The sequence below is a fragment of the Carassius auratus genome, unplaced genomic scaffold (assembly GCF_003368295.1).
Source record: "Carassius auratus strain Wakin unplaced genomic scaffold, ASM336829v1 scaf_tig00011304, whole genome shotgun sequence".
NCBI classification, from domain to species: Eukaryota; Metazoa; Chordata; class Actinopteri; order Cypriniformes; family Cyprinidae; genus Carassius; species Carassius auratus.
Genome location: NW_020524190.1, coordinates 1 through 72,089, shown reverse-complemented (window position 1 = coordinate 72,089; position 72,089 = coordinate 1). Strand labels below are relative to the sequence as shown.

The following is a 72,089-nucleotide window of genomic DNA, read 5'->3' as shown; positions in this document are numbered from 1 at the left end:
GCAATGCCAAGAGCGTGGAAATGCTCAAGTCAGAAGTTTTGGTTGGGTGATCAATGATAAGGTAAATTAAATGGGGTTCAATGATCTTAAAGTAAGTACTACTGTACCTTTCCCAGTTGCTCCACCATGGGAATATAAAGAAATGGCTATTGATTTGGGATTGTTAGAAGAAAAGCAAGGAAATGGTATGGACATTGGACAGGTATGGGATGCAGAGATATTTAATGGAGAGATATAGAGAGGATGTAAGTATATATACAGATGCATCTAAACAGAGTGATAAAAGAATGGGGGTGGCATATGTCATCCCAAAATTAAAAGTAGAAGTAGTTCAAAGAATCAGTGATGATTTGGCAGTTTATACAGCGGAGTTGGTCGCTGTGTGGCTAGCTCTGCTGTGGGTGGAAGTTAATAGGCCAGGGAAGGCAGTAATTGCTTCAGATTCAAGCTCAGCTTTGATCAGCATCAAAACATGTCAGTCAAAATCAAGACAGGATATTGTAGTAGAAATAATACAAATTGCAAATAATCTGATACAATCAGGAACTGAGATAACTCTTATATGGGTACCAGCTCATTTAGAAGTCGTAGGAAACTTGGCAGACAAATGTGCTAAGCAGCTGGAAATGTAGATATTGAGGTTAATTATAGCAAAGCAGAAATTAAGAGTATAGTTAAAAACATTGTTAAGGGCAAATGGCAAACATTATGGGACAATGGGTAGACTGGAAGACAGTTATATAATATCCAGAATAAAGTGTGAAAGGGCAGAAATATGAACAGAAGCAAGGAGGAGGAGGAGGATGTGTTGTCAAGAATGAGGTATGGACACACAAGATTAAATAAAACTTTGGTAATAATAAAGAAACATGATGATGGCAATTGTGAATTATGTGAATGTCCAGAGTCTGTAGAGAATGTTATCCTTCAATGTCCTAAATATCAGGAAGAAAGACAAAGATTAAGTTCACAATTAAAAAGAAAACAGTTAAGATTAAACTTAGAAGAAATCCTACAAAGAAGCTCAGGTGAAATGTTTTAAATAAATATTTAGTTTCCTAAGGAATACATGACTAATTAAAATAATTTAGGTGATTTTATTCATTTATTTTATTGTATTTTTTATTTATTTTATTTTTTAAATGGGAAAGGTTAGAATCCAGTACCACTCCAGTCCAGCAGGTGGCGGTAATGCTTTTTACTTTTAAAAAAAATTGAAAGAAGAAGAAGAAGAAGAAAGTTAAACGGGATTTATACATAGACAGTAAAAGAAATGGACACAGCGACCCCATTGGAACTCAATTGAGACAAATGAAGCCCAGTTTTAGCGTTTTTTAGCACTTCCGTTTCTGACGCGCAGACTCAAACGAAGCTTGACGACGTCAGCAACCTGTCTGACAGATGTATATCTTCTAGTAGCTGTGTGTGCAAACTGCCATCGTTAATCTTGCAGAGACGGCGAGCTTAAGCGGGGAGTTCTTTGTTGTGAGCGAGCAGGAGTAAGTATTCTGATTAATTATTTTGTATAGTATTTTAAAATGTAACGCCAGTACGCCATATTAAGTTAATTGCCTGCGAGCTTCTCCACCTGTCTGTACGGTAATGCGACAGAGAGCCGAGTGGTTATGACGCAATCGTTAGCCTATTTTTTACAAAAACTGTTTATACGGGGCCATAATGTAACATAGAAGGTAATGGAGCCCTTTATACATTGTCGTGTATCTTTAGAAATAAATAATGGACAAACAGAGTATTTAAACGCCTCAGATGTAAAGTTATTCGCTGTCAAAGTGACGCCAAAATGAATGGGAGTCAATGGGAATGCTAACGCAAGTGAAGTTCTGCTAAAAGATGGCAGCCCCCACCCGACTTCAACTTCCGGTCGAGTTCCTTGCCCCTTGGATTTATACTTTGACTTGGCTCCACTGACTGCGAGCTAGTGATGGGATTTATGGCTCTTTGAGGGGATCCGGATCTTCACGATCCGTTCCTTTCAAAGAGCCGTTCAAAAGAACGGCACTTTTGGCTCTTTTTAAATATTTAGTCAGTTTTAAGAAGCCAGCTTGGGGGCATCTCAGTTTATCCTGGAAATAATCACTGGGAGGAATGATGAGGTGAGATTTGTAGTCAAATAATTAAAACTCAGATATGACACACCAATACTTATGTTATTCATACAATACCTACTCACAAATAAACATCAAAAACAAAGCTGGCAGCAATTAATTTCTGTGCGAAACAGCTTTTACTACAAACACTTCCACACAAGAACATTGTTATCACATCACACAAGAACATTTTGATAGAAAACAAAAAAATATTTAAAGTAGATAAAAGTAGAATAAATAAAATGGAAATGTCTACATACTACATACTATTACTACTGTAAACTTTGCAAATAGGACATCAGCCCCTTCAAGTCAATGAACAATAAGTGGGCTGCAATGAATGTCTGTGCAAAACAGCTTTTAGTGAAACATTTCTATACAAGAACAGTATCACAAAAGAACATTTTAATGTTTTTAAAAGAACAAGTTTTAAATGAACACAAAATTCAATGTAAATAAATACATAGCAGTTCCTTACTTTATGGCTTTTTCTGCCTCTCTTTTTTTGTCCTTGGGCAAATTTAATATCATCACGCTGGGTGCGCCCCTCCCCCTATAACTGTTCTGTCTCGCGGAGGAGCTTATTTGAGTGCATCTGTGTGAAACACGCATAGGGAAAATGAATGACAGAAAGAACGGCTCCCCTCCAACGCGACTCGGCTCCCATCGTTCATGTTTATGAGCCGTTCAAAAGAATCGGTTCGTTCGCGAACGTCACAACTCTACTGCGAGCGCATCTTCCCAAACGGACGAGGCTTTTATACTTGTCAGGTCCCCCGTTGTAGGCTACTAGATCTTTGAAATGACAGGGGAGCGACGAGGAGTCCTCTAAACCCGTCGGGAATCACCGGTGAGAAGTCATTTGCCAGTATGGCCAGTACAAGTCTTGTGATGAATGAGTTGATGAATTAATAATTTATTTATGTACAAACAATCTTAAACTATTGGCTGTATTTCGCATCAAGACAACTGTAAGCACATAGTGTTTAATTATAAAATATTTATAATAATAAAATATTATTTAAAATAAATTCTAATTCTATTTCATACAATAACAATAAAACGTACTTCAAATAAGAAGCCTTTGACAAACAATGCAAACTTTTTTTTATTTTTTTTTTACGTTTTCTGTTAAAAAAGCACCTGATGGATGTTGAACTTCACATTAAACTGCTTCTGTGTCTCACAAACGCCGACATGATAATACAAAATAAATTAAATGCAGGTGAATTATTTATATAAATATTATTTCACTTATAAAAACCTGCTGCATTAAAGTAAAGAAAAACAATTTCACACTTCTGCCCATCGTATTTGGAAGTAGCTACAACTGTGGTCATGCTTCCTTCCCTGATATGGTAAAATGCATAATTTTATAATTTTGTATAAGTGCATAATTTTCATTTAATTTTCAAATGACTTGGAGAAGTTTAGAAATGGGCTGATGAGATATTTTATTGCCCTGAAAACAACATTTGATGGCTCTATCATCACAACCATGATGGCCCAACTTTGTTTCGAAAATGGCCCATAATTCGTGTAGATGGCCCATTAAGGGGTTTAAAATTGGCCCATTTTCATCCAGTAATTGGCCCATTCAGGTCAAGGTTTAAATTGGTGTATCAGCTTCTGCAGAAAAAGGGGGGAGGCTACCAAGTGGTCAATAAAGGTGAGACTCAGAGGACCCAGTTACTCAGTTGTCTAAGAAAAGGGTGAAGTCAACAGTGAAGATTCCTCCTGCACTTCCTGTTGTTAAACCAGCCTTTTCATTTCTGAAGAATGGCTTCCAAGCGGTAAGTTCAGATCATTTGATATACCTGACATAATAAACTGTAAACATTTCATTTTATTCTATGGACGTAATGTTGATTTTGTTTGTATATGTCAAAACCCAACAGCATGCATGTTCATGATAATAAATGAGAAAAGTCACCAAATATCAAGAACAGCTTTCACAAGTCAACTCTCTGGATTCTTTTGCCTTCTCTCACAGTGACAAGGACCGTCGCATCATTTCCTGTCTGCAGTGTTTCAGGCCCCAGGAGATGCTGCCTAACCACCTGTCGAGGGTCTGCATGAAGGACCAGACTAATGAGGAGAGGAATGCAGAGGTGGACCGAGCCAAAAAGTCCATGAAGGCCTGGACCCTCCGAGGCAGAACCTGGGACTACAACGTCATGGTCAAGCGGTACCCCGATGAGGCTTCCAGACGGGCTCTTCTGGAAGACCTTCGTGAGAGGCATTTTTTAATCCTAAATGACCCCATGGAGGCACAGGCTGAATCCAATCACAGTGAAAACAGTGCTGCAGTGAAAACACACAACAAAAAGTGAGTTGTTATTCACTGGTATTACTTTTCATTTAATGCAGAGTCATTGGAATGCTGCCGGGCACACATACAGAAACATTTCTAACTCGCCTCCTTATTTTTATTTTTTTGTTTCATCTAATCATTCTAGGACTGCTCAGCCGGCGCTCCAAGACTGCCAGAGAGTCCTCCGAGTATCACAGGCGGACATGCTGGACATCCACGGGAAGCTCCTGGATCAGCAGCATGTGGAAGAAGACCAAAGGACGCTGTTCCGGTACTTCTGCGAAGCCATCCTGGTCCTGAGATACTTCCAGCGACCAGACGCAGTGAGGGCATTTAAAGTAAGTACTTCTACTTTACAGTGTTTCCTGAGTGTGTATAAAGTCAGTCACTCACTGTGTTCTTCACTTGTTTTCCAGGCTTCAGACTGGCTCAACAAGAGAAGTGTTGATGGACAAATTCACATCAAGGTGCAATCCGCAAAACACACTGCAACATTTTCCCTCACAGAGGAGGACTCTGATGTAAGTTCTCTAACAGGATTTCTGCCCAGCATTTTCAAATATATGGCTCATGATACACACATTTAAAGCTTACCCAATACATTATACTAATAAACTATACTAATTAATTCATTTGAAGACTAATAATGAAAATGTGCATTGTCCCTTTTAAATAAAGAATAAATAGAATGTGCAGTTAGGTGGTATGCGATTTATACTTTAAAAAATAAAAAAAATAAAATATAAAATTTGGTGAGAGCAGGATAAGAATGCATCACCTGGGATTCTTGAGTGGGTCAGAGGTCAGATCTCTAAAAGTTTTCGGTATGCATTAACCTCATATCTGATCTCCACAGATACTGGACGCATACTTCCAGAAGATTCGTCCAGGATGTCTGCAGGACAGCGCAGAGGACCAGGGCAGATTTTTCCTGTCCAAACAAGGGCTGCCAGTTATCAACGTCACGAGTGACCTCAGGCGTCTGCATGAACAGTACGTTTCAGCAGAATCATTTATAACAGTGTTTGCATTTATACGCACTGTACCGAAAAATATAAAATGATTAAGTTGATAGTCTGGCTTATGTACTACATAAAGTTCAAATAATATTATTTTCTGTAAGAAAAATTAACTTGAAAGCTTTGAGGATTAATCTGAGATTTTTTTCTTTTCTTTTTCATTGCAGGTACGATTTACCCAGCTTTTCAAGCCAGCAAGTCAAAAGAGCCCAAAGTACTATGCCATGGTATGCATCATCATCATCATCCAAAACACACAACATTCATATATTTCCTGTTTGTCAGCTACTTCCAAGATCTGTCTAGCTTTCTGTCAGAGTTTGAACATGAAATCTTCTCAAATTTTCAGCTCTTCTTCTGATGAGCCGTCCGATGAGAGGAGAGTTCGGAAACAGAAGAGGGGCAGAGGCGCAGCTGACCAGTATGACAGGGACTTTGGTGCGTTTCTCCTGAAGTTTCCAGTCACGACGAGTAGCAGCCCGCCCACAAAAAAGAAGCGGACCGCTGCGGGGTTTCCATCTGACAAAGTGTTTTATAACAGGTGGAGGTCTTTGCAGTTTGCCAAGCGGGAGGAGTACCTCTCGTGTAAGTTGATGTTTTATTATTAAAAAAAATGAATACATATTTCTATAATCAAAGTAACAAAATTCACATTTTGGACAAGAATATTAATTTAACATTTGTCTTTGACAGCCCAGTGTTCAAGACGGCCACCGACTGTCAGCAAGGTGTCACTGCTGATCGAAAAAGAGGGTTGGACTGGCAACTGTCCTCGCCCCGAGGACATAGTGGCAAAGTGGAGACCCATCACTGAGGTGCAGGTGGAGTCGGATCCATGGATCATCACTGCGATCCAGAAACAAAAGTGGACAGGCCTGGCCCTCAAGGACTTTGGCTCAAAAGGACAAGGTATGTAAACATAATACATAAAAATACATACCATGTTTTGTCTTGTAAGCAGATATTCGTACTCCTGGAGTGAAAAATAATAACACCTTCTTTTGACCACAGGAGTTGTTGCCACCAAAGCCTTTGCCATGGGCTCCATCGTTTGTGATTACCATGGAAAGGTAATCACAGGAGCAGAGGGCCGGAAGTTGGCCGAGTCCATCAAGGGTGATGCGGCCTATCTTTTCTTTTTCCAGGCTGCAGGTCGGGACCTCTGTGTGGACGCTGAGACTTTCCCTTGCGAGTGTCACCCAACAGAAAACACCATGGGCCGGATGATCAATCATTCCTCCAAGAGAGCAAACCTGAGGTCAGTCCACTGCATGATGAACTTCCCTGAAGGAAAGAGGGATGTCATCCTGTTCCGGGCCAAAAGAGACATTAATTTATGCGAGGAGCTGCTGTTTGATTATACGACGTCAAGCGCAAATCTTTTCGAGGGGAAGCATTGATCCTCGACTGGCTGAATGAGTGAACACATGAGGCCATACATTCACCAGTCCGCTCCATCACGTCAAGGTCAAGACTGATGGACCATATTGACCACAAACATATTTGTTGTTAGCAATTTTTTTACACTGTTTTCAGTTGTATTATGTTCATAACAGACAATAAAGATTCTATTCAATGCACTAAAACAGCTAATCATTTCTTGGAAGCTTCTTGGTCTGAGACTGAAATACAGCATTCTGCAATAAAAAAAGGGGGATTTATAGGCAAACAGATGTTTTCAAAGTATCTTGGATTGACAAATCTTTGTCATGTTTTTTTTCCACCTGCAGCATAATCAGTATTAGGATTATTAAAAGTAAACGTACTCCCCTTAAATATGTTGAAGAGAGAGGCAGGCCTATTAGTCAGCAGGAAAATATGCCCTCTTTGTTGAGACCAGGTTATAAAATCAATCCCTTGGGCAGAATTTTATCCTGGTAAGAGCACTGAGTCTTGGACTTTGTTTTGTTTCTCTGACTTCTTTCGAGTCAAGTCAGAGTAGAATTTCCTCTGCCTCACAAGTCCAGCATTGATCAGCATTACAGTGTATTCAAAGGTATAGTGCATTAAAGTTTTTGGTATGTCTGCCCAGCATTTTCAAACATGGGGATACGGTTAATGGTACACACATTTAAAGCTTAACTCTAAATAATCAATTAAATAAATAAACAAGCTTGCAGTATTCCAGAAATATTTTTTTATTGCTGCAGGCATACATCCCCCAACTTATATATTGGTTATACAAATATACTTTAAAACTATGTTTGCCTAAAAATCTAAAAATGTCAACATATTATGTCACCATATTCTAATTTGGGGGAAGTTGTGGTATAGTGGTTAGAGAGTTTGACTCCTAACCCTAGGATTGTGGGTTTGAGTCTCGGGCCAGCAATATCACAACTGGGGTGCCCTTGAACAAAGCACCGAACCCCAAACCAGGCCCTGCAGCATAAATGACTGCCCACTGCTCTGGGTGTGTGTTCACTGCTCTGTGTGTGTGTGCGCACATTGTATGGGTTAAATGCAGAGCACGAATTCTAAATATGGGTTACCATACTTGGCTCAATGTCACGTCACTTTCACTGTCACTTTCTTTTGTTGAGAATTGGTAGGTTTTTGTTAAACGTGAGCCGAAATCATCACAATTAAAAGAACCAAAGACTTAAACTACTTCAGTCTGTGTGCACTGAATTTATTTAATAAACAGGTTTCACAGTTTGAGTTGAATTACTGAAATAAATGAACTTTTCCTAGACATTCTAATTTATTTAGAAGCATATATATATATATATATATATATATATATATATATATATATATAATGAAATGGTAATTAAAAAAGAATAATACAAATAATAATATAGAAAATAGTGAAAGAAAAAGGCGAAATTGTATGCAAATTTGAAAAATAATTAACAATAAAAAAAATTATTCACAGTATAAAGATGCAGTCCAGGTAAAAAGAGTGTCAGTTTTGAAGTGTCAAGTTGAATTGTAATAAGTGTCAATGTAAAGTCTAGTGTTTAAATTGTCCATGATCAGTCATTGTGAAGTGTGTATGATTTTCCAGCAGGTGAAGTGCAGAGAGTCATTGAACAGGCTGAATTTATCCTGATGGAAGAGGAAGTAGGTTTTGACTATTTATCAGTCTTATGGCCTGGGGATATAAACTGTTCTGGATGTTCTGGCCACTGTGCTCCAGTACCACTTGCCAGACTTCATTAGAAACAATTAGCATTAGGTGAAGCAATTGTGGATGGGATGGCTGTTATCGTTGATGATAGTGCAAGATCCATTTGCAGATCCTTTTATTGTAGATGTCATGCAGTGAGTGGAGCTCTGTCCCTGTGACTTCCCAGGCCAGCTTTATCACCCTCTGTAGTGCCTTTCTGTCATGAGTTGTGCTGTTGCTGAACCACGCAGCAAGTTAACACACTCTCCACAGTGCATCTGTAGAAGTTATGGAGTATTTGTGATGACATGTCAATCTTCCTAAGTCTCCTCGGGACGTACATTCTTTGACTGGCCTTACTGTGTTCTCTGTCCACTTGAGGTAGTCACAGATGTGTAGACCAAAGAACTTATAGCTGCCCACTCTCTCAACCTCAGTATCTCCATCAGTAGAGGCTGACAGAGACGCTCACTCTTCCTCATGTTCACAACCATCTCCTTGGTCTTGCTGATGTTCAGTGTGAGATTGTTAGCCTCATATCATGTGACCAGTTCAGACACTTCTTTCCAGTATGTGGTTGCATCATTGAATGCAATAAGACCAATGACTGTGGTGTCATCTGCAAAATGTATGATGATGCTGGAAGTGTGTTTTCTTGAGGCGGAAATGTTGAGGTCTACTGGTGGGGAAGCTCAGTATCCAGTTACACAGTGTAGAAGGCAGGCCCAGGCTATACAGCTTGTTTATGAGTTTTGAGAAGATGATAGTGTTGAATTCCAACCTTTTACTAAGGAAAACCAGTCAGACATAGCTGTCTTTATTTTCCAGGTAAGTTAGAATTTTGTGAAGGGCAAATTAAATGGCATCCTCTGTTGATATTAGTCCAGTACACTGCTTAGAATATGTTTGTTGATAAGACTCTCAAAACACTTCACGAGGTCCAGTGTGAGAGCCACTGGTCTGTAGTCATTCAGACCTGAAATTATGTTTTATTTTTTTTGGGACAGGGATGATAGTGGTGGACTTGAAAGAGAAGAGCACTGTAGCCATTATGAGGCAACGACTAAAGATACCAGTGGTTACGTTGGTCAGCTCTGTAGCACAGAGCCTTAGTACACATCTTAAGATGTTATCTGGACTTGCTGCCTTGAATGTGTTCAGTTCACTCACCTGTGTGGGGTTAGCGTCAGGGCCCATTCCCCCTCATCAGGAGACAGTGTTGTCCAGGGATCTGTATTCAGGGTTTCAAAACTTGCAGAAAAGGGGTTGAGCTCATCGGGCAGAGATGCAGAACTATTTGCAGATGACCCGTCATTGTAGCCTGTGATGTGTGTAAGGCCTTGCCACATTTTCCTGGAGTCATGTGACTGGAAGATGCTTCGGCAGATTTAATGCTTTGTTCAACATCTTATCTTGAATTTTGTAAAGCTTCAGAGTCCCCAGATTTAAATGCCGAGTAAAATGTGCAAATGGTCTTCTCTGATATGATATTGTCTATGCATGTGCTGATATACGCTGTACAGGGCCATGTACATAAATAGTTTAAAAAAATAATAATATAAATGTTCTAAATTAGTTGTTTATTAGTATATAATATAGATTTATGCTGTAAAATATTAAATTAAATGTCTAATTCTTATAGGGGAGAGTGGGGTTAGATTAGCCTCTTTTTACTATTGGGGTCTTCAAGATAAGGGAAAATTACGTAGAGGTACAATGAAAGTATCTATCATATCCTAATAAAAGTATTCCTATCATTTTAAATGATCAGAATGTATGACAAAGGGTTCTAAAAATATAGTTTCTTATAAAGAAAATGTATCCATGGCTCAGTGTGCCTCGGCTTTGGGGTAAGTTGACTCGAGTCGAGTCAGTGGGTAAGATGCACCATCTGGGTGTAAAATGCCCATCTGACCAAATCGGATTCAGACTCATGTGAAATAATAATTGAAACACTAATTTAATAGTTTCCTTTTACAAACAGTCATATTTCTTTTCACAACTATAACAACATAAAAACAACCAAATAAAGTTTACATTTCATTAATTAATTGTTTGCATTTCTGAAACAATATGTTGCATACCAAAGTTGTAACCTTCCTAAAAACAGACTAAACAGAGAGTTTGTTGGCCATTAGTGACTACAGGTGGAAAGATTTATCTGATTGTATTGTGATAAAAAGCATTTTCTGATTCTTATCAGAGAAGGATTTGGTGCACTTGTACACTCTCCCTTTCATATAAACTATAACAAATATGTATAGGCTATATGATAAACTAAATCAATAATATCACTTTAAAATACCAGTTTACAATTTAGAGATTTAACTTAACTACAGTGGGGTAAGTTAAATGCATACTCAATTTACCCCACAACATTTAGCTGACTTTGCCCCATAGTCAATTTTGAAGAAAAAATGAAATAAACTAAGTGAAAGTGACATGAAATGACATTCAGCCAAGTATGGTGACCCGTGCTCAGAATTCATGCTCTGCATTTAACCTATCCAAAGTGCACACACACACACACACACACACACACACACACACACACACACACACACACACAAACACACACACACACACACACACACACACACAGAGCAGTGGGTATCATTTATGCTGTGGCACCCGGGGAGTAGTTGGGGGTTCAGTGCCTTGATCAAGGGCACCTCAGTAGAGGTATTGCCAGCCCGAGATTCAAACCCACAACCTTAGAGTTAGTAGTCAAACTTTCTAACCACTAGGCCATGACTTCCCCAAAATGAAATGAAAAGGAAAGAAAAAAATACTAACTGAGGCTATTATTTAGCTAAATGATTTGCATGGTTTTATATGTTGCTTAATGACCTATATTTATCATATATTTTTAGACCTGGATAAATTAGCTTTGATGTAAGAACCATTATACCTGTTATTACACTGAGAAGCCAAACGCTGTTTTTCAAGTAAATGGGTGCCTTCTGCTCTGTCATGTGTTTCTCATTTTCACACTCTGGCAGAAATAATGGGCTGTTCAAAAATACATGGTCACATGACAGTAAAAATGTACAGTTGCCAAGATACAGGGGGTGCAGAGAGAGGGAGAGTCCACTCTTACCCAAACATCTACAATAAAGTCTGAAATCATTACAAAGTGTCCTTTCTTCTCTCTTAACTGTATATTTGTAAAAACTGGACAATTTGTATTATTACTTATTAATTATTATTATTATAATTATATTATGTATTATGTATTTTGTCATTTGTATTTTCTTTCAGTGTTTGTTACGCTGTCTCAGACCACACTCTGATTATTTTAATTCCTAGAGCACTCTGTTTCCACTTTTGTTTCCAAGTCGGGAATGAAAACATGTACTGTTGTCTGAGAAAAAAAAAAAAAAAAAAAAGGCCTGGGCCACAATGTGTACAAGCTTTCTGTAGTTGTCTGTTTGTGCACAATGAAAAAAAAAGTACAACTTTTTAGACGGTCCCTAACTTGTTTGCCACGCTACACGTTAGACATTCTGGACTCCTTTGGATGTTCGGAAGTAAGTATGCCTATAAAACAATACTTTTATCGATTGTGAAGAATGTAGGCTAATTGACAATCGCTGGTCAGTATCATGTTTTTAAATATCATGTTTTTTTTAAATATCATGTCGCTGATTAGAATGTGCAAACATTAACTTCATTCAACATATAATTAGAAAGTTCTTGAACGCGAAGTTTGAATGTGGTAATATAAAACCAACTTTACCAAAGTCTTTCGTTTAAAGAAGTCAATAAACCTAAGCGAATATGTTTGTATGTAATACATTTCTTAAGGTTCTGCTACTGTATTTTTGGGTTGTTACGGAAAAATTGCAATGAATAAGATGTTGCATGACTAAATAGCATATTTTTGTTAAATAATATATGGAGTAGGCCTACTTACATCATAATTACTGAAAAAAAAAATCATTATTGTGAGATAATTTGAAGTTAAGTAAATTGTGAAATAATGGTCAAAGGGAAAAGGAACTGTCAACTGGTCACCACCTGGTGGTGAGTTGAATCAGATGGGGGGTCCCTGGGAAGACCAAGGACATGCTGGAGAAACTATATGTCTCTCCGCTTGCCTGGGAACAAACAAGAGTTTCATAAAAAACTGAATAAATTAATGTCTATTAGAAAACTATATATGTATAGTGTTTTTTTTTTTTTTTCTTTCCTTTTTGTATTTTAACACTGTTTCATTTCTGCATAGTAATAAACATATAGAGGCCAGCGTTGTCGGGAGTGATTGGATGTTCTGAAGAGATCTGAAGGAAACGGACTATCCATCTAAGATGAGTCTCTTGGAGAAACAGAGGTAAGACTTTATAGCCAGTCCTAGAGTTAAAAGCTAACTTTCATGCAGTTCTTCTAATATGTCTGAAGATAGATAGATAAATAATCATAATAATAATAATTATAATAATAATAATACTTTTATATATATATATATATATATATATATATATACATTGAAGGCTTAATCTCATCAAAATATGAAGATGTCAATAAGGAGGGGGTCAAGGTGAATGCTAAAATCTGGAGTAATGTTGGTGGCAAGAAAACAAAGTAATGCCAAAGAAAGCTGTTTTATTATACATAATTGAAAATAAGGGTATATTACAAAAAGTGTTAACAATGAAAAATTAACAGAATATAAACATATATTTACAATTCTAATCAATAAACTATATTTAAAACACTAGAAAAAGGGATGCAAGTGACGCCAAAGAAAATAAATGAACAAAACAGAAAACAGAAAATCGCATCTAACTCATAATTCAACTTCTATCCAAATTAACAGACAAAAAAAATTAAAGCAATTCTTTAGCACCAAGATCGGTAAACTTCCCTAGTCCAACTAGCAAAAAAAACTTACAAAGGGTGGCATTCACTTTCTTACACGGTGTGTCGAGTTACCTATATATTGCACTATGTAAGTCAAGTGACTTATTGTATTATCAAGTCACCTATTGTATTTCCCTTGGACAGAGCAAACACCATCAACACGATAAAAAGGAGGGGGGGGAAACAGAAGGGAAAGAATAGCAAAATAATAAGTGAATAACAAGTGAGATGGTAAACTAAAAGTGGTAGGGATTAAAACTGTAACCAAACAAACGATACTAGATCAAAGAACAATACAAAAAAAAACAACACAAGGCAAACAAGCAGGGGATCAAGAATCCTCTCTCTTTCATTTCAGCATGCTTTTATAAGCTGCTGGGAAACTTGATCGGCATGTGGAGAAGTTGACATCATGAGGTTTAATGACAGCATCCAAACCAACTAGAAATCAGAAAGGGTGAGCCTATGAAAAATTACAGAGAGCGGTGGAAAGAGAGAGAGAGACGCAGGCATGTAACACATAAACATTATAATTTAAGACTCCAAAGACATTTTAATTCCAGAACAAATATCTTGATCCCATCCCACTGAATTTCTATGGAGTGACAAGATTTTTATTTTTATTTCCATTGAATCAAATTCCTGTGGTTAGGTCAAATTCATTTAATTCCCATTTGCAACATCAAACGTCTTCATATGAGACTTGTGAACCTCTCTATGTTCTTTGTGTCATTAGTGTAAGATCAGGCTCACGTGTGTCCAGCTCTGTGTCTGTGAAGAGTGACTGGTCAAAAGGTGTGCCACCGGATATCACTGAGAAACAAACGTCATCTGTTAAAAGGTACTTTATTTGTTTTACATTTATAACACTATTTAGCTAATTTCTGCACTGTGGTATATGTAAGAAAACTTGATTAAATAATAATAAATAAATAAACATTACAGAAAGACATGTCATGTAATCTGCTTCTCTCTTTACTGAACACTTTAATAGACTGGAATTTCTTTTCAGTAATTCAGTTACATAGAAAGCCACTAAGGGGCATGAATTCAACATGGAAAGACATCAGACAACAAAATATGCATCCAATATACTGTAGTCAACATTTGAAGTGGATCAAAACTTTTCTTCAAAGTTGTCCTAAAACCTAAAACAAAATGTGTTATTGTCTTAGAATAACTTTGGTGAACTTTTGTGATCCACTTCAAATGTTGACTATTATACATCCATCTATCCATCCATATTCCTGATCAAATGCACATTTACTGTATACTATATTTAATTATTTACTGAGGAACCTCTTATAATAAGGTGTGTTTTTCCTCTCTGTTCTCTGTCATTAGTGTGAGATCAGGCTCACATGTGTCCAGCTCTTTGTCTGTGAAGAGTGACCAGTCAAAAGAATTTAATTTACCAAACTTCAGTGAGAAAAAACCATCATCTACCAAAAGGTATTTTGTTTGTTTCTCCAACATTAGTAGTTTGTCAAAGGTAGGCTAGCAAAGTATATATTTTTTCTAGCCGTTTAGTAGGCTTTGGAACAGTGGAGAATCAGAAATCTTGGTTACAACCTGTATGTAAGCTGGGTTTTCTTTTCAGGAATTTTTTTTGAACAAATGTCATGATCAAAAATGAAAAATAAATTCTGCCCTATTTCTAGATCAATCAAATATGGTTGACAATTAATATGTGACTAATTATAGATCAGATCTTTCTTCCTCTGAAGCTCAAGAGGTTAACTGACCAAAACAGCACTCTGAATGTCTATGACAGTGCACTGCGGGTTTATAGCCAAAATAATTCTGAATTCGCAAACTTAACTGTGGTTGCAAACATGCATTTCTGTGGAGGACAAGATAATGAGAGCATGTGCAGATATCAGACATGACAACTTTTTGTAGTAAAGCATTTGTCTTTTTGTTCTTTGTTTTATTAGTGTAAGATCAGTCTCACATGTGTCTAGTTCTGTGTCTGTGAAGAGTGAAAATTCAAAGTTTGAACCACCAACCTTCAGTGAGAAAACAATACCGACCAAAAGGTATTTAATGTGTTTTTTCATTTTACCATTTCATTAGCCAATTTTTTTTAGCTGTGGTGCATATGATAGAATGTGACTAAATAAAACAATGCCAGACTATATTGAGAAAACACCATCACCTACCAAAAGTGATTGTTTCTCCAGCATTAATAGTTAAAGGTAAGCAAAGATAGATTTCATTCTACCAGTTCAGACAGAATATCCTGTTGAGTCCACAGTAGAAATCTCAAATCATGCTGGAGAAAACCATCAGGTTTTGGGGGGTTTTCAGCACCAAATTTTGTGTAGTGAAAAAGAAGGCAGATGCAGTCAAACACAGTATTGGGAACAGTTAATGTATTGACACGTTCAAACTAGACCTTAGCAGTGGGTATCTGTATACTGAAGCAAATTATTCCGAAGTAATGAGTTGAACATAATCGATGTTTTTAAATTAGACATTCATTAACAGATGTTAGAAACTGGATAAATAAGTAATTTATTTGAAGTAACAGATTTCTCTGCTGCTCTCCATTTTCCTTAGTAAAAAAATATTTCTGTGGAGGGAGAGAGAGCGAGAATGTGTGCAGCCATCAGACATAAGTCATTTCTCTGTTCTTTGTGTCATTAGTGTAAGATCAAGCTCACATGTGTCCAGCTCTGTGTCTGCGAAGAGTGACCAATCAAAAGAAGCACCACCGAAATTCAGTGAGAAAAAAACATCACCAAACAAAAGGTATTTCATGTGTTTGCATTATAGCACTACATTGGCTAATTTCTCTACTCTAGTGTATATGAGAGAACATGACTAAATACAACAATAAAACACAATACGAAATGTCTGGCAAGCTGCTTGACTCTAGTGAACTTGGCCTGGAGCTTCATTCCAATTTAACAATTGGCTTGTTGTATATGGTGGCCATGATGGATTTCCAATCTAGTGAGTGTGTGCATGGACACTTTGGGTTTCACTAAAGATAGCAAAAGTATGTGTGAAAGATGATTACAAGCTTTACATAACATTATTTAAAATATTACTAAGGTCTATGTTACTATTACATTAGCCCGTGACATTTCAGTCAGGTAAATTAATGAAATACACTTACAAAGCAAAATCTGTGTTGGACTCATGTACGATTCCATGCTAATTATGGCTTTTGTAAATATGCAAATATGTGAGAAATGATATTTCAGAATAAAACATCACAATTTTTTTTTTTTTTTTAAAACAAAGCAAGACCCTTCAGTTAGCTATAAAATACTATATAAATATCTTAAACTGATTATGCCTATACACTATTAACATGTAGCCTACCTGGATCAAAAAAAGTAGACCTACACTTTATATTTCTGTAAGTATCTTTAACTACTGGGGACTTATATTCCAATTAATTATTTAATACAATGCACTTATTGTGCACCTACATGCATTTACGTTGTATAATATATATGAAAGTATGAATCATTTTGTCAGAAGAAAAATTCTGTACTTTGAAGTAAGAACTTTTATTTTTAATTTATATTTATCCACAATCGGCAGAAAGATTGAAAATGAAAGTGTGCCTTTAATGTTTAGTTAAAAAAAATCCTTAATTACTTCTAGAAATAAAACCCCATTGGTAATTCTGATTATTCTTTACTTTGTTTAACCTGATCAGTGCCCAGCCTTATTTTCCTGACAGGGTTCAACATGAGAAATCAGGCACAAAGGTTCAGAATGGCCACTTCCACAAGAAGTTCAGAGAAAATCTCCACAGCATATTCCAGGTAGGAATTAAATTTCTTCTAGATGACATTTGGACTTTTGTTCAATATGTAAATTATTTATATTTAAAAATATATATATGTGAACATACATTTTGGTTATTTTTTGTTCTACACCTTTTTTCTTGCTTCTTTTTAGCATCTTGAGGACAAAATAATAACATTTTTGAAGTACGAGCTGGAAAAGTTAAAGAAAATATTAAAAAAGGAAAACACACAATACTTTGTGAGAGATAAAGATGACATGTGCAGTATCAAAGAAGCAGCTCTTGATCTCGTACTCTACTTCCTGAGAGAGATGAAGGAAGATGAAGCTGCTGATACTCTGGAAGGTAAGAGTCTTATGAACATAGACTGTCAGATTATCACTTGTAAATGTAGAAGATTGTAATGAAAATATATTTTTGTTCCTGTGTTCAGATAAGCTGGTCTTCATGCATCTCAAATCAAACCTAAAGAAAAAGTATCAACGTGTGTTTGAAGGAATTGCAAAGCAAGGTGACGCTACACTTCTGAATAACATCTACACAGATCTCTATATCACTCAGGGTTGTAGTGAACAGGTCAATACTGAACATGAAGTAAGACAGATTGAAGTTACTTCCAGGCGTCATGAATCACAAGAGATACAGGTTGAATGCACTCATTTATTTAAACCTGGAAAAGACAAGAAGATCAAAACTGTACTGACAAAAGGAGTTGCTGGAATCGGGAAATCAGTCTCTGTGCAAAAGTTTGTTCTGGATTGGGCTGAAGGAAAAGAAAATCAAGATATCAGCTTCATATTTCCTCTTCCATTCAGAGAGATGAACTTACAGGATAAAGAAAAACTAAGTTTGATGGACCTTATAACTCAGTTTTTCCCAGAGACAAAAGGACTGAACCTTGCAAAGAGGAATATGTACAAAGTCCTCTTCATACTTGATGGATTGGATGAATTTCGTCTTCCTCTGAACTTTAAGGATAATGAGACATTGTGTGATGTATTGTCACCAGCATCGCTGGATGTTCTTTTGACGAATCTCATCAAGGGAAATCTGCTTCCTTCTGCTCTCATCTGGATCACCACCAGACCAGCAGCTGCCAGTAAGATTCCTCCTGACTGTATCGACCGGGTAACAGAGATACGAGGATTCAATGATGCACAAAAGGAGGAATACTTCAGAAAAAGATTCAAAAATGAGAATCAGGCCAAAGAAATCATTGATCATGTTAAAAAATCAAAGAGTCTCTTTATCATGTGCCACATCCCAGTCTTCTGCTGGATTTCAGCCACTGTTCTCCAAAACATTTTGGAAATGAAAACAAATATTAATCTGAAGAACAATCAGTCTAATGATGCCTCCAAAACACTGCAGGAATCAAACACTGTAGACACTCCTAAGACTCTGACACAAATGTACACACACTTTCTCCGCTTTCAGATCCAGCAGAGCAGACGGAAATATGATGGAGATTACACACCAGATGTTTCCTGGGATAAAGATGCCATCCTTTCACTGGGGAAACTGGCATTTCAACAACTGGAAAGAAACAATGTGATCTTCTATGAATCAGACCTGGAAGCCTGTGGTATTGACGTCTATAAAGCATCAGTGTATTCAGGCATGTGTACCCAGATCTTTAAGGAGGAAACAGGGATCATTCTTGGTACCATGTACTGCTTTGTTCACTTGAGCATTCAAGAGTTCATTGCAGCCCTTTATGCACATCTGTTTCTAGACATACACAATAAAAGTGTGTTTGTTCATGAGTCTACAAAACAAGACAGCAAAAAGAAAACCTTGACTGATTTGCTCAAGACTGTAGTTGACAAAGCGCTTGAGAGTGACAATGGACACCTGGACCTTTTCCTTCGTTTTCTTCTTGGATTGTCAATCCAGTCCAATCGGCTGCTGTTACAAGGTCTGTTGACACAGCAAGATGAAAATGACCAAAGCAAAAAGGAAATTGTTCAGTACATCAAGCAGAAATTTGAAGCTAATCTGTCTCCAGAGAGATCCATCAATCTGTTCTACTGTCTGAATGAACTGAACGACCAAACTCTGGTGAAAGAGATTCAGACCCACCTTAGCAAAGGAAGTCTCTCACCTGCTGAACTTTCTCCTGGTCAGTGGTCTGCTTTGGCCTTTGTGCTGTTGACATCAAAGGAAGAGCAGGAGGAGTTTGAGCTTCAGAAATTCAAGAAATCAGACGAGTGTCTTATTAGATTATCAGCCGTCATCAAAAACTCCAAAATAGCTCTGTAAGTCATTTAATACAATTTGGTTATTTTACAGTTTTTTGTTAGTACCAGAAGAACATAATATTTATTATAAAAACATAGTTCCATTGTTATTTTCACTCCAATATGAAATTATTGTTTACCTCAACTTCCTAATTCCTTCCTAATAGTCTTCTTTTGTTTGAATGATAATTCAAACTTTCTCAGTGTTCTAATAATTAACCTCCATATTCTCCACCTCAAAAAACAATGGAGTGCTTTCAAATATAAAACTCATTGTCAGTAAAGTTATAAATCTTAAAATGGTATTCTTGTTTGGTTTATGTAGCAAATTTGTCACTTTAGATACAAAAATACTACTCATTTTGTATTTGCAATGTCAGTCTAGCCTACCAATCTTACAATAATGATTGTTGATTGTTAATGATCATGTAAGAGTAAAAGATGGATAATACATAGGGGTGTGACCAGACACTTATACCAACTGATGAGATGAGACACAAGACTGGGTTCACGAGAACGAGACAACACGATATTTTTAGACTTTTTTTAAAAAAGAAATCCTTAATGATGAAATATATAGGGGAAAATAGCCTTCTATTCAACTGAAAAACACAATGCAAAAAAAAAAAAAAAAAAAAAAATCAAGTAATTGCGCAACATTATATAGTATACATAAAAATAAATAATAAGCAACACAAATATCCCTTTAAAGTAGCAGTCAGTATTATTTAGTAAACTGATTTCCTGTTTAATAATAAAAAGTTTATTTTTCTGTTTTAATTTTTCTCAACTTCTTTTTAATAGTTAAATAAAACTGTATTCATTAAAAAGCATGTCTAATTAATTGAAATCATGAAACCTATACATTTTCACATAAATTTATTAAAAGTTTAACAAAAATTGCATGTTTATGACCCTATGAAATGTTTTATTTTTTTCTCACCATATTATTTAGATTTTTTATTGTTACCAAATTATGTGTTTTAGCAATGTCTAACTATTTGAATGCATACAATTTTTTCTTAAAGTAGCCTTGTGATTTTTTTTCCCTCGTAAATTCTGTGTTGTGTGGTTATCAAATGAAGGCATAAAACATTATTTTAATCATTTATCATTTAATTATTGAAAATTGAGTAAACTTAATTTTTTGGCAAACAAAGGGGATTTACTATCACAATTAAAACATGGAAAAAATGTTGTGTGATTATTACTTAAAAAAAATGTTTGTTTCATTTTAGTAGTAGTAGGAGGAGGCTATGTATATTCTACTAAAACATACTAATAGGCACATTGTCGTTATTTCAAACCAAAGACTTTTATTTTGACGGGTTGATGAGAATACCTTTACAGTTCTGTGTATGTGATATGACGCAAGTTTTACTCAAATCAAATGGTAAAATGCTCATGAAGTGACTCTCAGAGCAGTTCTGGAGATGATGTTCATGTGTTTAGGTCCTCATTTAGTGAGATGGCAGACGCTGAAATCACTGTGAGCATCATGCGCTTTAGTGTGTGTGTGTGTAAACTGCACATCTACGCAATTCATTAACAGAGACAGGCAGAACATGCAGGATACATATTTGAAACAACTTTTGTGGCATTATATTTTTTTGAGATACAAGTCCATATCATGATTTGATTTAAGTGTAATGACCTAATTTTGGTTAATTAATTCAAAATTTTACAAATTCCATGGATTGTGGATATCATCACGTTCTGGCGAGACCAGTCAGATCTCACGAGATCTCGTGCCATGAGATCTCATCACACCCCTAAAAATAAATTTAATATTTGTATTTAGTTCATGCATTTTACTGTATTATACTGTATGTATACTGTATTAATCTAATGTGACTTGTTTTCCTTGTAGGCTGAATGATTGTGAATTAACAGTCAGAAGCTGTTCAGCTCTGGCTACAGTTCTTGGTTCAGATACCAATCTGAAAGAGCTGAACATGAACAATAATAATCTGCAGGATTCAGGAGTGAAGCTGCTCTGCACTGGACTAGAAAATTTAAAGTGTGAACTGGAGATACTTAGGTAAGTTGTGTGATGACCAACAAAAAACTGATCTCAACCAAACCTAAAGGTTATGATTTTGTTTTGCATGTTTTAATAGACAAATTATGAATTTCACAGATTACTACCTCTCTTGTTAAAAAAAAAAAACAGTATGGGCATTATGCAAAATTATTCATTTAAACCTCCTTTTGTTTGACTAATAATGTCTAACTTTCATTATCAAGGGTGTACCAATAGCAAAATTTCGTAATATACACTAAAAACAACTAGGTATTATTTAGCATTGCTACCATCTAAATCACACACACACACACACACACACCTATATATATATATATATATATATATATATATATATAGATAGATATATAGATAGATAGATAGTGTCACGAGGTGAAGAATCACTCCACAAGGGTTCGTGAATTAAATGCCCCGGAGGGTGGATTTATTTAATAGTGTAGTGTGCCTGGTGTAGTGAGGTGAGCCGCTTCCTGGTGGCTGGTGCTTTCCGTGCGTTCTCCGTGATTTTCGTTGCCAACCAAAGTGAAAGTGGGTGTCCTGACGTGCTCCAAAGTGGGTGGGCTGTAGGTCACACGCTGCTTTCTGTGGAGAAATGAGAGAGGGATTAGACCAGCGTTGCATTCGGTTCGAGACCGTCTTCTGAGTGCAGCGTGTGCTGCTTAAAAGAGTGCAGGCTGATGGGGAGCAGAACATCCCATCCGAGCTCTCATTTTCGCCATTGGTCCTGACGGCCCCGAGGCCGATTCAACATTTTGAATTGGGCAAACGTGCTGCCATGGTGAGCCCAAAGAGACGACGAGTGGAACACACCAAACTAACTAACCCGACCGTCTCTGTTGGCCCGACGTGGGCCAATGGCCGATCTAAAGCACAAAACAAATAAGGTGCAGTTTCCTTTTTTGGGGGGGGTAAGGGGGTGTAGTCGTGACCTATTGAATAGAGAGTCAGACTTTTAACCCAAAGGTTATGGGCTCGAGTATCAGGTTCAGCAGGAAATGTCGGTGGGGGGAGTGAAAAACCATAACTCTCTGCACCTTCAATACCACGACTGAGGTGAAACCCTTGAGCAAGGCACCGAACCCCCACTGCTCCCCAGGCATTGCAGCAATATGGTTGCCCACTGCTCCATGTGTGTGTTCACTGCTGTGTGTGCACTTGGATGGTTTAAGTAAAAGTTTACTTAAAAACAGTGATTGTATCCTCTCGTCAATGAAAAATATAATGTACCGATTTAGTATTTAAACTGTATTTAAGTTAAGTTGTGGGGCAGTGTTGACAAGTTTATTTTCTCCTTGATGTGTGTGCGCTGTTTCCGATATGTGTGTGTGTGTGTGTCAGTAAGCAGCTCATTAATACAGAACAATAATTAAAGGCTCTAATGCACACCAGCACACCAGTATATGTGTGTATTGTAAGAGTTAGACGACAAATGATGACGTTTGAAGGCATAGTAGTGGTGTCCCAGTCCTTAGGGGAATATTTTCTCCCCTACCCCTTAATACTCGGTTTCAAGGGACAAGGGGAAGGGGTAGGTGGAGGGATAGGGGAAGGGGAAGGGGTATAAAATAGAATTGGGATTGGGCCAAAGTAACACGATCTCATTAATTTCAATGGAGAGCTGGTGATTTTCAGCAACAACAGGGGCAGTGGCTATTGGTGACCGGATGGGGCATGTCCAGTGATGCGACAAGGTTGAGAATTCTGCAAATGAAGAGCGACTTTCGTGAGCAACAGCCAATTTGGAAGAAGACGACAGAGCTCATGTGATCATTCACCTCTTCTCTCGGATGATCTCATTCTGATGAGTCATTTATTTTTGCTTATATTAGTCTTACTGTGAGACATAAACTTGTACACATTTACACAACTTGCTGAACATTTCCCATACTATAATGCCAGACTAAAATATGTTGAGTGCCCATATTATGGGTAACAAAAGGTTTATATTTTGGTTTTGGGAGTCCCAAACAACCAGTTGACATGCATGCAAGGTCAAAATAACACGTTCATTGTCTTATAATATGCATTTATTTTTACCTTACTTGCTCATTGACTCCTGAATAATTCATTCATTTGATTCAGTTTTCCAAACAACTGATGCTAATCTGCGTTGATTGGGCCGATTGGTCTAAATTTTATTTCATCATGCCTGTAATGCCTGATAAAGCCAAGTACAGAGGTGTGTTTGAATTCATGCAGCACTGCGCAGACCGATTGGTGGCTGACTTGAAGCAGTGCGTGCCAGTTAGAAATTTTGCCCGACTTGAACCGACACCACGGCACTGTCACGTGTGGCATCAAAGTACTGCAATAGCATTTCGAGAGCAGCCAGCTAACTCAGCTGTAGGAGTGGTGATGATGACATAGCTTTGAGCTATGAAGCAAAAAAAAAAAAGTTTTTCTTTTGCTCATGAAAATGTTGGATTATGGTTTATGGGTGGGGTTAGGTAAGGGGCATCATTTTGATTGCATTATTGAGTAACATCCTGCAGTTTGAAAACACCCGCAAATTCAGAAACGCCCACTTTTGCTTTGCAGTGACCTCAATCTCGAATAAAGCAGTGTTTGTGAGCACAGTTCTGCTTTGTGTATAGTGTTACCAGGGAAACCGCTACTTTACTGCTCAAAAATCGGCACCTAGTGGCAAAGAATGAACTTGGATTTTAATTCAGACCAATGTGAAAAGACCAACTAATGGGTGGGCAATATGCTAATATTTCATGTTGACGTCAACATGAAAAGGCTCTTCGACTCTTTCTTTTGAGAGACAGTAACTTTATACATGGTGCACTTTCAGATTTAAAACTTTGCAGGAGTTTTCATTCACTTAAAGCTGTGATACACACTGCATGAAAGGTAATTTTCAAAAATCCATAATAGGGGCATTTTAAAATGCATAATAAAGCCAAAAACATGATTTGTACGTCATAATTTTTAATGCTGCATTTGTAATTTATTTAAATGCTGCATTTGTAACTTGTAACTTAGTTTTATTGACATAAGTAATCAAATTACATACATTTTAAACGTAATGCATTAATTTACTGCATTACCAGGAAAATTAATTTGTTTACAGTAAGTTACCCAACTCTGCATATATATATGCATATCCATTTTCACTTGTAGAAGATGTCTTTAGTGATTAATATTGTTAACTCTTTCCCCACCACTGACAATTTGTCTCATCTTTCATCTCATCTGCCTAATATGAGATTATACAACTTTCTGTGTTTTCACTGTTATATGCTTGGTGGCACTATTATGCATCTCTTGAATGAGAACACAATTTCCTGATCAAAAGCACAGATGATGAAGATGCAGAAACGAGCGATCTCATGTGTAAGCAGATGCATATGAAAAATAATGCAATCATAAACAGTTAACAGCATATAAAGAAAAATGACCTAATGCCATAGAGTAAAATGTCAATCCAGGAACAGGTAAAGGACTGTGAAAGCTTTTGGAGTGCTGATGGACACAATGTGCTTAGTCCATGCTTTGATCATCATATTGATATGATCCAGATGCAGTCTTTGATAAAAAACATGTTTTTGTTTTTTTGTTTTCAGCTTTTTGGACAAAATTTAGCTTTTTTACAAAACGTACATACATTCAAGTGTTCATAAAAAAAGAACATTTTGTTTAAAATTAGAGGGTCTGTTCTTTATTTTTATGTATTGCATGTTCAGATATTCATGCAACAAAATTTCTGGGTACAATGGAATTTTAGTGAAAATTAAAAAAAACGCTGGCAGTGTTAAACGAGTTAAGCTAAATTATAGAATAGCTGATTAAAACAGTTAACAGCATATAAAGAAAAACGACCTAATGTCATAGAGTAAAATGTCAATCCAGGAAAAGATAAAGGATTGTGAAAGCTTTTGGAGTGCTGATAGACACAATGTGCTTAATCCATGCTTTGATCACCATACTAATATGATCCGGATGCAGTCTTTGATAAAAATGTTTTTTTTTTTTTGTTCTTTGTTTTCAGCTTTTTGCTCAAAATGTAGCTTTTTTACAAAACATACATACATTCAAGTGTTGATTAAAAAAGAAAATTTTGTTCAAAATGAGAAGGTCTGTTCTTTATTTTTATGTATTGCATGTTCAGATATTCATGCAACAAAATTTCTGGGTACAATGGAATTTTTGTGAAAATTTTAAAAACGCTGGCAGTGTTAAACGAGTTAAACTAAATTATAAAATAGCTGATTAATTAGAAATATTTTCATTCCTTTTGTAGACTCTCTGACTGTGGTATCACTGAAGAGGGTTATAAAGCTCTGGCTTCAGCTCTGAGATCAAACCCTTCACACCTGATAGAGCTGGATCTCGCGGGAAATGATCCTGGACAATCAGGAGTGAAGGAGCTCAGTGATTTACTACAGGATCCAAACTGTCAGCTGAAGACACTGAGGTGAGAGATGATGAAATAATAAAAATAAATTAAATGCAGGTGAATTGTTTATATAATATTTGTCAGGGTTCTGCCCTGGCAGCTGTGTCTATTTTGTCTTTGTTTAGTGTTTCTCTGTTTTTCCTGTGTATGACCACATATCTTTGTCTTTGTTCATGTTGGCCATGTGCTCCTGTCGTCCTGGCCCCTTGTTTCACATTACCACACCCCCTCGTTTAGTCTTTGTTTGGTGCTCATTAATTGATTGTTCTCACCTTGTGTTTGTGTGCTTTCCTATTTATTGTGCTTATTTCCCTTATGTGTTTGCTGGTTCGTTTTGTATGTGAGTTATGCCACGTTTCCACCGAAATTGCCCGGAACATTTGTACCAGGAACTTTTTTCCCCAGGAACTTTTTCCCCCCCAGACCTGTTGCTTTCTGCGTTTCCACCACGGTGTAAAGTACCGGGAATATTAGGCAAATAGTCTTGTGACATAGGTCTGCGCAGGTTTCTCAATACAAAGTTACGCTGATTTTAGACGTGCATCCTCAGTATTTCAGACTTTGTGCATTCGTCTCGGGAGTGTGATGTCCACGACAACGCAAGTCCGTTAAATTTGCAAACAGCAGCGTACTTGATAACATCAGTCAGCTCGCCTTGGCTACTGCAATTTTCCTCTCTGTATATTTACATTAAAACAAAATGGGATATCAAATACCACTGCCTCCTTTCGTTTTCATTTAAACATAATAACAGCTGCAGAAATGTACTTAGTTCAGGGATATGTGCATATATGCAGCCATTACAATGAAACAAAATATTATATAAATTTGCCTTTTTTATTTTCATTTTAACATATAGATAAATCGAATACAGACCAAATATAACCTGTTAGATTTACCCAAAACAAATTATATTTTATGTTTAACCACTAAAGAGACATCAAAGCCAGTAGCACATATCAGTGCCGCTGGCTTTATGAGTTCTGTCTGTTGCTGTCTTGCCTGCTGCTTTCTCCCTGGCCACTGGGTCTCCCTGCCTGGAGGTCTGACGTGTGTGGCTTCACCTCCATAGCCAAGTGGCCTTGGTTCCTGGTGCTGTGGTCTGGTCCCTTGCATAGCCTCCTCTACAGTCCTGCACTTGGTTGTCACCCAGGGCCCTTCTCAGCGGTCACCCCCCACCCCCACCCCATCTGCCTGCTCCACCGTTGCATGCCCTATCCTACTGTCTGGACCATTCAAGCCACTCCCTCATATTGTGCTTTGTCTAATTTGTCAATAAACATCCCTTTTCCATTCTGCATCTGGGTCCTCTCCCTCTGTAACCTTGACAATATTATATCACTAATGCAAACCTGCTGTATTAATATAAATTCAAGAAAAACTATTTCACTTTTCTGTCCATCATATTTGGATGCTTTTTTCATCAAGTTTATTTGGAAATTAAATTGTATCTTACTTCATCTCTTCTGCAGGTTTTTGAGACCTGATGCAAATGAAGCATGTCAGTATGTGACTGGAGTTGTGGGTAAAAATCCATTACTCCTGAGAGAACTGAATCTGAGTGAAAATGAACTAGGAGTCACACGATTGAATCAGATCACTGCTTTACTGCAGGATAAACACTGTAAACTCAACACACTACAGTGAGTATTATTAATCTAGATTATATTGCACATTCAATCTGTTAAAGAAATCAGGTGACCTAAACAGTTCTTAGTAATCACAAAATGTTGGAATCGAGCACTTTCAATTTGCATTGAATTTCATTGAACTTTGTGTTTGTAAATTCTCCCTCTCCTGTTTAAAATGTTAGGCTGCGTGGTTGTGGTCTAACAGAAGAAAGCTGTTCAATTCTCGCTACAGTGCTGAGATCAAACTGCAGTCTGAAAGAACTTGACATGAGCAACAATAATCTGCAAGATTCAGGAGTGAAGAAACTCCAAAATGGATTAGAAGATACAAACTGCACACTGGAGAAACTTGGGTGACCCAGTGTTTGAATTTAATAATAACAATAACTATGTCTTTTGAGTTTTAATAATTATTTATTTTGATCAAATAAAAATTACTGTAGTAAACCAAAGAAGAGGGAAAGACATGTTTGGTATCAGATGATGAATCATGTTTTTCCCCTCTGACCAGAAGAGGAAAGAATAAACAAAATAGATTTTTTTGATATTATAATGTTTTGTAATAACATGGTATAACATATTGCTTTTGTCTTCCTCTAGACTTTCAGACTGCAGTATCACTGAAGAAGGTTATAAAGCTCTGGCTACAGCTCTGAGATCAAACCCTTCACACCTGATAGAGCTGGATCTCAGAGGAAATGATCCAGGACAATCAGGAGTGAAGGAGCTCAGTTATTTACTACAGGATCCAAACTGTCAACTGAAGACACTGAGGTGAGATGTGGTGTAGTAAAAAAATATAAATGAAATGCAGGCTCATACTTACCTTATGTGAAAAAGTAATACAAAATAAATAATATGCAGGTAAATTATTTATGAAATTCTTCCTCATCTTTCTTTCTTTAGGTTTTTGGGACCTGATGCAAATGAAGCCTGTCAGTATGTGACTGGAATTGTGGGTAAAAACCCGTTACTCCTGAGAGAACTGAATCTGAGTGAACATGAACTAGGAGACACACGAGTGAATCAGATTGCTGCTCTACTGCAGGATACACACTGTAAACTCAACACACTGATGTAAGTTTTTTTATATATTTGTTACAGTGACCCTTTAGATCTTGCTGCTATGTTTGTTTTATCTATCTTTTATAAGAGAGTGCTGACTGAAATACCATATATGACTGTAATGTGCATATAATCATCATCATCATCATCATCCCCACCAGAATTATTTAACTGTCAATTAATACATTCCCGGAAATATTAAGATTAAACTAAATCTGTTTTCTCAAATCTGCAGTCTGAATAACAGCGATATCACAGAAGAAGGTTGTCATGTTCTGGCTGCAGCTCTGAATTCAAATCCATCAAATCTGAAAGAGCTGAATCTGAGTAAGAATAAACTAGGAAACTCAGGAATGAAGATTATTTTGACTCTGTTTGAAAATGTAAAGTGTAGACTGGAAAAGCTGAAGTAAGTATTTTAAAAGTTTAACCCATTAATTAAACTGCTTTTAACGGGCATGTGGAAGGTTCACTTAATTATACATTTGCAGAATTCCCATCATTTTTGTGGAATGGTTTACAGCATTTCACCAGATTTGTAGCATAGACTTAAAAGTCACTGTGCAGTTTTACACCAAAACAAAAGCTTGAGGCCTTAGCATTCTAAGATAAAGAAATAAGACGTAAATACTACTAATATAACTGTATCATACCAACCATTCTCCAAACTGCTTGTTCAGTCTAGGGTTGTAAAAATTGTTTAGGCTTGAGTATTTTACCATAAAAGGATTATATACTCACCTAAAGGATTATTAGGAACACCTGTTCAATTTCTCATTAATGCAATTATCTAATCAACCAATCACACGACAGTTGATTGAATGCATTTAGGGGTGGTCAAGACAATCTCCTGACTCCAAACTGAATGTCAGAATGGGAAAGAAAAGTGATTTAAGCAATTTTGAGCGTGACATGGTTGTTGGTGCCAGACGGGCCGGTCTGAGTATTTCACAATCTGCTCAGTTACTGGGATTTTCACGCACAACCATTTCTAGGGTTTACAAAGAATGGTGTGAAAAGGAAAAAAAAAACTTCCAGTTTGCAGCAAAGCATATGTGAAGCCACAACACGCACAACCTTGAGGCGGATGGGCTACAACAGCAGAAGACCCCACCGGGTACCACTCATCTCCACTAAAAAAAGGACAAAGAGGCTACAATTTGCACGAGCTCACAAAAATTGGACAGTTGAAGACTGGAAAAATGTTGCCTGGTCTGATGAGTCTCAATTTCTGTTGAGACATTCAGATGGTAGAGTCAGAATTTGGCGTAAACAGAATGAGAACATGGATCCATCATGCCTTGTTACCACTGTGCAGGCTGCTGGTGGTGGTGTAATTGTGTGGGGAATGTTTTTTTGGCACATTTTAGGACCCTTAGTGCCAATTGGGCATCATTTAATTGCCACGGCCTACCTGAGCATTGTTTCTGACCATGTCCATCCCTTTATGACCACCATGTACCAATCCTCTGATGGCTACTTGCCAGCAGGATAATGCACCATGTCATGAAGCTCGAATAATTTCAAATTGGTTTGTTGAACATGACAATGAGTTCACTGTACTAAAATGGCCCCCACAGTCACCAGATCTCAACCCAATAGAGCATCTTTGGGATGTGGCTGAATGGGAGCTTCGTGCCCTGGATGTGCATCCCACAAATCTCCATTAACTGTAAGATGCTATCCTATCAATATGGGCCAACATTTCTAAAGAATGCTTTCAGCACCTTGTTGAATCAATGGAACGTAGAATAAAGGCAGTTCTGAAGGCGAAAGGGGGTCAAACAAAGTATTAGTATGGTGTTCCTAATAATCCTTTAGGTGAGTGTATATTAGGCCCTGTCCACGCGGAGACACATTTAGCTGTATACGCATACGTTTTGTATTGTATAGATGTTTCGTCCACATGGATCAGACATTTTGGGAGAGTGAAACCGAATGGATAAATCTGAAAAAGCCACCCTTGTGTTTTCGTGTGGACAGCACTGTATACTGCATGTATACTGCATCTTTTTGTGTCTGTTTTGTGGTTTCATGTGGAAGCAGATATTTCTTTATTTGAGGAAATATAAAAGATTAAATAGGGAAAGCTCTGACTTTGTGTGGAAGTAGCCTTACTTTACAGTATGATTATCATCGTAAATCTCATATTGCTGGATAAATTTATAACTAAACCAATTAGATGCATAATTTTTCTCTCTTCTATAGGTTGAACTTCATCAGTATTACAGGTGAAGGTTGTGCTGCTCTGGCATCAGCATTTAATTCAAACCTCAGAGAGCTGGATCTGAGCGAGAATCAACTAGGAAACTTAGGAGTAACAGAAATCTCCAGTCTGCTGAGAAATTCACAATGCACACTACAGATACTCAGGTCTGAATTTAAGTTAATTTAAACATGAATCAGTGTACAGCTAAAGCTCCAAATGGTCTGTAAACTGGCATTGTGTAACAAGGAACAAGTCAGTAATATTACTTACAGTAGTGAAAAACATGATTGTGTAGAAAGATTTATAAAGTTTTGATAAACAGAATGCATTTTTGAGGTGCTGGGAAATATAAACATCCAAATGATGTGAGGAGTGCTTATAGTAATGAAGTCATGTTTTGATCTTTGTTTTTAACTTGGATGTTTTCGTCTTTCTGCAGACTTTCAGACTGCAGTATAACTGAAGAAGGTTATAAAGCTCTGGCTTCAGCTCTGAGATCAAACCCTTCACACCTGATAGAGCTGGATCTCACAGGAAATGATCCTGGACAATCAGGAGTGAAGGAGCTCAGTGATTTACTACAGGATCCAAACTGTCAACTGAAGACACTGAGGTGAGATGTAATGAAATGATACAAAGTAAATGACATTCTGTTAAGTATTAATACAAATATTATTTCACTAAAGCAATCTTTTGTGCCTAGGTGAATTCAAGATAAACAATTTTTATCGTTTCCCATAAGAGTCAGATGCTATTTTTATTAAATCAAGTTTAGTTGAATTGAATTCTGCTTCATCATCTCTTCTGCAGGTTTTTGGATCCTGCTGCAGATGAAGCCTGTCAGTATGTGAATACAGTTCTGGGTGAAAACCTGTTACTGCTAAGAGAGCTGAATCTGAGTAAACATGAACTAGGACTTTCAGGATTGAACAAACTTTCTGTGGTACTGCAGGATAAGCACTGTAAACTCAACAAACTGATGTAAGATTTAACATTATCATGATAATTTTAATACATTTGAACTTGTTGGGTGTTATATGTTATCTTATCGTTTAACAGGCCGTGTTGACTTTTAACTAACTCTTGAAAAATATTTATTTGAAACTGCTTTCATTTGTATCTGTATTTTCTGTGAACACAGTCTGAATAACAGCGATATCACAGAAGAAGAGTCATATATTCTGACTGCAGCTTTAAATTCAAACCCTTCAAATCTGACAGAACTGAATCTGAGTGAAACTAAACTCAGAAACTCAGGAATGAAAATCTTCTCAACTCTGTTTAAGAATGAACAGTGTAGACTGAAAAAACTGATGTAAGTATCTCATTTTGTGGACTAAAATAGTAATAGCCAAGTTTACTAGTTGCACAATTGTATGTCAACCTTATTTGTTTTTCCTCTTTCCTACAGGCTTAATTGCATCAATATTACAGAAGAAGGTTGTGCTGCTCTGGCATCAGCATTTAGTTCAAATCCTTCAAACCTGATAGAGCTGGATCTGAGTGGAAATAAAATAGAAAACTCTGGAGTGAGTGAAATCTCCACTCTATTGGCAAACTCTCGGTGCACACTGCAGATACTCAGGTTTGAATTTGGAGAATTTAAACATGAACAGAAAATTTATGTCAGTAGTATATTTTACAGTAGTAAAAATCAGTAGTATGATTTTGTCTAAAAATATTTTGGCAACATTGTCACATAGCATTTTTTGGTCATAGATAATTCTAAATACCATAATCTGAAAAAGAAAATCTTAAATATCTCCTAATTGAGTAACTGAATACATTTGAGACATTGCTTATTTCTTCATCTAGACTTTTAGACTGCAGTATAACTGAAGAAGGTTATAAAGCTCTGGCTTCAGCTCTGAGATCAAACCCTTCACACCTGATAGAGCTGGATCTCACAGGAAATGATCCTGGACAATCAGGAGTGAAGGAGCTCAGTGATTTACTACAGGATCCAAACTGTCAACTGAAGACACTGAGGTGAGAGAAGATGAAACAATACAATATCAATGATATGCAGGCTCAATATTCATGCAGAATATTATTTCAGTAATACAGAAATCTTCAATTTGGTGCATCTAAGTGTTCTGTGCCATTAGTGACAAATTTCAGCACCATTTAGTTAAGGTACAAGAAACACTACAATTTAAAAATATATTATAGATGTGCTGATATTCAGTAATTTGATATTCACTTTTTCTGAATGCACTTAATTTCCATCAAGCCCATATTCTCAACACTGTGTCACTCTGCAGCAGATCAGTGAGTCTCCAGTTCTTCACAAACATGCTGTGTCTAGTATGATACTGGGACCAATAAGAATTCTAATGTCATTGTCCATATTTGAACTGAAAATATTTTGTCCTTCTGCTCTTCTTTCTTTAAAATAAATATTTGGACGTCAAAAAGTAATTTTTTATGTTCAAAGTAAAACAGTAACTAGAGCTACTCAATAGAAACAATAATGTATTCTGTCTTGACAAAATGTATTGTATGGCAATGGACATTTAGTTCAGAATAACTGAATCCTACTTTTTCAGGTTTTTGGGTCCTGCTGCAAATGAAGCCTGCCAATATGTGATAAAAGTTCAGGGTGAAAACCCATTACTCCTGAGAGAACTGAATCTGAGTGAACATGAACTAGGAGACACACATGTGAATCAGATTGCTGCTCTACTGCAGGATAAACACTGTAAACTCAACGCACTAATGTGAGTATCTTTTAACACGTATTTGATAAAATTATTTTCTCATTTGTTTGAGCCAGAGGAGTCACAATATGAAGTATTACAATTAATCAGGCCATTAAAAACAAAATTAATTATAAAATGGAATTTAGGCCAAGTTTGATATTGGTTCAGTAATTATTTAATTTACTGTAGAGGGAAGAACAATGGTTCCCTTTGAGTCAGTTACTCCGAGGGAGGTTGGTGACCGATGTATTGGGATCTTGCATTGTGAAACCAATATACTTTGAGTGTAAACTAAATGAACCAATGCACATTGATGATTGCATCCAGCATGTTGGTGTGACGGCTCTGCGGCGGTTGTTCCCCTGGTTGCTTTAGTACTTCTGAAAGAGCTAATTTCCATTACATGAGCATTACATGGGTGTGATGTTGCATGTTTTAAAAAGATGTCATGCAATCATTGTGGCAGTATGGCCATTGATGTATTTCTGCTTTGACTCCAACACATCAAAATAGATGGAGTCTCCTTACCTATACCCCGATCTAGCCACTCTTTTGTTCTGCAGAGGAGGGCTACTTTGGTGAATAGCCAGCATAGCCTGTAGTTGAGTAACTCGAGTATTTTTTAAAATAAGAAATCGACTAGCAGAAATCAGTAGGCGTGCAACCCCTATCGTCTTGGCGTATCAAACTCAAGGCATGCCATGGCCACTTGGGTTGAGAGCACACTTAACAAGGAGTGTTTCTTCTTCTTGGGCGTTAGTGCAAACACCCCTCTGACAGATATCTGTAGAGCTGTGGTCTGGGCGACACCAAACGCGTTTTTATAGCCTTCGTTTAAAGCCAGTGGCCTCTGGGGAACTTGCCTCAAGTGGCCAGTAAACCAAAGAGACTGCTCAGTGTCTAGTTTGCTGTGCCATTCCCTTCTACGGACTGGATATGTGCGCTTATTCTTCCCTTGTGGAGTTCCTCCGTCACCCTTGGCAGCCGGATATGGCAGAGCGTCCAGCACCAGACCTAACAACTGGAAAGTTGCCTGTTAGTTAACCCATGTCCTAGGCTAGGTGCCATATGATCGCATGTGTGTATTCTTCCATGCTACGGTTCCTCTCTTGGCGAGCCTGTGTCTTTACCTTGGCAGACTCCGCTCTGCAATTCCTGGCGGTGTTGCCTCCCTTCTAACCGGCTATGCTCCTCAGCAAAAAACCTGATTATGCATTGCATCCACTGCCTAGTTATACTCGTGTTATGATCAGCAGCAGCTGGATGCAATTATTGAATGCCAATGTGCATTGGCGCATTTAGTATACAATTAAAGTACATTGGTCTCTCTATCTGAGATCCCAGTTCATTGGTCTGATGTCTCTGTTCCCTCCTTCAGGGAAGAGGGTTATGTACGTAACCGAGACATTTTTTCCAGAACTCACAAACCCCTCAAAATGGTTTAGTGCGCGATTTAGAACAAAGCAAAGTAGTGATGTACCAACTAATCGGCCACCAGTCCTTATCGGCTGATGTTCACACTAAACCTTTATTCCTGATTAAATACAATTTTTATTGATTTGGTTTTTGAAATGGCAGGAAGCACACATAAAGTACTATAATGATTGCCAACTGGATCAGATTAATTTTCGTAAATTGTTGTTTTTTCATGGTTCACAGTGAGTAATGTTAAGAGCTGTATGAGTATTTTTCTTTATTAATTCATGGTAACTAATTTAGTTAACTAAGGAAACCTTACTGTATGTAACTGGGAACAGCAGATCTAAACACATTTGCCCCATTGAGCAAAAGTGTGGAATTGATATTGAAGAACCGGTCCTAAACTTGATGTCAAGTGAATGCATCTGGAATAGAACTAATGTTCCATAACTGATGCTCGAGAGAATTTCAAGTGTGACTTTCAGAAGACAGTCAGGCAAACAATCCAAATCCTCCAAAACTCTACATGATCTTCATAGATCTGATTCATTTTTCTTTCTCTCTTTGTCTTCAGCCTGCGTGGATGCCGTATTACAGAGAAACAGTGTTTCATCCTGACTTCAGTTTTGAAATCAAACCCATCACACCTGAGAGAGTTGGATCTGAGTGGAAATAATATAGAAAACAAAGGAGTGAAGCATTTATCTGATCTACTGATTGATCTCCACTGTAAAATGGAGAGACTGAGGTCAGTAACATTCACATATAAGAAACAAAATGTTTAAAATAACTTTGACAGTTTTTAAACAAAGACACTTTATGCTCAGTATCTTTTAATGAACACTTTGTGAGAGAGTATTTTGTTATCTGGTGAAATAAAAATGATTCCTCTTCGTTTGTCTTTACAAAATGTTTTATTTTCCACTCCACTCCTCTCCACTTTTTCCTAATGAAGGTTAAGAGGCTGTGATATGACAGATGAAGGATGTTCTGCTCTAACTTCAGCTCTGAAATCAAACCCATCACACCTGAGAGAACTGGACCTGAGTGGGAATAAACTTGGAGACTCTGGATTTGAAAACATTAGCAATCTACTGATGATCCCACAATGCAAGCTGGAAATACTAGCGTTAGTATCAGTATACTGTACAGCAGTTTGATTGAAAGTCACTGTTTAGTCAAAGAGGCCCAGTTTACAGTATTTAAACCCTAGCACTACATCTATAATTCAACTGTATTTCTGTCACCTTTAATAATAGGTGTTTAAATAATTAAAGTATTTGATAAAATATACTGGTTGTGTACATGTTCTGTAGAAATATTATGAGATTCACTTTTGCTGCAACGAATAAATAAAAGACAAAAAAGGTCTATAGTTTTGAAAAAGAAAAGAAAATGAAAACAGCAGGTTCTGGTATTCAAAACTTAAAAATCCATTAAAAGCTCAACTAAATACTATATGGAAGGCTATATGTCTACTGTTACTGTTTTTATAAGACAGTCGTCAAGGATCTGAACCATTGTTCTTTCTGTTTTTGTCTTCAGACTGTGTAAATGCAGTATTAAAGAGAAGCAGTGTGTCTTCCTGACTTCAGCTCTGAAATCAAACCCATCACACCTGAGAGAACTGGACCTGAGTGGAAATGTACTTAAACACACAAGAGTGAATAAATTGTATGATATACTGAAGGATTCACGATTAAAACTGGAAAGATTGAGGTGAGGAACATTCACATACAACAAACAATTTAGTGTTTTGGTATTTTAAAGAAACAAAATGAAAAGTTTGTCTCGTTTCTCTGAATACAGGTTAAGGTACTGTGCTATAAAAGCTGAAGATTGTTCAGCTCTGACTTCTGCTCTGAAATCAAAGACATCACACCTGAGAGAACTGGCCTTGAGTGGGAATGAACTTGGCCAGTTGGGAGCAACAAACCTCTGTGATATACTGATGAATCCACAATGCAAGCTGGAAAAACTAGAGTAAGTAACATTATACTGTACAGCTGTTACAGTGTGATTACAGTTTATTATGCTATTAGCTGATGGACTGATGATTCAGTAGTGTGACAGTAGAAAAATAAAATAAAAACAAACTCCTCCAAAACCTGTAACATTTTCACTTGCTGAAGTCTGAAAAAACTTATCTGCAAAAACAAAAATAAATTAGAAGAAGAAAAAAAAACTGATGTAACATGAATGACAGTAACACAAATTGACAGTAAAATGGCTTTTACAGGACTAATAGTACTTTTCACTAAATCAGTTCTTAAGCAAAATTTTTGAGGTTTCTTGGTTTATGGTCATCTAATTAGGTTTTCAGGTTTTTGACGGCGTATTAGTGCCAGTATGGTTTTTATTCACAATGTATTTAAGTCACATGTTAGCTTAACATGGTCTTTTCTCTTGTCTTCAGTCTGTGTAGATGCAGTATTACAGAGAAACAGTGTCTCATCTTGACTTCAGCTCTGAAATCAAACCCGTCACACCTGAGAGAACTGAACCTCAGTGTGAATCAACTAGGAGACTCTGGAGTTGAAAGCCTTGGAGTTCTGTTGGGCAGTTCAGAATGCAAACTGGAAAAAATACAGTTAGTTTCATTACTCAGTACACAAACTTGCATGACAATATATTTTTCTGACAGAGTTAAATATCTTCTGCAACGATGGAGCTTTTTGTGAATTTTAAGAGGTAATGAAATACATGTTTCTGGAGGTTTGCTTATGAAACACAGAATATTGTGATTTTTAATTAGCAAAAGTAAAAATTACACTGGATTTGTAATACTGTGCAATTATAAAGAATACAACCCAGATGAAAATATACAAAAATATAGCTATGAAAGAATGAACTAAAAGTAAACAATACAAATATAAGAATAAAATATAAAAAAGTAAATATTGGAACATAATGTGCATGAAAGTACACTCTATTCTTAAATATTAATATACGAAGGGATGTAAAAGAGGCAATGTGCATATGTGCATTATACTGTAGTCTGAAATATTAAGATACACAGGAATATACAAGTAAACAGGCTGACACTTTCAGTATGTCAATTCAATATTTGATAAATACACAGACTTTTCAGACTCATTTTCATGAGCAAACAGATACATTTTTTATAAACTGCTTAATACAGTGCTATCTGTTCAAGAATAAAGTTCAGCATAAACATATATTCTTTAAATTCCAAAGTGGGGGAAAATATACTTTTATCAGTACTTTATAAAAATGTGATTCAACATTGCGACTATAGTAAAAGAGCATTATTGGAATTGAGGATGTTAGAATAAACCCGAAACACATGGTTGTCATGCAGTAAATTAAGATTTAGGTCTCTGCAGAGGAAAAGTGAGCATTTCTGACTTTGTGGGTGTTTTCAAACTGCTGGGGAGCATTCAATATTGTACTTATTTGTAACATTTAAACTTTTAATTTATTTTGTCATTGCAACATTTAAATGCAGCCTTCACTAACAACTGCAATTGGATTTATATGTGTACTTATTTTCACTGTTATCCCACAGGCCACAAATATGATCATCAACATTTTTCAGTTAACAGCAGTGCTGTTGGAGTTACAGGAGTAACCGATACTTTGTTTGGTTTATTTCAAATTTTAGGGATGGTAAGGCATGTCTGGAAATGAGAAACTTAAAAAAAGCTTATAACTTATAATGCTCTTTTACTATAGTCGCAATGTTAAATCACGTTTTTGTAAAGTACTAATAAAAGTATATTTTCCCCCACTTTGTAATTTAAAGAATATATGTATATTTTGAACTTTATTCTTGAACAGATAGCACTGTTTTAAGCAGTACATAAATAGTGTTTCAGTTTGCTTATGAAAATGAGAAACAGTATGATCAGTCATAAAATCATTAGCTTAATAACAGTTCGCAATTAAATTCATATCCTACCTTTTCTTGTAACCCAATAAAATCAATCAATGGCAATGAACGTCATTGGAGATGTTTAATCCACAAGCATTCTGAGCTTTACTCCTTCAAGTCATTCTTTTAGGTTAGGCTATTTCATACAAGCCAGTATAAAAGAAAGCGATTTTTAGTGCTGCAAATCCATTTATCCTTTGCTGAAATTTCCGCGTCTTCATGGAGAGCTTAGCAACAACAGATGCCTCAGGAGCGCAACTGCCCGAGCGCTTTGGAAAGGAGGAGAAAGCGGCACGCCTAGCGTTTTTCACACATTTTTAGGCGCGATATGTGAATGGCCCCTTAGTGTGCTACATGACATTTAGTTATAATGCATTTAACTCAGACAAACCTAACATGGATATGATTCATTGTCTTTTCTCTTTTTTTTCAGTCTGTGTGGGTGCAGAATTACAGAGAAACATTGTCTCATCCTGACTTCAGAACTGTGTTCAAACCTTTCACACCTGAGAGAGCTGGACCTCAGTGGGAATAAAATAGAAAACAAAGGAGTGCAGATCCTATGTGACATACTGAATAGTTCACACTGTAAACTGGAGAGATTGAGGTCAGTGACACTCAAAAACAATTAAAATAAATTAAAATAAATTCAACATTGCAATTTAGCAAACACTTATCTCATATTGAGTCTGGGTTCACATTATGAGGGTGCTATGGAGGCCACATCCTACACGAACAGAGGTGACATGTGGAGACATCAATATGGACAAACCCAGGTCTGGGGCAAGCTAACACCAGTACTGGGCCTGGCATCAGGCAGCTCTGCGCAGTTTGACTGCCACGGGTGCTTGAGGAACTCCACCAGGGTTCGCCATCCGGGGAACTTTACTGAAGGAGGATAGTGGTCAGGGGGAATGGCACAGCAAGTGTGACAACAGCCAGCTCCATCCAACTGTTACCCAACAAACGGGAAGAAACTGATTCAATGTAGAGCTTGTAAATCTTGCGAAGATGTTTGGTATAGCCCAGCCCACATCTCTACAGATGTCTGCCAGAGAGGCACCGTGCGCCAATGCCAAGGAGTAGGCAGCACTCCGTGTACAGTGATCCCTCAAACCCAGAGGGTACAGCTCACCTTGGAGACTGCCTTCCTTTTCTGCTGACTTTCAGAGCAGACAAAGAGCTATTCTGAGCTTCCGAAGCTCCAGGTGAAGTCCACATATATGCACAACGCTCTTACAGGACACAGCAGTGCCAAGACTGGACCTGCCACCTCCGAGGGCAGTGCTCGCAGGTTCACCATCTGACCACGAAAAGATGTGGTGGGAACCTCAGGTATGTATCCAGGCTGGGTTTTAGGAGAACGTGAGAGTAGGCCGGCCCGAACACAATGCATTCTTTGCTCACCAACCCTCTTGATGGATGAGAGTGCGGTCAGGAGTCCTTTCTTCTAGCAGACAGGAATTTATGCTTGATTGAATCCAGCGGCTCAAAGGGACCCCTCTGCAGTCTAGTCAGGACAATAGAGAGATCCACGGAGGGCACCACTCAAGAACCTCATGACCAGATCATGCTTTCCAAGGGACCGGCTGTCCACTGCATCATGATGTGCTGCGATAGCCTGCGATAGCCTCACATTTGAAATAATGAACTTGAGTGCACAAAAGACACGACAGCTTTACATGTAGCTTTACATGTGCACTTTGGCGTGGCTGTGATCACACAGAATACAGCCTCTGGAGCATGCAAGTACAAAATTGCTTAAAAATACTTAAAAATATGTGCATATGATAAATTTTTTGCAACAATGCAACAATGACCTGATTAGCTAAGTGACAGTTCTGTCAACTGTCCCAAAATGTGAGCGAAAATCTTGGATGCGACGATGAGAGAGTGAAAGAGACAAGACGTGGTACATCTTAATCACTCATGCGGTTTTCAAATGACTGAATTAATGTAACTAATCTAATTTCTGTGTATTTATTTACTCATGTAACCTACTATATTGAATAAAGGAATTTACCTTATTATAAAATTTAAAGCTGCGGGAATGAGTAAAACTATGGCCTACACATGCACAGTCCCCCACTGAAATTCAGGACCTGATTAAATATAGCTCCATTATACGTGAGTGAGTGAGTGAAGTGACATTCAGCCAAGTACAGTGACCCATACTCAGAATTTGTGCTCTGCATTTAACCCATCCGAAATGCACACACACAGAGCAGTGAACACACACACACACACTGTGAGCACACACCCGGAGCAGTGGGCAGCCATTTATGCTGCAGCGCCCGGGGAGCAGTTGGGGGTTCAATGCCTTGCTCAAGGGCACCTAAGTCGTGGTATTGAAGGTGGAGAGAGAGCTGTTCATGCACTACCCCCACCCACAATTCCATCCGGCCCGAGACTAGAACTCACAACCCTTCGATTGGGAGTCCAACCCTCTAACCATTAGGCCACGACTTCCCCATTTATACAGAGATTTGTGAAATAAAATTCCAAGCCATTTCCAAATCTTTTCCAGGCCTGTAAATTGATGGTTTTAAAATTCATGACTTTTCCATGACCATATGGACCCTAACAAAAGAAACTGAAGCATGCTGTTAATCACTTAAATTGGTCCACCAAAGACTCCTGGGAGGCCACTTGGTTTTCCTGAGCTTCCCCAAATTGACTCCAGAACAGCCGGACCATCTCAGAGTGGAGTTGCCATTCTCAGAGGAACATGAGCTCTATTGAAGGCACTTTGGTTGCATGATTGTCCCAAGATGTGGCTGCACGTGACTGTAGACAACCTGGTCTACAATTTAATCAGTTTTAAGATGATTTAAGATTTATGATGGTTAGAGAGTCGGACTGGCAATCAAAAGGTTGTGAGTTCGAGTCTCGGGCCGGGAGGAATTGTGGGTGGGGGAGTGCATGTACAGTCCACCTTATATGGATCTCCACCTTAGATGAAGTGAAAGTGAAGTGAAGTGAAGTGAAGTGAAAGTGACATTCAGCTAAAATGAAAGTATGTGGACCCATACTCAGAATTTGTGCTCTGCATTTAACCCATCCGAAATGCACACACACAGAGCAGTGAACACACACACACACACACACACACTGTGAGCACACACCCGGAGCAGTGGGCAGCCATTTATGCTGCGGCGCCCGGGGAGCAGTTGGGGGTTCGATGCCTTGCTCAAGGGCACCTAAGTTGTGGTATTGAAGGTGGAGAGAGAGCTGTTCATGCACTACCGCCACCCACAATTCCCTCCGGCCCGAGACTCGAACTCACAACCCTTCGATTGGGAGTCTAACCCTCTAACCATTAGGCCACGACTTCCCCTTAAGATGGCGCTCTAAGGACACAAGATTGGACATCGCCTTTCTGAGGGACTGCACCATGACCTTTATCGACTGGAGAGCAAAGATGGTCACCGAACGCAGCTCCTGGATCAACCCCCGGTCGATACTAGATTTTGTGCATTTATTTGAGTGCCTTGGCTCGGTGGATCTGTAGGATTGCCATGGCATACATGACAGAGGTGGCTTGGCCCACAGCACTTTAAGCTTTGGGTGAGAGCCACTGTCAGCTTATAGGCTTTGGACGGGAGACGAGGACGATTTCTCCAAGTGGCAGCGTTTTGAGGGCACAATACTGCAACAGCACTCTCCACCTTGGAATGTCAATGTACCCCATAGCCACCCTGCCTTCAATGGTAGTGAGAATGAAAGAAGCAGACGAGCGGCTTCTGGATGAAAAAAAGGGTCCGTCCACGACTTCATCATCTCCACATGCACGTCTGGGAAAAAAGGAACCGGGGCAAGGCGTGAACATAAAACATACAAAACATAAAACACATAGTACACAAAGTTTTATCTTTTATATTTTGTCTAAAGATTAAATATCAAATCAACAATATGTAAACAACATTTTTTAAACATAAGTGATTTTGAAATACAATGTAACAGTACACAAAATAGTGGATTAATCAAATGTTTCAAACAGATTAAAGTGCAAAAGTACACAGCTATGTTGTTAAATAATATAAAATATATTTTCATGTTTTAGTGTGAAATGTGAATGCTTAAGTAAAAATAAATGTTTGAAAATAAATACTACATATTTAAGTATTTAGTGTTGTTCTGTAAACATTATAGAGACTAAAAAAAGCTAAATGCCTGTTTGAAAACACTGTTTGACTTCCATTCTTCTATGTGAAGAAACAGAAAGTACAGTCTATTTTGTTTATGCGGGTTTTCAAGGAAACTGCTGTCCAGTGATCACCATCTATGGTTTGAAAATGAACTGCATTGTCAGTGGTTGACTGACAGGGAGTAACACTTGCATTGCTGAAACAACAGTGCAAGTGCACATCAGTAACTGGGTGTTCAACACTCGGGGTGAAAGTAAAAATAATTTCTCTTCCTCTGTTTGTCTTTCTAGTCTAAATGACTGCGGCATTACAGATGTTGATTGTTTGGCTCAGACTTTGGCTGAAACAAAAGCACTGCAGTTTCTAAAAGAGCTTGATCTGAGTAATAATAAAATAGGAGGCTCAAAACAGCAGATCATTGATGTGCTACGAGACTCAAACTGTGAATTGAAGTGAGTAAACATCCTTTTATTGCAGTCACAGTTACACAAACAAGCATCATGTAAATTGCTTTAAATCTATTATATGTCAAACAAATATTGTTTTAAAATGTGTGTCAAATAGTTTAAAATCAGTAACCAAACTGATTACAGAAATGTAATATTTTTTTAAAGTCTACTTTGCACTCAAAGTAAACAAAATATAGTAACTATTTCAAACTTGTTCTACTCGACACCTTTGTTCTCTTCTGGTTCCTCTTCACAGTCTGGAGAAAGAGCATTTGCTCAGCTGGAGAGCTGGTGTGAACTACATTGGTAGTTTTGGTGGGTGGTTAACATCCTTGACTAAAGCTCAGGAGGATCCTGTGGAATCAACAGAAAAAGAAAAGGTCACTGTTGGATGAGGAATTCTCAGCAGGTTCTCCATTTAGTACTGTAAGAAATCAGTATGTGTGGTAGTAATTTTGCAGAGACATTGCTAAACCGCAATTAAGAAATTCTGAAATGCCAAACTTACAGCTACTACAACTTCAAATAGCTGCTTAACAAATCGAGTTTACAGGTGGAAAATTCTCAGACCTTAAAATTAAATAATGCAGTATTAATAGAAGCATGTGAGTAATGTTAAATGCTTATTGTTAATGTAGTATTCAGTTTAAGGTCTACATCATAATGATGTTTGGATTAAACTCGTCCATAATGATACAAACTGATAGTCTAAGATTGCATTTAATTATTGTGGGCTACATATACGAGTCCTATCAAAATGTTATTTTTAATCTTTACATTTGTATTGCAATTTATTTTCTTACATTTTATATACAAAATATATTTATTTAAATTTGTTATGTATCCTTCTGTCTCATCATGAGCAAATAGCCTTTTTCTGTACATAAGACAATGCTTTGATATAAGATGGAGTCAGTTCTCTACATCAACCCAGAATAAGTAATCTTTAGTATTGCCAGTTGACAGCATTTATATACCCAAAATCCCCATATTTGAAGTTGTTGCTTTCACAGTCAGCAGTCTATAATGCTTTCTACTTAACAGTTATCATCTTGCTTTTTGTACTATATTATGTATTTGCGTATTGTAAATGTAGAGTCATATATACTTTTATATTCATACTTTAGTCTTTTCATACTGTGTAATAGTTTTATATGCAAGGCTGAACTACCTCCTATGTTTCTGATAAGAACTGATCAACAAGTACATGTTGCTACCAGGAACTGGGAAGTATGCTAATGCTTGAGCAAACAGAGAGGGAGATATATGTAGCAGTGATTTCTGTGTTCTACACCACTTCTCATCTGACAACTGAAGATAAGTGACATTAATAAAAGACTATTAACCTCCACCCCAGACCCATTGTCTCTTCTTTCCTGATCCTACAAACTGAATGCAATGCCTGGAGGAATGCACTTTATTTAATAGTGGTGTTTGGCCAAACCATAGAAAATTAGGAGTATGTGTTAAGTTATGCATTAAAAGTTTCTCTTTTACTTTTAAATGTTATTATTATTATTATTATTATTATTATTATTATTGGTGCATGTTTATATTGCTATAGTATAATCTCTCTATATTCATTAAGCAGAAATTAAGTTTACAAGGGGAATATGGTGCATCAAATTTTCCTCCTTGAGTGCTGATCGCAGAGTTTTCACAAGAATACATTTATTATATCCACTCATTCAATCACAGCGCACCATTCCACACACTGTAAACAATAACAGCCAATCACAGTGCACCATGCGCTTTAGACAGTAATGGCGGCACTTTGAATACAACCGGCATCCTAGTTTTCCTCATCTACTTTTTACTTTTATATTATATATATGTGTGTGTGTGTGTGTGTGTGTATAAATGGCAATTATCTCATTTTGGAACCAAACTCTTAATTTATTTAGAGGTATATGGTGTCACACTTATCCATTTGTGGAGACGCAGTGCAATGCAAATCTGTGATTTAATGTTCCAAAGTGAGGTAAACTTCAACAGATTTAGGGAGTAGGGATGTTTGGAACAATGAACAAAAAATACCTTGTTTGCAGTTGGTTTTATTGTTATTGTCTTGTCACGTTGGTGTTTTGACCAGGACATGCATCACAGTATAGTAAAGGGCGTAACATTTTGGTCACTTGCTTGAGGCATTCACAATGCACTGGATAGATGGCCAATCAGACCACACCTTGCTTTTCAGACTGATGAGCTTTCTAAAAAATGACGTGTTTCAGAAAGGCAGGGGCATAGAGGAGAAACAATAATGTACAGTATGTGGAAAATAATGTGTTTTTTAAACCTTAAACTGCATGAACACATTTCATTACACAAAACAATGTTCTTTTTAGAAACATCATATGACCTCTTTAAAATAAAAAAAGACACAACGGTGTGAAGGATCACGTTTGCTTTGATTGTGGCAGGAGCTTTACTAGATCTGATGCATTGAAAGGGCACCAGAGAGTTCACACTGGAGAAAAACCTTACAAGTGTTCACACTGTGACAAGAGATTCAGTCAGACTGGGACTCTGAAAATACACGTGAGGACCCACACTGGAGAGAAGCATTACAAATGTGATCAATGCGGTAAATGTTTTACACAAAAAGGAAGCTTTAATGATCACCTGAAAATCCACACTGGAGAGGAACCATACTTATGTGATCAGTGCTGGAAGAGTTTTACACATGCATACACTCTTAAATTACATATGCATTCTCACTCTGGAGAAAGACTGTTTAACTGTGAACAAAGAGGTACAAATCTACATGCATGTTCACAAAAAGGAGAAGTCTTACATGTGGAAAGAGTTTTAGTCAGCTGTGTATCTTAAAAATTCACCAGAAAAGAGGATCACATGTGCTTTGAATTTGGGAAGATATTTACTGCAGCTGTGACATTTGAAAAACACCAGATCTTCAATTTCAGGAAACAGACTTTTGATCGTAAGTACAACTTCAATAATCAGCAGCAGTGTGGTCTTGTTTTTACTCATAGCTGATCAGAATGTTTCAAAATCACATCATGTTTGTTAGTTTTTCGTCAATTTAACTTAAAGTATATCAGGGCCTTAACACTTTTAAGTGAGACATGTATCTGATATTTATTTTTTCTCTCTCTTTTAAATCGAGAAAGGTTTGTCTCAACTGTTTACACACACACACACATATATATATATATATATATATATATATATATATATATATATATATATATATATATATATATATATGATTATATCTATATATTGATTCTTTTTGGGGCATTCTATGTTTTCAATCTTTTAAATGCCTAATTAAATATATTTTACCTCATACATAACTGAGATTGAATGAGGTGTCTGGTTTTGTCGTGTTTTTGTCTGTCTAAACTATTAACTGTTCTATCCAGTATCATAGACTCAATATATAGTAGCTTCTGAGGATATGAAAAAGACTACATGGAGAATTAGCATATCAATATCCATAGCAATATTAATCCAACATAGGAAACAAGTAAATATAGAGCATCAGAAGAGAAAATCCGGAAGTATAGGGGAAATGTTGTACAAGGCTCAATTAATATTCCCATCTCTTTATCTTAACCTGAATGAGCTGTAATCGATGACCAGACCTGAGGTGATACTGACCTCTACTGGTGAAATGAGTTCACCAGAACTCAAAGCTTTATTGTCAATTGTTCGACAATGTCCGGAGGGAGTTCAGCTTCCTGACAACCTGATGAATGAAGCAGTCCTTCAGTCGGCTGGTTCTGGCCTGGAGCATCTGCAGTCTCCTCCCTGAAAGCAGCTGTGTGGCTGGTGTGTGGGATCATCTGCGATGCAGAAGGCTTTGTGGGTGAGACTGGATCCACAAAAGTCCTGGATGGAGGGGAGAGAGACACCAATGATTTTCTCAGCTGCCCTCAACATGCATTGAAATGACTTGCGGCAGGATGTGGTTCATGCACGACTAGCAATTGAAAGCACTTCATGATAATAGGAGTAAGTGAAACAGGATGGTAGTCTTTGAAGTTGGATGGAGACGGCATCTTCCGGACTGGAATTATGGTGGTGGCTTTGAAGCATGTGGGGACAACAGCCTGACTTAGTGAGATGTTGAAAATGTCTGTGAAGACATAAGTCAGTTCCGCTGCACAGTCTCTCATTACACACCCAGGAATTATTGTCAGGACTCGGAGTGGGGTCAGCTTCATCACGTGGTCGCCGGGAGGAGGTGGAGTCTTCTGTGCAGTTGTGCTGTTTTGTGCCTCAAAGCGAGCGTAGAAGGTGTTCAGCTCATTCAGCAGGGAGATGTTGCAGTCACAGGTCTGTGGTGGGGGCTTGTAGTCCACAATGGTCTGTATCCCCTGCCACGGTCTTTGAGTGTCTCTGCTGTCACTGAATTGATGGGCTAACCTCCTGGAGTACTGTCTCTTAGCCTTTCTGATGCCGCGGGACAGGGTGGCCCTGGCTGTCCTCAGACCCACCTCATCTCTCTGAAGGCAGCGTTCCACATCTTCAAGAGTTTGTCATCTCCCCTGTCATCCTAAGACAGTCATTCCTAAGACAGTAACTTAGGAAAGACCTGGAAAATGAAGACACAAAACTGGCTGCCGTTGCCTTCCAAATACTTGCACATACGTTTTAGCACATCCTCCGTAACAGTTAGCCTATTTGGTGAAATAAGTGGGAATGTGATATATGCATATGATTTATATTTGGATTAGAGTAGCCTGTTTTTATTCAAGGCAAATTTGATTTATCATGTCATGACCCCTTTAAGGTGAACAAAGGACAAAGTTAATACTGATGCAGACTGGATCTTCATTAGAAATAAAGACGCTAAAACTTCCACTCTTTCCTAATGTTTGGATCAGAAGGAAGGCAATGCAAAGTTTTTTTTTTTTTTTTTCAGAACTTGGCACTGCACAACGTCTTGCCTTCAGAGCAATCTTTATCATTTAATTTCTGTGTAAACATGCCTTTGACTCTTTCATTACTTACCCACTTCATGTGCAGAACGGTGAGCAGGGCTAAACAGGCAGTGATGCAGAAGTTGATCTTCTTCTGTGGCTTCTTTAGCCGCACTAGTACATCATAAAGTGACGCATTCCAAACAACCGGTCATTTTGGCAGGTTGGCTTAAACATCTGTTTTTAGACTCACAAAAAAGTTTTGAGTTCTGAAACTCACAGTATGTTTTATGACCACTTATATGTCAAAAGATCTAGGGAATTTCTCCGATGTCCATCTGTCTGATAATGCACATACAGTATTGTCTTATAAACAATATTGAAAAAAAACCCATCTAAGTAAATTTCATTGTGTTTGTTACATTATACTCTGTATGTAATACAGTAAAGCTTTGATAATTGATGTGCGAATGGACCTCATTTACTCCTTATTTTAATTTTATGCGTTTGCTTTCACTGATAGACTTTTTTATTTATCTATTTTAATCATCTCTTTTGCCCCTTCGAATGTAATACATTGGCACATTGTAAATATACAGTGAATGGGTGGATTTCAAATCTCCTCCTCTTTTACCATATAATGAACAAAATAGTAGTTTTTTTTTTTTTTTTTTTAACTAGTGCATCTATTCCAGTATTTATGTTACAAACAATGTCTGTATGTGGTATCTGAGAGGTGACTGAGGGTCTGACCTGTGTTACTCATTTAGCCCAGCTTCCAGACAATAATATATATATACATATATATATACATATATATTTTTTTTAAATCATATAATCAAATGTTATGTTTCATAGAAAGGGAGTTGTCAGTTCTTATTTTTATTCTGTGGTTCTCATGAGAGTTGTACAACTGTGCTGAGGTACCACTAAAACCACTTGTCGACAGTCTTTAAAATAACATGTTTTATGTCCCAGAGACAAAAGAAAGGAAGAAAGTTAAAATTACATGAGGGTAACTGAATGGTGACAGGGTTCTTATTTTCTGTGAGCTATCAGAAGATGATTATAAAGGATTTTGAGAAGTGATAAAAACAGTAATGGGTGGGAGAGCTGGAAAGAGAGAATAAAGGAAATAAACTGACAGTTAAAAAGACTCCTGTGGTATTTGAAACAATATTTAATTAAGAACAAACAAATGTCAAAGTGTTGAACAAGAGCACAAATTACAAATAAACTGTGATGGATACTTTCAAATCTTGAAAATAATTTTAGCCACATTGTACAATGACAAATGTTTTTTTTTATAAATATGACAAACGTGTCTATGGGCTCTCGGTTTGTGTAGACAGAGTACTTACTTTTCTGATACAGTAAGTAGTCTACATCCTGAGAAAGACCCTTTAAAAACAACTATTAGCCATCAACACAACCACCCAGTTTTCAAGAATCAAATATAATTTATTATTTCAATTAAATATGTTTTTAATTATTTGTTTTTTACATTCTCATGGGCAATTTTATAACTTAAGAACTGTTCTTAAATATGTGCTGTAATATGTATATGTAAATATATTTAACACTGTTTTTGATAAATGTAGGGCTCACATGTGGCTTCTCTAGAATAGCTAATGATGGCTATTGCTGGTGAATAAACATAGCATAAAATAACAAAATTTTTCTTACTAGGTCATTATTTACTGGCCCCTGGACACTCAACAATTTTTAAAATCTATTAAACTTCATTTCAGAAGTAAGCCCCCCAAAATTATCACAAACCCAAATAAAAAGACTATTTTATGCCACGAACTTTTTGACCCAGTCTAGGTTCACGTAGAAACACTTCGGAATGGTATGACGTAACGCGTCCTCTTTCGCGGAAATCACGTGACTTGGACTGTTCGCTACGAGTCCGTTCTTAGAATACTGATGAATCACGGTTCTCATTCAGTTTAGATGCGGTCAGAAACGACATATAATTATGAGGAACCTTTCCTTCATTTGTTGGATTTTATTACTCCTGGACGGTAAGTCCCCTTGATTTGTATTCGCCTATTTTTATTCATATTCAACACTTTCGGTTTCAATATAAGCCAGAAACAGGAAATGAGCACGCGCTGATATCTTCTAACGTCAATATCTCCAGTGTTTTAATACATACAAACGTGTATTACTTCAAATGGACGTTGTTGTGATAAATCACACTCGAGCAAACCAATGCGAATGTATTTCGAGGGTAAGGTAGTTGTGTATGTACTGTATGTGTTTGGTGATCAGAGACACTAGAGGGCGCTGACCGCCTGTAATAATCTGCGTGTCATTCGTGGATAAAAGCTGTGTAATAAATAAATGTAATTCACTCTGGTCGTCGTGTAGGTTTTTTTTCATTAGCACTCTTTTTTACTAGACACACATGTGCACAGTTTACAGTTTATTTGTATGAGATTAATATGAAAAAAATAGCCTATTCAAGTTTGAGACGTGTGTGTGTGTGTGCGTGTGCGTGTGCGTGTGCGTGTGCGTGTGTGTGTGTGTGTGTGTGTCTAAATATATATATATATATTTTGTGTGTTTTCCAGTTTCTCCATCTGGCCATGTCAAAACCAATGATGAACACAACATGGCAAGGATAGAGCAATATTCTGGAATGAGTATGTTTTCTGTTCCCTTTACTAGTTATAATGGATAGGGCCTAGTATAGGCCTAGGCCTATTTGTGCCTTCCATGCAGGGACTATGGTTGAAATTTAGTTACACAGTAAATTTGTGTTTACAAAAACTACACAATAATAATAGATGGCACAAATCTTAAAATTTCTCTTTGCAATGCTTCTCATGTTTGTTCTACAGATGTGTTTGTTGCTGTGGCAGATGGAGTGAAGACGGTGGTCGTGATGGAGGGAGATTCTGTCGTTTTAGACACTAACATTACTGTAATAAAGCGAGATGATACCATACTGTGGATGTTTGGAGATGATAACTCTATTATAGCTAAAATGAACGAAGCGGCTGCAATTTTCTCTGCCAATGATAATGAGAGATTCAGAGACCGACTGGAGCTGGTCAGACAGACTGGATCTCTGATCATCAAAAACATCAGAACTGAACACACTGGACTTTATCAACTAAAGATCAAGAGCACAACTGAGATCTCGAAGAAATTCAGTGTTACTGTCCGTGGTGAGTAACTGTCTTATAATAACTGTAAACTGATAATTACCTAGATTCAAAGTGCAGTATGTGATTTCAGAGAAACAGTGTTGAAAGTGGATTGGACCGAACCCCAAAACACTTGTAGCCAATCAGCAGTGGTTGTGTAAATTGTGAGCAAGACGCAAGCTTACTTCTCCCCGACAACTTGAGCAAACTTGTTTATTTCTCTGTTATTTCCATTATAGATTATTTATAGATTATTATTTATAGATTATTTAGCCCAATTTGTTTGTGTTCTGATCTCAGAAAGTTTATGTGAAGTGATGTGGTCTCTCTATAATCAGGTTTATGCGTTCACTGAGAGCTTTATTTATATTTTAAATGCTCCTTATTATGGTTTAATACTTCACCCCTGACCAAGTAAGTACTAGCATAAATTAATAACTAATGGTCGACTAGGAACCTTTTTAGTCACGGGCAGTCCTAGAGATTTTAAGAAAGACTGTAGATCGAGAGAGGGCTGAGAGACATTACAAAAGAGAAAAGATCAGGAGAATATCACCGGAAAAAGAAGGCTTTTGATCAGGCAAAATCTTTAGGGAGCGCATTAATATTGGAAAGGTTTACAGCAATAAAGGGAGACAAGAGCTGGAAGGCCATTTGGCCAAATGATGAGGCAGAAATATGTTGTTAGCAACATTTTAGAAGATGTTATTACAAACGCTCAATTGATAGTGATTAATAGTCACGTTTAAATAAAAGTGCTGTATTCTCTTGTATTATTCTCATTTTAATTGTGTAGCTTGAAGCTAATTTTAGCTATAATTTCTTTGATAACCATTTACGATTATATTTCATGGTTCATTTATACCTAAAGACATAACATAAGTATATATTAAATTTTTTGTTTTCTAAAACAATTTATATCAGGGAGATATCAGGGAGACAGAGATGTGGCTGGGCAAGCCATGCCTTGCCAGCCATGCATTGCCATAACTATCTTTTATTGAACAAAATCAAAGTAATTGCAATATTCCCATCCCCTGAATGTAAGACTTTCCACATCCTAAGCTTGCCTGCTGCACTGGCGGATTCATGAGCCTGTCAAATCATTCAAATTATGCAAATAATCAAGGAATTATTGGATTGTTGGACTTCAAATCAGTAGGGGTTGAGGCATAAGTAACTAAGTAAAGAGCTTTTTTAGGGATGGTAACTGAAATCGTATTAGTTATAAGTTACTCTACCAGTTACTACAAAAAGTACAATTATTACTGTAACTAGTTACTTCCCAACACTGGTTTTCAATAGTAACAGAACAGTTTTGAGTCAATTCAAATTGAAGAGACATTCACACTCTCATTATGTGTTTTGGGGAAGGTGGAACGAAGGTGTTAATTAATTATTTGATTCCATTCATTCAAGACTCGACGCTATCTCACGACCAATTCGTACATATTTTACGAGGTGGCTAATTCGTACAAATTCATACAAACTCACTCGTACGCTTTGTCTAGACCCCAGTGACTGGTAAGTTTAGGCGCGGGGTTAGGTGTACGTCATTCGTACAAATTCATACGAATTGTGCAACTCGTGAAATACGTCTGATTTAGCACAAATCATATGAATTTATACAAATGAGGTCATACAAATTCATACCAATTAGCCACCTGCCGTGAGACCAGGCAGGCGGTCAAGACCATATTCAGTGTTTCTCAGAAATCGCTTAGTGCACTTTTAATTGCTTGAGAACAGTTTATGTACTGAAAATTGATCAGGTGTCACCTTTTAGAGATTGATTTGGATTTTTCATCTGTAAAATAAATAGTTAAAAATAAAAACGGCACATGGAAAAGACAGTGTACAGTCTGCTTATTCTGAGCAAAACTTGCAATAGAAAAAAATGTCATACAAATAATATTATCAGGTAGAACAGAAGTTTAAAGCTAAATGCATACTAAATAAGATTTCAGAGATGGATTTTATAACAATTTTCAGTTCAGTTAATATTACATATTTATGAAAAGCCAGTCCAAAAGATGAATAGGTGGGGCGAGAGAGTTAATAGACTCAATGCAATCCAGCCGCACAGTATGGTGATGTTTAACTCTTTCCTAAAATTGTTCATGTGTTTGTTGCTGTGACAGATGATGTGCAGTCAGTGTCACTGATGGAGGGAGATTCGGTCACTCTAAACACTGGTGTTATTAAAATACAAGGAGGTGATCAGATTGTGTGGAAGTTTGGAGGCCAAGGCACTCTCATTGCTCACTTAACCATTTAACTGTCGCCCTCACTAGTTGAGCTCAAACATAAACCTGGCCTACACAAACTAAAACCGTCACAGTTCATGAACCCTCTGGACTACAGACATAACTGAGGGCTCTTTAGAAAGATACTAGTTAAGAGTTCGTTGCTCAAGTATCCGAAATTATTATTGCAGTGTAGACATAAATTAAGAGAAGTTTAAATATTTTGACAAGTAATAATTAAATTATTTCCATGAAAGGGATTTAGGAGTAAATAAATGGAAATGTGTCGGAGCAACTTTAAAAGCAATGAAGCCAAAGCCACAATACTGACCACGTTATATATCAAATTAGAAGACGGAGCCACTGAAAATTAGGTTCATCTGAGCTTTTCTTCTTGAAGAATGCTACTTTTAAAAAGAGCACTTAATACAAGTGTTTTAAGAATAGCTGTAACTCACATTCAAATCAGGCTCCAATTCTGAAAAGGAACACCCACTTTTTACCATCTAATCCATTCTGATGTATAAAATCAGGCTGGGTCCCATTGGTTCCTCATTGGATGTACTATTTCACTTAGCAATGCACCATATTGGATAAAAATCAGTTGCAATAAAATGGGTTGCAAATTTAGTTTCACATAGACTTTACGAATTAAAAGTGATGTGTTCTCAGTGTTAAATTGTCTTTTTTTTATCTCCCAGTTTAATAGGCAGGGTCATGTCTAAGTGAGACGTTTGTAGATATTACTGAAAAAGGAATATCTGGAAAAGAAAATGACATTGCGCTGTTTTCAAAACCTGTTTGAGCATCACAATCAGCTTGACAGAGCAACATTGACTTAGCCATTGGAGTGAGGTTAGTGCAGGACTTAATGTTTAAGTAACCAATGGAAGATGAGGGGGGTGCTTGAGAAAACCTGTTCGAATACAGTTAGTAGAATTTACTTTTTTTTTATGATGCCAGTGGCCTAATAAAAGGTAAATTACTGAACAAGTAACATTTCAGTTAACATTCAGTAAGACTAATTAAGACTAATATTCTCAATGAGAAATTCTATTCTTAAAAATCTACATATGGCTAACTGAAGAATCTAAACAATCCACATAATTCTCTGTAATCATTTATTGGTGTCGTTTTACACCCATCAAAATTTGAACTAGCGTTGCATTGACTGACTGTGCACAGTGAAGATTGGGTTGGGCATTTCTGGAGGTTACACTATTAGAGCGTTTTGAATCTCCGACCAATCAGTGCTGCAGAAAAAATGCTGAGGCCGGGTTTATTTTATTCGTAAGACTCAAACAAATATAATAATATAGGGTTTTATTACTGAAACAACCTCAGAGTGCAAAATTTGATGTAAAATAAAAAAGAAATGTAATTGTCCCTTGAGAAATATTACTTAATCCAAACAAATGTCACCTCAATATTTGTCTTAAATTTTGAATTTTTTAATAAAAAGTCTAACTGATTTTTTCTTTTAAATAGTTATCTTGAACACTACACTGATATTTGCGTGACTGAATTTATCCGTCATGGTCTCTGAACAAAAACAGTTTAGAACTCACTATTTAAATGTTGCGTGTATTTATACGAAATCCTAATACAAATGCGAATGATATTATTGTTATAATATCACGGTCACGTATATTAGAATCCTGAGCCTTTAAACTGTCATATGACATATTGTAAGTCTATATTAATTAAGATTTTGAAAGTAAAATCATTCAGTAAATGTAAACTTACTAACCTCGGGACCGTCGATGGTCTCGAGCAAGTTAATGGATTAAATGGCACTACTGATGCTAGATGGAAAAACCTGATCAAACTGAATGATCATACTGGAGACCTCACCGTCAGAAACATCCAAACTGAACACTCTGGAGACTATGATCTGGAGATCAACAACAGCAGCATGATCTTACACAAGAAATTCCATATTGCAGTTAGTGGTGAGTGCTTTAGATTTTTCTATCATGTATTGTTTTTTTTTATGAATCTGTTGGGTTCCACAATTATCAAATTATATATTTTTTATGTAAACCCCTACCAAATAGAGAACGGTTTAAATGCTCAGATTCTTATCTTATTTTGCATTAATGCAGACAAAAATTTATTGTTAATTGAGTAACACTTTAGAATAATGGTCCATTAGTAAATGTTAGTTAACTACTTTAGTTAATATGATCTAAGCAAGAACTATCCTTCTACAGCATTTATTACATTTACATTTAAATTTATTCATTTAGCAGACGCTTTTATCCAAAGCGACTTACAGATGAGGACAGTGGAAGCAATCAAAAACAACAAAAAGAGCAATGATAAATAAGTGCTATAACAAGTCTCAGTTAGGTTAACACAGTACACGTAGCATGGGATTTTAAATAATATAATAAATAAAAAGAAAACATAGAATAAAAAAAGAATAGAGCAAGCTAGTGTTAGAGGTCATTACACATACACACACACATACAATTGCATAATTAATGAAAATAAAATAGAATACAAAAAGATTAGAAAGGTAGTTAGATTTTTTTTTTTTTAAGAATAGAATTAGAATAGTGAGTGTTAAAGTTAGAGGGTCAAATAAAGATGGAAGAGATGTGTTTTAAGCCGATTCTTGAAGATGGGCTAAGGACGCAGCTGCTCGGATTGAGTTGGGCAGGTAATTCCATAAAAGTGACTGTGCTTCTTTGGAATGCCACAATCAAGCGACATTCACTTGCAGAACGCAAGCTTCTAGAGGGCACATAAGTCTGAAGTAACAAATTTAGGTAAATGGGTGCAGAGCCAGTGGTAGTTTTGTTGGCAAACATCAATGCCTTGAATTTTATGCGAGCAGCTATTGGAAGCCAGTGCAAATTGATAAACAGAGGTGTGACATGTATTCTTTTTGGCTCATTAAAAATTAATCTTGCTGCCGCGTTCTGAATTAATTGTAAAGGTTTGATAGAATTGGCTGGAAGACCTGCCAGGAGCGCATTGCAATAGTCCAGCCTGGATAGAACAAGAGCTTGAACAAGGAGTTGTGCAGCATGTTCCGAAAGAAAGGGCTTGATCTTCTTAATGTTGAATAAAGCAAATCTGCAGGATCGGACAGTTTTAGCAATGTGGTCTGAGAAAGTCAGCTGATCATCAATCATAACTCCAAGGCTTCTGGCTGTTTTTGAAGGAGTTATGGTTGATGTGCCTAACTTGATGGTGAAATTGTGATGAAACGATGGGTTTGCTGGAATCACAAGCAGTTCTGTCTTGGCAAGGTTGAGTTGAAGGTCATGGTCCATCATCCAGGAAGAAATGTCTGTTAGACAAGCTGAGATGCGAATAGCTACCATCGCATCATCAGAATGGAATGAAAGGTAGAGTTGAGAATCATCAGCATAGCAGTGGTATGAAAAGCCATTTTTCTGAATGATAGAACCTAATGATGCCATGTAGACAGAGAAGAGAAGTGGTCCAAGAACTGAGCCCTGAGGCACCCCAGTAGTTAGATGTTGTGACTTGGACACCTCACCTCTCCAATATACTTTAAAGGACCTATCTGATAGGTAAGACTCAAACCATTGAAGTGTGGTTCCTAAGATGCCTTTTGCCAATAGGGTTGATAGGAGAATCTGGTGGTTAACCATGTCAAAAGCAGCGGACAGATCAAGCAGGATAAGTACTGAAGATTTGGATTCCGCTCTTGCCAGTCTTAGAGCTTCAACAACTGAGAGCAAGGCAGTCTCAGTTGAATGTCCACTTCTGAAGCCAGATTAGTTGCTGTCAAGGAGGTTGTTGTGTGTGTGAAATGTAGAGACTTGGTTGAACACAGCTCGTTCAAGTGTTTTTGCAATGAAAGAAAGAAGGGAAACTGGTCTGTAGTTCTCTAAAAGAGATGGGTTGAGGTTGGGTTTCTTAAAGTAGTGGATTTATAGTAATAGTGGAGTGCCTGTCTAAATGATGAGGGAAAAACACCATTGTGGAGGGATGTGTTGATGATGTGAGTGAGTGCAGGTACAACTGAAGGAAAAATGGCTTGAAGCAGATGAAATGGAATAGGATCAAGCGGGCAAGTAGTAGGGTGATTAGAAAGGATGAGTTTTGAGACTTCTGCCTCAGAGAGTGAAGAGAAGGATGTAAATGAGTGTAAGTTTTCTGGTGATATGAATGTGACGAGTGGGGCGGGGCCGAGAGATGTGGGAACGAGCGAGGCCAGTAGAGTGATTGGGAAATCCGCGACACCTGCGCCCCACCGCCGGTCTCGAGTCCCACAGAGGAGATGGAAGGATATAAAACTGGAGCGACGATAGTGAAGGGCGAGAGAGGACCAGGCCTGGGCCTTATTTTATGTTTTGCTTTTTATTTGCGTGCATCAGTCGTCCGTGAGGGGCTGATGTGCTGTTTTGTTTATTTTGTGATTATTAAAATTTCATTTTGATTGTGCGCCGGTTCCCGCCTCCTTCTTCCCGTTGAGTATGGAGATTTTATTATTACAATGAGCTTGACTGATTGTGGTGTGGAAAATTGTGCACCAATGTGTTTAATTTATTAATGAAAAACGTTGCAAAGTCGTCAGCTATTAGAGATGAAGCAGGAGGGGGAGGAGGAGGACAAAGAAGTAAGGAAAATGTTTTAAAAAGCATGCAAGAGTTAGACGAATTGTTAATTTTGTTATGGTAGTATGTCATTTTAGCAGTGGAGACATTAGCAGAGAAAGAAGATAGGAGTGACTGATACACAATAAGATCAGTAGTATTTTTGGACTTGCGCCACTCCCTTTCAGAAGCTCTAAGCTTAGAACGGTGTTTGCATAGAACATCAGATAACCAAGGGGCAGAAGGGGTGTTACGGGCTGGCCCGGAAGATAAGGGGCAAACAGTGTCTTAACAAGATGTAAGAGTGGAGCAGAAGGTAGCACTGTTAGCATCCAAAGATGCAAACAGTTTAGAGGAAGGAAGTGAAGATGAAACCATTGCAGAAAGCCGGGAGGGTGAAAGTGTGCGTAGGTTACGTCTAAAGATGACATGTGGAGGGGTAAGTGATGTGTCAGGGACCATGTTGAGGTTAAGAGTGAGGAGGATGTGGTCCGACGTATGCAGTGGAGTAACCAGAACATGATCAACAGAGCAGTGTTGTGTATAAATAAGGTCCAGTTGGTTGCCTGATTTGTGAGTAGCAGTAGTTGACACTCGGTTGAGATCAAAAGAGGCAAGCAGAGTGTGGAAATCAGCATACAGAGGTTTATCTAGATGATCTCAGTTGATGTTAATTTCAACATTAACTAATGCATTATTCAAATCAAAAGTTGCGCTTGATAACATTATTTAATGCACTGTGAATTAGCATGAACTAACAATGAATAACTATTTTCATTAACTAACATTAACAGATTAATAAATACAGTAATGTATTGTTCATTGTTTGTTCATGTTAATTAATGAATTAACTAACATTAACTAATGGACCATTATTCTAAAGTGTTACCGTTAATTGTACAGTCAACAGTGCGATCAAAATTTCTAAGCATTATTATTATTCAGTTGTAAATTACAGTTGCTAGCTTGCAGGATATTTAACCTAAAACATGAAATGTCTGTCATTATTTATTCACCATCATGTCATTCCAAATAGGCATTGCTTTTCTTCTTCTGTGGAACATAAAAGAACATTTTATCTTATTTTTGTTTGCCAGAAGAAAGTAGGTTTAGAATGACAACAGGTTGAGGAAATGATTACATCATTTAAATATTTTGGTTGATTTATAAAAAAAAAAAAAAAGTGAGGATATTTCAATGCGACACAATGAAGGATTCCTTTGTGCGTCAGTCTCCCCCTGGAGGAAGGACAACTTTGAGTTGGTTGTTTATTATCAAATCAGCAGTCATCAACAATAGTGACATTAGAGTACTTGAAATGAGGCAGGATTTTCACTAGTGATCACTGGCAGACATAGAACCGGGTACTGCAGTCTTATGAAATGCCTCATATTATTGTTCATGCATGTATAGCCATTAGGAATAAATTAAAATGTCAATCTGCCTCTTGTCAACACATGTCTTCAATAGCAGGAATATTTGCTGATCTATTACAGAGCTCCCCCCGCGTTCACATTGGGAGACAACTGGTCCAGTGTTGGCAGGCATTGTTGTTATCTTAATCCTGATCGGAACTGGAATCTGTATTGGGCTCAAGATGGGTTGGTTTGAAATATGTTGGCCATGTAAGAAGAGTAAGTAAAATGAGTATAATTCAAACATGGCATTGAATGTCAACATGACATGTTCAAATGACAAAAAATGTTTGGTTAATAGAGGGAAGCTAGAGATTTCTTGACTAAATTAGCAGTTTGAGTCCATCTGTTCTGACTCAACATTAAGTGCTTAAACAAACAGGTCAAAGTTTCGTAAGTCCCAGAGCCAGAGTTTCAGAAATTAACCTATCAACATTCATTTCTCATAGTCATCTCTGTATATTAAACTGGGATAAGTATTTTAACATCAAAACACTTCAAACATCTCCTTTGACTTTGACGTATATATATATATATATATATATATATATATATATATATATATATATATATAAATGGAAATGAAATGAATGTGGCTTGAAAGATAAATAACTGTAAGATGTATCATTTATTTAGCAGCTTTTATTGTAATCTTTGGGTTTGTGTAGCTGTAGCATTAACATTACATGTAGATCAGAACTATTTATCTCTCTCCTTGTAACGCTTGTGATTCTTTTCTGTTTATTATAGGTGGTGAAACAACTGAAGTGCTATATGAGGCAGCACCTAAACAATGACCAACAGCAGTAGGTCATAGTCAGTTCACATTAATAGAGTTTGAGAATCAACCATATAGCACTGTGAAAAGAGTTAAGAAATTTTTATTAGAAAACAAATATATATCTATCTATAGTTGAAGTTGATGCTTCCCATTCAAACTCATTCATTATCTTCAAACTATGGATGTATAGCTACATTAATGTATAATGTACTTGACTGTATGCTCAGTAAGGCCCACACATGCATTCACACTACATGACCTCATTCTGTGGTGCCTGCTGCTTTAGCTATATCTGCTGTGCATACTATGAGTGCTCCAGCTGACTTTAAAAACAAGTGAGATTATTATTTCAACAAATGCGATGTGTGACCTCTATTTCTGATAGGACTGGGATATGTTTACATGAAAACGGTGTAGTAAAAGCAGAAATGTTTTCCTGCGTTATGCATGCCAGGCCAGTAGTTGGTGATGCCACTTTGTAAAGAAACACTACATGTTTGATTTGCTCTGAATGCTTTTTCAATGAATAGTTATCTAGAATAAAAAAATGTATGCTGTGGCGTTAAGTTTCATCTTCATTGGAATTACTGGAATAACCAAACCTGTTAAATAGAACAAGGTGTCCATGTACTGTTTGCTCCAAATATACATTATATCTTTCCTCTGTGTTGTTCTGTCCAATGTGATCCAGTGTGATTGGTTGAGTTAAGTTATCTGTCAAATACGTACTGTACATATACACTTCTTTGGTTTGCTCTAAATTAAAAAATAAATAAAAATAAACTGTTGATCCTTTGAATGATTATCCTGTAGCAGACACACAATTTTTACCTCATTTATGTACACTTTATACATGCACATAAATCATGACTATATTAACGTTTTAATGATTACAAAAAGGTTTAAACAGGCCCCGTTATAGAATTGTGTGACTGAGTGGCATTTAAAAAACTTGGCTGGGCAGCATTATCTTGTTTTGGTTTATGATTCAATTCAAACGAAACCTTTGTAAATCCAGAAGCATTCACTTTGAATCATAATGACATTTTATTAATTATCAGATGCTCACAGTAAAGGAAGAAAGAAGCAAATAGTATCATGACGATTTGCATCTATTTTATGTTTTGTCAAACTGGTGGTGAATTCGTACAACCAACCAAGGGGTAAAAAAACAGCAACACTTGTGCAACTGGACTCCTGCACTGATGGGAACAAGAATACACTTCAAAATAAGAGTCCTGAAACACTAAGATGGGGAAAACGAGGCAGGAATCATAACAGCAACATGCATAAAATGCTACCAAAGGTTTTGGAAAATAATACAATTAATTGAATGTGTAATTTGATACCAGTCCTATGGCAATGTTTATTTATTTAATGATGCAAATAAAGCTACTTGGATCAAAAATATATAAAATCAAATATTATTTTTAAATTACTTTCCTTAAAACCATACTCAATTTAGGATCTACTAATAAAATAAATAAATGAAAAAAGAATAACCTGCTATTTATCATTGTGGAAAAGCAAATATATTTAAGCTTTTATTATTTATCAAAAAACAAGCACACTGTTTATTGGCTATTTGTTTTATTGCCATTTACTGCTAAGGTAATATAATACAAAATATAGCATTATATATATATATATATATATATATATATATATAGCATTATATATATATATATATATATATATATATATATATATATATATATATATATATATATATATGTATATTTAGAAATGAATATATAAAAAATTACTATATTTGCAATGCTGAAAGCCTAACTAGAAACACATCATCAAAGTCTGTGAAAAGGCTTCATTATTGTTTTGATCCATTCATTATTGATCCATCATCGGTGTCTCTCCTGTTCATCTCTTCTGGATCTGATGTCATAAACCAGCACAATGAACGCAGCCACAGCAGCCAGACCCACCACAGCAGTGACGACCAATCGGATCACAGGTTCAGTCCCTCCGCCATAATGGACTTCATCTGAAGAGGGAACTGATTCACAGAAACAACATTTTCTAACTCTGGTAAAAATCATATACATTAATATCACACAAATGTACCTGACCAGAGACTGGTTCAGAAAATAAATGATAACTGCTAACAAACCTGAACACAAACGACAGAGATCGGTAATGCAGACGTGTTTGGTCTTGTTGCTGATGGGATTGTTGATCACACAGCTGTAGCTGTTTTTCTCCTGATATTCCACCTCCAGAGGTAGAGAGAGACTGATGCTGAGATCAGACACACTGATGCTGGACAATAAACTGTTTCCTTTGTACCAGGAGAGAGTCACGTGACTCACATTCACAACTGAACACAAAAGTGAACATTCTGAGCCTGATGAACACTGTGAAATGTCACTGGTAACGACAGGAATGGATAGTGGAGCTGCAACACATGAAATAAGATGAAACCTGAGTACATTAAGAGATACAAAAATGTTGCATGAGTGTTTACTATGACCTGACCAGCACTGCATGTTTTGTAAGTGTCTACACCGGATGCAAGCATTATGCTGTCTACATTGGAAACGAAGTGGTGCCTCGACATATGCAGTGTGTATATACAGTACTGTATATATAAAGAGAAAGAGAACCATCTCTTTCTTATGGTTTTATAATCTGAAGAACCTTATTTCGTCACAAATTTTGTGAAACAGAAAGGTTCTTCAGATGTTAAAGGTTCTTTATTTAACCATTTAGACAAAATGGTTCTTCATGAAACACCTTTATTTTTAAGAGTCTATACATAATAGAAAAGGCTGGTTTCAATAATGTGCATTCAAGAGTGCACAGGTGATGCCTCTATAAATAATAATAAGAAGAAATACAGTTTTAAAAATTTTAAACTGTTTTAACAGTAAGTTTGGACCATATCTGAAATGTATCTGTAAATTCAAATATTAAAACAATCCTGAAATATTACCATTAAGAGAATGATATAATAGCCTGCTGTTTACATTAGGAATATGGAGAGGACTCTACTCACCATAAACAGTTACACTGAATCTCTTGACAGACTCCCTATTACTAGTAATACTCAATTCATATCCTCCAGTGTCTGTTATTCTGCTGTCTTTGATTTTGAGTGATCCGTTTCTGTCCAGCGTCAGTCTGTCTTTGAATCTCGTATAATCATGATAGGTGAGGTTGCCCATAATAACTTTAGCGATGAGAATGCCATTAAACCTCCACTCGATCTCACTCCTCAGCTCTATTTCTGAAGCGTTGGAGTCCAGAATGACAGAATCTCCTACCATCACTGACACTCCATGCGACTCGACATCAAACACACCTGCACGTAAATATTTAAACCTTAATGTTAATTTTCGTATTTTATGATTTATTTATTATTTTTTATTATTATTATTATTTTTTTTAATAAAAAGATTTATAACTTACCAACTAGGCACAACAAAAAGAACAAATCAAGTGTCCGAATCATTTTCGTAAAGGCTCAGAAAACTGAAACTCGTGTGTCATTAAGGTCATTAAAATGTTGCATAACATTGAAACCCCACAGAACTCTGACAGTCTGTGCAGTGCGCGCGCCTGACCTCGCCCAGGCGGCAACACGACTGCGGTCAAGCCAGCCGCCAAGTAGAAAAGCACGGTCAATCTAGCCGCCACGTTATTTCTAGGGTCGCGTATAAACTGCGTATTACGGTAATACCGTCAGAGAACTGATCTGAATGCAGTGCTCTTCCAGCGAACGCTACTTTTTTTCCCCAACACACAGCCGTTACTGTCTGATGCTGAATACCAAAATAAAAACCCTCTAATACTCATATTATAAAATAAGAACAATAATATATGCTTGCTGCATCTCTACATTCGAAAAGCTATAAAAATAAAAGTTCTAGAATGCACAGACTGGTTCCACCTCAGACAGAAAGTACAGTGTCAGCTGCATGCTGCTGCATCAACTTTCAAAAATCTATAAAAATAAAAGTTATAGATTGCACAGATCACTTTCACCTCAGATTGAGAGTACACCTTACCACAATATCAGGTGCATCGTTTCAGGACTGTCTGATGTGTAATTACAGAATAAGAGCCCCCCAAATATTATAAATGAGATGCTGCATCTCTACATTCAAAAATCTATAAAAATAAAAGTTATAGATTGCACAGGCCACTTTCACCTCAGATTGACAGTACACCTTGCCACAATCTCAGCTGCATCGTTTCAGGACAGTCTGATGTGTAATTACAAAATAAGAGCCTCCCAAATCTCATAAATAAGATGCTGCACCTACTTTCAAAAATCTATAAAAATAAAAGTTATAGATTGCACAGACCACTTTCACTTCAGATTGAGAGTACACCTTGCCACAATCTCAGCTGCATCGTTTCAGGACAGTCTGATGTGGAATTACAAAATAAGAGCCTCCCAAAAATCATAAATAAGCTGCTGCACCTACTTTCAAAAATCTATAAAAATAAAAGTTATAGATTGCACAGACCACTTTCACCTCAGATTGAGAGTACACCTTACCATAATATCAGCTGCATCGTTTCAGGACTGTCTGATGTGTAATTACAGAATAAGAGCCCCCGAAATATCATAAATGAGATGCTGCATCTCTACTTTCAAAAATGTTATATTTAAAAAAGTTATAGATTGCACAGGCCACTTTCACCTCAGATTGAGAGTACACCTTGCCACAATCTCAGCTGCATCGTTTCAGGACAGTCTGATGTGTAATTACAAAATAAGAGCCTCCCAAATATCATAAATAAGATGCTGCATCTCTCCTTTTAAAATTTTATATTTAAAAAAGTTATAGATTGCACAGGCCACTTTCACCTCAGATTGAGAGTACCCCTTGCCACAATCTCAGCTGCATCGTTTCAGGACAGTCTGATGTGGAATTACAAAATAAGAGCCTCCCAAATATCATAAATAAGCTGCTGCACCTACTTTCAAAAATCTATAAAAATAAAAGTTATAGATTGCACAGACCACTTTCACCTCAGATTGAGAGTTCACCTTACCACAATGTCAGCTGCATCGTTTCAGGACTGTCTGATGTGTAATTACAGAATAAGAGCCCCCCAAATATCATAAATGAGATGCTGCATCTCTACTTTCAAAAAATGTATATTAAAAACAATTTATAGATTGCACAGGCCACTTTCACGTCAGATTGAGAGTACACCTTGCCACAATGTCAGCTGCATCGTTTCAGGACAGTCTGATGCAGAATAACAAAATAGGAGCCTCCCAAGATCTCAAAAATAAACTGCTGCATCTCTACTTTCAAAAATGTATATTTAAAAAAGTTATAGATTGCACAGGCCACTTTCACCTCAGATTGACAGTACAACTTGCCACAATCTCAGCTGCATCGTTTCAGGACAGTCTGATGTGTAATTACAAAATAAGAGCCTCCCAAATCTCATAAATAAGCTGCTGCATCTCTCCTTTTAAAAATGTATATTTAAAAAAGTTATAGATTGCACAGGCCACTTTCACCTCAGATTGAGAGTACACCTTACCACAATATCAGGTGCATCGTTTCAGGACTGTCTGATGTGTAATTACAGAATAAGAGCCCCTCAAATATCATAAATGAGATGCTGCATCTCTACATTTAAAAATCTATAAAAATAAAAGATATGGATTGCACAGACGACTTTCAACTCAGATTGAGAGTACACCTTGCCACAATGTCAGCTGTATCGTTTCAGAACAGTCTGATGTGGAATTACAAAATAAGAGCCTCCCAAATATCATAAATAAGATGCTGCACCTACTTTCAAAAATCTATAAAAATAAAAGTTATAGATTGCACAGACCACTTTCACCTCAGATTGAGAGTACACCTTACCACAATATCAGCTGCATCGTTTCAGGACTGTCTGATGTGTAATTACAGAATAAGAGCCCCCCAAATATCATAAATGAGATGCTGCATCTCTACTTTCAAAAATCTATAAAAATAAAAGTTATAGATTGCACAGAACACTTTCACCTCAAATTGAGAGTACACCTTACCACAATGTCAGCTGCATCGTTTCAGGACTGTCTGATGTGTAATTACAGAATAAGAGCCCCCCAAATATCATAAATGAGATGCTGCATCTCTACTTTCAAAAATGTATATTAAAAAAAGTTATAGATTGCACAGGCCACTTTCACCTTATATTGACAGTACACCTTGCCACAATCTCAGCTGCATCGTTTCAGGACAGTCTGATGTGGAATTACAAAATAAGAGCCTCCCAAATCTCATAAATAAGCTGCTGCATCTCTCCTTTTAAAAATGTATATTTAAAAAAGTTATAGATTGCACAGGCCACTTTCACCTCAGATTGAGAGTACCCTTGCCACAATCTCAGCTGCATCGATTCAGGACTGTCTGATGTGTAATTACAGAATAAGAGCCCCTCAAATATCATAAATGAGATGCTGCATCTCTACATTTAAAAATCTATAAAAATAAAAGATATAGATTGCACAGACGACTTTCAACTCAGATTGAGAGTACACCTTGCCACAATGTCAGCTGCATCGTTTCAGGACTGTCTGATGTGTAATTACAGAATAAGAGCCCCCCAAATATCATAAATGAGATGCTGCATCTCTACTTTCAAAAATGTATATTAAAAAAAGTTATAGATTGCACAGGCCACTTTCACCTTATATTGACAGTACACCTTGCCACAATCTCAGCTGCATCGTTTCAGGACAGTCTGATGTGGAATTACAAAATAAAACCCTCCCAAATCTCAAAAATAAGATGCTGCATCTCTACATTCAAAAATCTATAAAAATAAAAGTTATAGATTGCACAGACCACTTTCACCTCAGATTGAGAGTACACCTTGCCACAATGTCAGCTGCATCGTTTCAGGACAGTCTGATGTGGAATTACAAAATAAGAGCCTCCCAAATCTCAAAAATAAGCTGCTGCATCTCTACTTTCAAAAATGTATAATTAAAAAAGTTATAGATTGCACAGACTACTTTCACCTCATATTGAGAGTACACCTTGCCACAATGTCAGCTTCATCGTTTCAGGACAGTCTGATGTGTAATTACAAAATAAAAGCCTCCCAAATCTCATAAAAAGGCTGCTGCATCTTTACTTTCAAAAATATATAAAATAAAAGTTATAGATTGCACAGACGACTTTCAACTCAGATTGAGAGTACACCTTGCCACAATGTCAGCTGTATCGTTTCAGAACAGTCTGATGTGGAATTACAAAATAAGAGCCTCCCAAATATCATAAATAAGCTGCTGCACCTACTTTCAAAAATCTATAAAAATAAAAGTTATAGATTGCACAGACCACTTTCACCTCAGATTGAGAGTACACCTTGCCACAATGTCAGCTGCATCGTTTCAGGACAGTCTGATTTGGAATTACAAAATGAAACCCTCCCAAATCTCTGTGCAACTATAACTTTTTTAAATATAAAATTTTGAAAGTAGAGATGAAGCGGCTTGTTTATGAGATTTATTACTTATTTTGTAATTCCACATCAGACCGTCCTGAAACGATGCAGCTGACATTGTGGCAAGGTGTACTCTCAATTTGAGGTGAAAGTGGCCTGTGCAATCTATAACTTTAATTTTTATAGATTTTCTAATATAGAGATGCAGCATCTCATTTATGAGATTTGAGAGGCTCTTATTTTGTAATTCCACATCAGACCGTCCTGAAACGATGCAGCTGACATTGTAGTAAGGTGTACTCTCAATCTGAGGTGAAAGTGGTCTGTGCAATCCATAACTTTTTTAAATATATAATTTTGAAAGTAGAGATGAAGCAGCTTGTTTATGAGATTTGGGAGGCTCTTATTTTGTAATTCCACATCAGACCGTCCTGAAACGATGCAGCTGACATTGTGGCAAGGTGTACTCTCAATCTGAGGTGAAAGTGGCCTGTGCAATCTATAACTTAAATTTTTATAGATTTTTGAATATAGAGATGTAGCATCTCATTTATGAGATTTGAGAGGCTCTTATTTTGTAATTACACATCAGACCGTCCTGAAACGATGCAGCTGACATTTTGGCTAGGTGTACTCTAAATCTGAGGTGAAAGTGGCCTGTGCAATCTATAACTTTATATTTTATAGATTTTCTGAAATAGATGCAGCATCTCATTTATGATATTTGGGAGGCTGTTATTTTGTAATTCCACATCAGACTGTCCTGAAACGATGCAGCTGACATTGTGGTAAGGTGTACTCTCAATCTGAGGTGAAAGTGGTCTGTGCAATGTATAACTTTTTTAAATTTACATTTTTCAATGTAGAGATGCAGCAGTTTTTTTTAGATGTGGGAGGCTTTTATTTTGTAATTACACATCAGACTGTCCTGAAACGATGGCAGCAGACATTGTGACAAGGTGTACTCTCAATCTGAGGTGAAAGTGGTCTGTGCAATGTATAACTTTAATTTTTATAGATTTTTTTATATGGAGATGTAGCATCTCATTTATGATATTTGGGGGGCTCTTATTTTGTAATTCCACATCAGACCGTCCTGAAACGATGCAGCTGACATTGTGGTAAGGTGTACTCTCAATCTGAGGTGAAAGTGGTCTGTGCAATGTATAACTTTTTTTAATATACATTTTTGAATGTAGAGATGCAGCATCTTATTTATGAGATTTGGGAGGCTCTTATTTTGTAATTACACATCAGACAGTCCTGAAACGATGCAGCTGACATTGTGGCAAGGTGTACTCTCAATCTGAGTTGAAAGTGGCCTGTGCAACCTATAACTTTTTTAAATATAAAATTTTGAAAGTAGAGATGAAGCGGCTTGTTTATGAGATTTGGGAGGCTCTTATTTTGTAATTCCACATCAGACCGTCCTGAAACGATGCAGCTGACATTGTGGCAAGGTGTACTCTCAATTTGAGGTGAAAGTGGCCTGTGCAATCTATAACTTTAATTTTTATAGATTTTCTAATATAGAGATGTAGCATCTCATTTATGAGATTTGGGAGGCTCTCATTTTGTAATTACACATCAGACTGTCCTGAAACGATGCAGCTGACATTTTGGCAAGGTGTACTCTAAAATCTGAGGTGAAATTGGCCTGTGCAATCTATAACTTTTTTAAAATTTACATTTTTCAATGTAGAGATGCAGCAGTTTTTTTTAGATGTGGGAGGCTTTTATTTTGTAATTACACATCAGACTGTCCTGAAACGATGCAGCAGACATTGTGGCAAGGTGTACTCTCAATTTGAGGTGAAAGTGGCCTGTGCAATCTATAACTTTAATTTTTATAGATTTTCTAATATAGAGATGTAGCATCTCATTTATGAGATTTGGGAGGCTCTTATTTTGTAATTACACATCAGACTGTCCTGAAACGATGAAGCTGACATTGTGGCAAGGTGTACTCTCAATATGAGGTGAAAGTAGTCTGTGCAATCTATAACTTTTTTAATTATACATTTTTGAAAGTAGAGATGCAGCAGCTTATTTTTTAGATTTGGGAGGCTCTTATTTTGTAATTCCACATCAGACTGTCCTGAAACGATGCAGCTGACATTGTGGCAAGGTGTACTCTCAATCTGAGGTGAAAGTGGTCTGTGCAATGTATAACTTTAATTTTTATAGACTTTTTATATAGATGTAGCATCTCATTTATGATATTTGGGGGGCTCTTATTTTGTAATTCCACATCAGACCGTCCTGAAACGATGCAGCTGACATTGTGGTAAGTTGTACTCTCAATCTGAGGTGAAAGTGGTCTGTGCAATGTATAACTTTAATTTTTATAGATTTTTTTATATAGTTGTAGCATCTCATTTATGATATTTGAGGGGCTCTTATTTTGTAATTACACATCAGACTGTCCTGAAACGATGCAGCTGACATTGTGGTAAGGTGTACCCTCAATCTGAGGTGAAAGTGGCCTGTGCAATCTATTTTTTTTTTTCATATATAATTTTGAAAGTAGAGCTGAAGCAGCTTGTTTATGAGATTTGGGAGGCTCTTATTTTGTAATTACATATCAGACCATCCTGAAACGATGCAGCTGACATTTTGGCTAGGTGTACTCTAAATCTGAGGTGAAAGTTGTCTGTGCAATCTATAACTTAAATTTGTATAGATTTTTTGAATATAGAGATGTAGCATCTCATTTATGAGATTTGGGAGGCTCTTATTTTGTAATTCCAAATCAGACTGTCCTGAAACGATGCAGCTGACATTTTGGCAAGGTGTACTCTAAATCTGAGGTGAAATTGGCCTGTGCAATCTATAACTTTTTTAAATTTACATTTTTGAATGTAGAGATGCAGCATCTTATTTATGAGATTTGGGAGGCTCTTATTTTGTAATTACATATCAGACAGTCCTGAAACCATGCAGCTGACATTGTGGCAAGGTGTACTCTCAATCTGAGTTGAAAGTGGCCTGTGCAATCTATAACTTTTTTAAATATATAATTATGAAAGTAGAGATGAAGCAGCTTGTTTATGAGATTTGGAAGGCTCTTATTTTGTAATCTCACATCAGACCGTCCTGAAACGATGCAGCTGACATTGTGGCAAGGTGTACTCTCAATCTGAGGTGAAAGTGGTCTGTGCAATGTATAACTTTAATTTTTATAGATTTTTTTATATAGATGTAGCATCTCATTTATGATATTTGGGGCGCTCTTATTTTGTAATTCCACATCAGACCGTCCTGAAACGATGCAGCTGACATTGTGGTAAGGTGTACTCTCAATCTGAGGTGAAAGTGGTCTGTGCAATGTATAACTTTTTTAAATATATAATTTTGAAAGTAGAGATGAAGCAGCTTGTTTATGAGATTTTTGAGAGGCTCTTATTTTGTAATTACATATCAGACCGTCTGAAACGATGCAGCTGACATTTTGGCTAGGTGTACTCTAAATCTGAGGTGAAATTGGCCTGTGCAATCTATAACTTTTTTTAATATACATTTTGAATCTAGAGATGCAGCATCTTATTTATGGATTTGGGGGAGGCTCTTATTTTGTTAATTACACCATCAAGACTGTCCTGACAAACGATGCAGCTGACATTTTGGCAGGTGTACTCCTAAATCTGAGGTGCAATTGGCCTGTCGCAATCTATAACTTTTTTTAAGTATAGCATTTTTGAATCTAGAGATGCAGCATCTTATTTATGAAGATTTTGGAGGGCTCTTAATTTTGTAATTACACATCAGACAGTCCTGAAACGATCCAGCTGACATTGTGGCAAGGTGTATTCTCAATCTGAGTGAAAGTGGCCTGTGCAATCTATAACTTTTTTTAAATATAATATTTTGAAAGTAGAGATGAAGCAGCTTGTTTTATGAGATTTGGAAGGCTTCTTATTTTGTAATCCCACATCAGACCGTCCTGAAAACGATGCAGCTGCACATTGTGGCAAGTGTACTCTCAATCTGAGGTGAAAGTGGCCTGTGCAATCTATAACTTTTTAATTTTTGAATGTAGAGATGCAGCATCTCATTTATGATATTTGGGGGGGCTCTTATTTTGTAATTACACATCAGACTGTCCTGAAACGATGCAGCTGACATTGTGGTAAGGTGTACTCTCAATCTGAGGTGAAAGTGGTCTGTGCAATCTATAACTTTAATTTTTATAGATTTTTGAAT

At 37.0% G+C, this 72,089-nt stretch overlaps 4 protein-coding genes across 8 annotated transcripts; 3 read left to right on the top strand and 1 right to left on the bottom strand.

The window, feature by feature from the left end:
• The first annotated feature begins 2,886 nt into the window (after positions 1-2,886).
• Positions 2,887-6,975, top strand: LOC113073077 (uncharacterized). 3 transcript variants are annotated; one of them, XM_026245983.1, is made up of 10 exons: positions 2,887-2,958; positions 3,735-3,901; positions 4,102-4,437; positions 4,568-4,760; positions 4,839-4,943; positions 5,279-5,415; positions 5,609-5,668; positions 5,791-6,026; positions 6,135-6,350; positions 6,453-6,971. In XM_026245983.1, the coding sequence occupies exons 2-10, from the start codon at positions 3,888-3,890 to the stop codon at positions 6,839-6,841; spliced, it is 1,686 nt and encodes a 561-aa protein (XP_026101768.1). In that variant the 5' UTR covers positions 2,887-2,958; positions 3,735-3,887; the 3' UTR covers positions 6,842-6,971. The 3 variants fall into 3 exon arrangements, with proteins under 3 accessions (XP_026101768.1, XP_026101769.1, XP_026101767.1); XM_026245984.1 differs by lacking the exons at positions 2,887-2,958; positions 3,735-3,901 and having other exon boundaries at positions 3,925-4,437; positions 6,453-6,511; positions 6,587-6,975; XM_026245982.1 differs by lacking the exons at positions 2,887-2,958; positions 3,735-3,901 and having other exon boundaries at positions 3,926-4,437; positions 6,453-6,972.
• A 9,107-nt stretch (positions 6,976-16,082) lies between these two features.
• On the top strand, positions 16,083-44,740 carry LOC113073076 (NACHT, LRR and PYD domains-containing protein 3-like). Its single transcript, XM_026245981.1, has 19 exons — positions 16,083-16,170; positions 17,117-17,201; positions 17,338-17,530; positions 17,619-19,443; positions 21,296-21,466; positions 25,716-25,889; positions 28,409-28,579; positions 28,803-28,976; positions 30,776-30,940; positions 31,216-31,389; positions 33,326-33,496; positions 35,472-35,645; positions 35,853-36,026; positions 36,443-36,616; positions 36,707-36,880; positions 37,314-37,487; positions 39,226-39,399; positions 43,231-43,392; positions 43,646-44,740. The coding sequence occupies exons 3-19, from the start codon at positions 17,443-17,445 to the stop codon at positions 43,782-43,784; spliced, it is 4,458 nt and encodes a 1,485-aa protein (XP_026101766.1). The 5' UTR covers positions 16,083-16,170; positions 17,117-17,201; positions 17,338-17,442; the 3' UTR covers positions 43,785-44,740.
• Positions 44,741-50,143: 5,403 nt separating this feature from the next.
• Positions 50,144-61,170, top strand: LOC113073075 (uncharacterized). 3 transcript variants are annotated; one of them, XR_003280448.1, is made up of 6 exons: positions 50,144-50,305; positions 50,858-50,929; positions 51,128-51,457; positions 53,578-55,634; positions 59,756-59,893; positions 60,425-60,536. XR_003280448.1 is itself a non-coding variant. In XM_026245978.1 (5 exons), the coding sequence occupies exons 1-5, from the start codon at positions 50,260-50,262 to the stop codon at positions 60,469-60,471; spliced, it is 633 nt and encodes a 210-aa protein (XP_026101763.1). In that variant the 5' UTR covers positions 50,144-50,259; the 3' UTR covers positions 60,472-60,536. The 3 variants fall into 3 exon arrangements, 2 of the variants coding, with proteins under 2 accessions (XP_026101763.1, XP_026101764.1); XM_026245978.1 differs by lacking the exon at positions 53,578-55,634; XM_026245979.1 differs by lacking the exons at positions 53,578-55,634; positions 59,756-59,893 and having other exon boundaries at positions 60,425-61,170.
• A 1,067-nt stretch (positions 61,171-62,237) lies between these two features.
• On the bottom strand, positions 62,238-63,964 carry LOC113073074 (CD48 antigen-like). The gene is made up of 4 exons (XM_026245977.1): positions 63,882-63,964; positions 63,469-63,774; positions 62,584-62,868; positions 62,238-62,469 (listed from the first exon to the last, which is right to left on the bottom strand). Exons 1-4 carry the CDS (start codon positions 63,922-63,924, stop codon positions 62,315-62,317), a joined length of 789 nt encoding a protein of 262 aa, XP_026101762.1. The 5' UTR covers positions 63,925-63,964; the 3' UTR covers positions 62,238-62,314.
• Positions 63,965-72,089: the final 8,125 nt, after the last annotated feature.

Coding starts and splice junctions, on each gene's coding strand:
- LOC113073077 (XM_026245982.1), top strand. CDS start 4,028: ATGAGAAAAGTCACCAAATATCAAGAACAGCTTTCACAAGTCAACTCT. Junction 4,438..4,567: donor GTGAAAACACACAACAAAAA/GTGAGTTGTTAT, acceptor TAATCATTCTAG/GACTGCTCAGCCGGCGCTCC. Junction 6,027..6,134: donor GCGGGAGGAGTACCTCTCGT/GTAAGTTGATGT, acceptor TGTCTTTGACAG/CCCAGTGTTCAAGACGGCCA.
- LOC113073075 (XM_026245978.1), top strand. CDS start 50,260: ATGAGGAACCTTTCCTTCATTTGTTGGATTTTATTACTCCTGGACG. Junction 50,306..50,857: donor GATTTTATTACTCCTGGACG/GTAAGTCCCCTT, acceptor TGTGTTTTCCAG/TTTCTCCATCTGGCCATGTC. Junction 59,894..60,424: donor ATGTTGGCCATGTAAGAAGA/GTAAGTAAAATG, acceptor TGTTTATTATAG/GTGGTGAAACAACTGAAGTG.
- LOC113073076 (XM_026245981.1), top strand. CDS start 17,443: ATGTGCAGTATCAAAGAAGCAGCTCTTGATCTCGTACTCTACTTCCTG. Junction 30,941..31,215: donor TGCACACTACAGATACTCAG/GTCTGAATTTAA, acceptor GTCTTTCTGCAG/ACTTTCAGACTGCAGTATAA. Junction 39,400..43,230: donor TGTAAACTGGAGAGATTGAG/GTCAGTGACACT, acceptor TTGTCTTTCTAG/TCTAAATGACTGCGGCATTA.
- LOC113073074 (XM_026245977.1), bottom strand. CDS start 63,924: ATGATTCGGACACTTGATTTGTTCTTTTTGTTGTGCCTAGTTG. Junction 63,775..63,881: donor CTTTTTGTTGTGCCTAGTTG/GTAAGTTATAAA, acceptor ATTTACGTGCAG/GTGTGTTTGATGTCGAGTCG. Junction 62,470..62,583: donor TCTCTGTCGTTTGTGTTCAG/GTTTGTTAGCAG, acceptor TCTGTGAATCAG/TTCCCTCTTCAGATGAAGTC.